Source organism: Mirounga leonina, unplaced genomic scaffold, assembly GCF_011800145.1.
Source record: "Mirounga leonina isolate KUSES-001 unplaced genomic scaffold, KU_Mleo_1.0 Mir_125, whole genome shotgun sequence".
Taxonomy (NCBI): domain Eukaryota; kingdom Metazoa; phylum Chordata; class Mammalia; order Carnivora; family Phocidae; genus Mirounga; species Mirounga leonina.
Window position 1 is genome coordinate 19,723,760 of NW_023270305.1, and position 72,089 is coordinate 19,795,848.

General features: G+C 39.4%; 2 protein-coding genes across 8 annotated transcripts in view; one reads left to right on the plus strand and one right to left on the minus strand.

Moving 5' to 3' along the window:
* Positions 1 to 1,943, plus strand: part of RASGRP3 (RAS guanyl releasing protein 3) — a 103,887-nt gene extending 101,944 nt beyond the window's left edge. For 6 of the 7 annotated variants that reach the window (XM_035000896.1, XM_035000890.1, XM_035000889.1 and 3 more), the window contains one exon: positions 29 to 1,943. In XM_035000896.1, coding sequence (XP_034856787.1) covers positions 29 to 48 — 20 coding nt within the window. In that variant the 3' untranslated portion in view covers positions 49 to 1,943. The remainder of the gene's footprint in view (positions 1 to 28) is intronic. The other variant, XM_035000895.1, reaches the window with a different exon arrangement.
* Positions 1,944 to 21,423: 19,480 nt separating this feature from the next.
* Positions 21,424 to 37,786, minus strand: FAM98A (family with sequence similarity 98 member A). The gene is made up of 8 exons (XM_035000897.1): positions 37,619 to 37,786; positions 34,555 to 34,703; positions 32,081 to 32,215; positions 28,553 to 28,737; positions 27,436 to 27,516; positions 26,778 to 26,894; positions 23,314 to 23,481; positions 21,424 to 23,223 (listed from the first exon to the last, which is right to left on the minus strand). The coding sequence occupies exons 1-8, from the start codon at positions 37,669 to 37,671 to the stop codon at positions 22,558 to 22,560; spliced, it is 1,554 nt and encodes a 517-aa protein (XP_034856788.1). The 5' UTR covers positions 37,672 to 37,786; the 3' UTR covers positions 21,424 to 22,557.
* Positions 37,787 to 72,089: the final 34,303 nt, after the last annotated feature.

Consider the following 72,089-nt stretch of genomic DNA (forward strand, 5'->3'; position numbering starts at 1 on the left):
ATACAAAAGATTCTGATTCGTATTGCAGGATGGCTGACTTCAGGCTGAGGACACTGGAGGCAATAATGTTGGCATTTGGAAGGAGCAAGATGAGAAATTCTGAAGAACACTCCAACTCAGGAAGTTATCTGAAAAGATATCTTGGACTTTTACTGCCTGGTGACACCATGGGGTCTCCCTGATTGGACTGTGGGACAGAGGATTTACCCTATGAACTACTTATTTCCTCCTCCCCAGGCCCTAGTCAGGTGTCACCAAGTCTGGGTGATGTAGTTGGTAGATTTCTCTGTGTCTTTCCCTAGAGCCATTTATATATGAGTGAAGTGAAAGCTTTTCTGCATGTACTTGATACTCATTCTCTAAACTCTACTTTTTTGTGAGAATATTATTTCAGTATTTTGTAAGCTTTTGGTGGGGAGGAGTCAATTTAGAGGTCTTTTTTGTGTGTGTGTGTGTGTGCTTTTTGGACGGGACCAGGACTTATTTTCTTGAGGGACAAGAAAGCTCTTCAGATCCTGGAATGAGGTGGTTCTTCTAATACAAGGAGATGTTTACATTGTTCTTACCCTACAGTTGCTATTACGATGTGTAACAAGTCATACATTTATATTCACATAAGTCTTACCAATTCTGCATCATAAGGAAACTATGACACAGCCATGAAAACTCTCCTGATATTTATAAGTGCCGTGGGGGAAATTAAATATACTTGTCTTAGTGACTAGGTTTAGCCATCTTTCTTAGGACTCCTGTTAAGACTGCCAGTAAGAAATTTGGATGGTGATTACAAAATCAATTAAAGTTTCAGGGGATAAAATTTAGGAGAAAAACAAACCAACAAGCAAACCACTTAGTGAAATGAAAAACAATCAGCAATTCTTTAAAAACTCAAAATAGTTTTAAGAACTTTGTTAGAAATGAAAAGTTTTGGTTATAAGAGAGAACTTTTGTCCTCTTCCTAAGAAATTGCCATCTGTAATTAAAAGAATAGTCATAGAAATCCAATCATCAGAAACCACCTTGGATTAACATTTCATTTCAGCTTTTAAAGTATCAGTATTTTCAATGTTTCCCTTTGACCTAAATAGCTAGACATGGGTCTGTTTTTTATATGATTAGAGGAGAGCAAACTTAGTTCAAAGTGTTCAAATAGAGAGACTGGATTGAGCCAGTGGATGAGGGGATTGACCTGCTGCCACATGGCCAGTGAGAAATTGTACCCACAGAAGTGCACTCATTTTCATTGGGAGTTTAAATGTGTATACCATATAAGACTGAATTTATTTCTATTTGGGGCAGTCACTTCAGTAAAGAAATCCTTCTCTTTTTCCATTAGATAAAATTGAGGACAGTTCTACTTAGCAAACACTTGACCACCTGCTCTGGGCAGGTCCTGCACTAGATGCACAAAGACAAGCAACATTTGATCTCTATCCTCAGGAGAGATGGTTCCTTAAAGTACAGTTCCAGATTTGCTAGGACGGACTTAATTGTGCCAAACAGATTGAGAAATCGATTTGCAGAAACATTGCAAATTAAATGAAGTTATTAGTTGACGGAGCTTTGAATAATCTATGTAATAAGAGAACTCACCATTTGCAAAGCACCTCAAAAAGCAAGCAGCCATCCCTGAGTGTTGGCTCTGTGTATATATACTATCTATTCCTATTCATAAATGCAATGAAATACATGTTAACAAAATTAAAAAACAGAAAATGGCAACTTAAGTACATGAAAATTCTTGTGTGTTTTTTTTTACTTTTAAGAAAATTCAGGAAGAAAATTTGGATTATTATTTTTCCTCTCAAAGCAATTATTTCACTTGTCACTTTGTTTGGGTTATTTTTTGAGTTTTCATATATAAGAAGAGTTTTATATTATCAGCCTTCCTGTGACAAAGATATTAAATGTACCTCAACTAAAAAGCAAATAAATACAAACAACAAAGAAAATAAAACAAACATATATTTGTGTGTATATGTGTATACACACACACACACACTCACACACACTACTATTATGACTTTGCTAAAGAGGAATCTGTGTCCACCATGAAGCTGCTTTATAATGCTGATTATATTATTTACTTACAACCAATGGTGACTCTGATGTTTCCAATCTGTCAGTTTCCCATTATCAGTAATATAAGTAAATTAGGCAAACCCACAGTGAAGCAAAAAAAAAAAACTATGACATTTGGTCCCTCCAGACCTCCCTTTTGTAGGTTTAATGATCATTAACACCTTTTAGGTGAAAGGCAAAAGAAAACCAGACTCTTAACAGTGACTATTATCAGGTACCAGGAGAGAATACGTCAGATACTGCAACCGAGTCTTCCTTGAAGGATGTACAAATTGGATTGATGGCGTTTTTTAGATATGCCTAACCAGAGCGTGGCCCTAATTGGTATTGAACACTTTATGTTAGTGGCCTCCCAAAGCAATAATGTCCCCAAATGTCCATGGTAACAGAGTCTCTCCAAAGGTCCAAAGGGCTTGCTGTTTAACAGTGAAGCAGGACTCTTACAGAAGGGAGCACCAAACTGTTGTTGATGGTAGGAACCTTAGCATTCCTAAAATAAACACACTGGTTTTTGACTGAGGAGGTAGATTCAGTCAAGTGAGGTATTGCCGCATGCCTCTGGCTTGCAATCTGCAATCGGATTTAAAGCCCATCTCTGCCGGTTGTAGTCATGAAACCCTGGGCAAGTCATGTACATCTGCTTGAGCCTCAATTTCCTCGTTTGAAAAGGAGAGATTTCACCACCTTCCTCAACTACCTCACAGAGCTGTTGTAAAGATCAGGTCAAATAGTATATGTAAAAGTACTTTGTAAAGGGCTTATAAGTAAGTCAGTATTACTTTCGGTTAAGCAGGGTTCTTTTCTAAAATTGTCAATAAGATCCCAGACTATGTGTTTATATGGCTGTGTACTTCGGAGGCTCTAAACCCAACATTTAACTAAATTCTGTACCCAAAAAGAATTATTTAAATGGAGAAGTATAAATGAAAAATATTTAAAGGGGTTTTTCTTATTCCTGGCACTATGTGTGTGTAGGGTTAATTCTGTTCTGTTTCCTAACATTGGCTATTCTCTCTCTGTTTGAAAATGGGTAGGCAAGATTAAGAAACCAAATGGGCAAAATGTAAATGAGTTTAGAGAAATATAGGTTAATGCATAGCTAGGCTTAAGAGGTTGGCTCTTGGAGGAATTTAGTTTAATAGAGACAGAAAAGAGGAAAACAATTAACTTTTAAAATAAAAAGTACACCATTCATTTGATAACCAGAATATATTTTACACCTAACTGAAGGTGGTCATGGTAGGAAACTACTTGGGATTTAAGGCTCATCAGGAAATCGCTTCCTCCAAGTTGCATCCAAAACTTGCCTGTTGAAGTCCAGAGCGTACTCAAACCTCAAGCAAAAGTATCTACTTTATTTTCTTTTTAAAATGTTAATAACACGCACATTGGAATGCATATCTCAGAAACAAAGTGACTTGCGGTTTGTACAAAATAGCCTAAGGAAAGCATTGCTTGGGAGCATTCTCTAAGGCAGCTGACCTGAAACTTCAGAAATAAAATGTCATTAAAAAAAAAAAGAGGGACAGAGCAGTTCTGGATCAAATGAGATGCATTAACCAAATGAAACACAACAGCCACATACTGCGTTGTAAACCTTGATGGGATTCTGGATCAAAAAATAAATAAAGCAGACACTTTGGGGGCAGTAATTAGGGAAATTTAAATACGGACAACAGCATCCCCCTTCTCTGCAGCTCTGATTTCCACAGTTCCAGTTACCTGCAGTCAACACCGTTGGAAGCAGGTGCTTCTCCTTCTGACCCATTGTCAGAAGGTCAAAGGTCAATAGTAGCCTAATGCGACGTCACCACGTGGGCGTCACTTACCTCACTTCATCTCAACAGGCAGGCAGTTTGTAATCACATCATCACAAGATGGCGAAGGGTGAGTACAGCACAATAAGTTATTTTGAGAGACCACATTCACATAACTTTCATTACAGTATTTTGTTATGTTCTATTTTATTATTAGTTATTGTTGTTAATCTCTTACTGTGCCTAATTTATACATTATACTTTATCATAGAGGAAAAAAAACATAACATCTATAGGTTTCAGTACTATCCGCGGTTTCAGGCATCCCCTGGGGGGTCTTGGAACATACTCCCCGCTGAGGGGGAATACTGTATATGTTAAATAACTTATGGAATGAAAGTTTATTCACGTCAGTGTGATAATGGCTTCATGGTTATATAAGATAACATCTTCATTTTAAGAGATGCCTGCTAACGTAGTTAGGGATGAAGTATCCTATCTGTATTTTAAAATGGTTCCGTGAAGAAAAAGTTTTTGTGTAGAGAGAGAAAGGGAATGTGGCAAGATGTTAACTATAGTTAAATCTATGTGAAGGGTCTGGATATTCATTGTACTATTTCTTAAGCTTTTCTGAAGTTTTGTAGTTAAAAAAAAAAGTAGGGAAGGGGCACCTGGGTGGCTCAGACATTTAACGTCTGCCTATGGCTCAGGTCATGATCCCAGGGTCCTGGGATCAAGTCCCGCATTGGGTTCCCTGCTCAGTGGGGAGACTGCTTCTCCCTCTCTGTCTGCTGCCCCCCCCCAAATCCCCCGCTTGTGTGTGCGCGCTCTCTCTCTTTCTCTCTGGCAAATAAAATCTTTAAAAAAGGAAAAAGTAGGGGAGAAGAAATCATTACTTCTACTCTTACTGGAAATCATTTTAAAAACCACAAGGAGAATAAAAACAAGAAAGAAGTTCCATTTGCAGAGCAACTAGGAGGAATCTGAAATCCTATGCCCAACAGGAAAGATGGGCCCCAGGGCATCAGAGATTGGTCAGAGGCTTGCAGGAGGACCTGGAAGGAAATTGCTGTAGTAGAGATTACAAACAAACAAAAACAGCTACAAGTACCCCTCTCAACACAAAGAGGCACATTTGAAGAGCATATCCTCAATCCTTTGTTCACAACAGAAAGAATGCATGGACCAGCCAGCGGCAGGAGCTTTCTGGACCCGGTTTGGTTCACAGAAGAAGCAGAGCACACAGACAGGGAATATTTGCAAGAAAACCATCTGTCTCTACCATAGCAGAGTGCTACAGTCTTTTGTGGTGGGAAAAAAAAAAATCCACAATTGCCAATCTCTGCCTATTAGCCTTTGGTAATTGAACTTACATGCAAAACCCAGGGTCATGACAAATTTCACCTGGCCTGGACATTATCCTGGCTCCTTCCCTAGATGAACTTCCCACAAGTTTTGGATAAAAGCTCAAAATTAAAAACAGTTAAGATAAAACAAAAACCCGGGGGGCATAATAGAGGGGAAAAAAGGGTAGTTAAACAGATGTCAGAAGACCTCTCACCGGAAAACAAACAAACTACATTGTTACAGATTGTCTGAAAATTGTTTCTCCACATATCAAAGCCACTTAATGAATTCCTGATCCACAGAAACCATGATAATAATAAATGCTTTGTGTTGTTTTAAGCTACTAAGTTTTAGGGTATTGTGTCACACAATAATAGAGAACTAAGGCAATATCCTGCTGGGCAATTCAACCCTAAGATTTAGATTATCTTCTCTACTGCGCAGAAATAAGTTGAATCTCTACCAGATAAAAATCCTTTGCATCTTATCAAGTTTTCTTCAAGTTAGTGTCTGGGTCCTTATCCATAATAAATAGCATAGCAAACAACGTTATATTTCCCTAGAAGAGAGATTCTCAAACTCTGCTTGAATGACATTTGTTTGCAGATGATTTTTGGGGGGAAGGGGTGGGGGCTGTCCTGTACATTGCAGGGTACACCACTCGATACCAGGAGCACATCCTCTTCTCCCTTAAATTGTGACAAGCAAAAATGTCTCCAGACATTTCCAAATACTCTCTATGGGGCAAAATTGCTCTTGTCTGAAAAACACAGCTCATGCATCAGAATTATCTGCAGGTGTTGCTCAAACACTCGGCTGGGCCCCATCCAAGGTTTCTGATTTTGCTGGTCTGGAGTAGGGCCTGAGAACTTGCATTTCCAACAAGTGCTTAGGTAACATTGGTGCTGATGCTGCTAGTTGGATACTGCATTTGAGAATCACTGCTCTGGAAAGTCAGATGACCCTTAGTTATGCTTGTTAGACTCTACTTTAGAATGAGACCCAAAAGCCGTGAAGCCATCTTTGGCCTTATTTCTAGGTTTCCAATGACTTTTCTTAATAATTCTAGAGAAATAGAAGGTGGAGGCAGTTCTGCATAGTTATAAAGGTAAACACCTGAACAAAACTAAATCTTTCTAAATACCGGAATATAAAAACCAAAGCAGAGAGACCTTATAACTTTTAAAAGTCATAAAAATGGAAAACCAATCCTAAAATAATAAGACAGAACGAAGTTCAAATATACCTGTCATATAGCGGGGTGCCTGGGTGGCTCAGTCGTTAAGGGTCTGCCTTCGGCTCAGGTCATGATCCCAGGGTTCTGGGATCGAGCCCCGCATCGGGCTCCCTGCTCCGCAGGAAGCCTGCTTCTCCTTCTCCCCCTGCTTGTGTTCCCTCTCTCGCGTGCTCTCTCTCTCTGTCAAATAAATAAATAAAATCTTTAAAAAAATATATATATACCTGTCATATAAATGTAAATGTAACTAGTAAAAAGATTCTCAGATTGGTAAAGAAAAATCCAGTTCTCAGCTATGTATGAGACACTTGTCATTAGTGATTCAGATGCTTAAAAAGTTAAAAAACAGGCAAAGATACATCAGGTAAATGAAAACAAAGATAGAACATCACTCATAAACATAGTATCACACAAAATTAAATTCAAGGCAAAAGACACAAAAAGAGACCAAGACAGGCCTATTTTAATGCTAAAGAATATAGCCCACAATGAAAATATAATAATTACAAATATTTTTTCACCAAATTACAGAGCATCAACATTTATAGAACAGGAAGTATAGGAGATTTAACAAGAAAAACACAGAAATATATTAATGTTATTTTCACCTTTTCAGCTCATGATACACCAAGTACCAAGTACACAAAAAAGTTCTGACCTATGCAATCCAAAACGCCAGGTGCTACCCAGTGTGGCTATAAAGCACTTGAAATGTGGCTAGTCCAAATTAAAATGTGCCGTGGGTATAAAACATGCCTGATTTCAAAGACAGTATTCAAAAAAGAAGGTAAAATATGTTACTTAAGAAATTTTGACTGTTGATTACATGTTGCAGTGAAGAAGGTATAACACATGATCACAAAAACATTGCACAAACTGTCTACAGGATTCAGCATAGGCAGTAATCAGAGGGAAAGTTAAAGTCTTAAATACATGAAAACATTAATAGATGAGAAAGAAGTAAAATAAATGGCTACTTTACTCAAATCTAGAGTAAACCAAAAAACCTACTTAAAATGGATAATTTTCTAGGAAAATATAATCTGCAAAAACTGACAATAAAAAAGTGGCATCGTTGAAGTTACTGTTCAAAGTTATCATCAGATGGTTCTACTAGAAAATACTATCAGATTCTTATAGTTTCAGTATAACTTACATTGTTCTAGAACAGAAGAAAAAAATTTCTAAAATCTTTTAAATAAAGCAAACATAGTACTGGCACCAAACTCAGTAAGAATTGCCCCAAATACGAAAACTAGAATAATCTCATCTGAAGGTTCATACTAGAGTTTTAAGGATGGTTCAATATTCATTTATCTCCAAATATTTGATTATGTTAATAAATCTAAAGAGTGAAAATATATGATCATCTTTTTTTTTTTTTTAAAGATTTTATTTATTTGACAGAGAGACACAGCGAGAGAGGGAACACAAGCAGGGAGAGTGGGAGAGGGAGAAGCAGGCCTCCCGCTGAGCAGGGAGCCCGATGCGGGGCTCGATCCCAGGACCCTGGGATCATGACCTGAGCCAAAGGCAGACGCTTAACGACTGAGCCACCCAGGCGCCCCAAAATACATGATCATCTTAATAAATACTAAATAAACACTTGAAAAATTCAACACATTTTGATGTAAATAGTATTAAAAATAAAAATAGATGAAAATTTCTGAATGTGATTAAAATTTATCTATCTCAACCCCAAAACCAGCATGATTCCTAGTGAAGAAGCACTGCAAGCACTTATGCTAAAGTCTTATCTAAGATAAGAAGAAGGCCTATCCTCACTATTATCTAACATTGCTTTGAGAGGTATTAGGTAATACAAATAGATAAAAAGATAGGAGTATCAATACTTTTTTATTATTTTTTTTTGTAAACTTGTTTTTTTCTTTCTTTTTAGAGGTTTTACTTATTTATTTGACAGAGAAAGAGCGAAAGCACAAGCAGGTGGAAGGACTGAGGGCTAGGGAGAAGCAGGCTTCCCGCTGAGCAGGGAGCTGGACATGGGACTTGATTCCAGGACCCTGGGATCATGACCTGAGCTGAAAGGCAGCCACTTAACCCACTGAGCCACCCAGGCGCCCCAGGGAGATGAATATTTAAAAGGAGGAAAATTACTACTATGATATGACTCTATCTTTAGGAACCCAAGAGAATCAACTGAAAACTTACTACAACAAAAAGAAAAATCAGTAAGTAGTTGGGTATTAAAGACAGAAATAGTTTTCATAAATACAGCAATATGAAGATAAAATAAAAGACCTCATCGATGAGTGACAGAAGTTAAGATATCAAGGAATAAACTTAATAAGAAACAAGCAGGGGTTGGGGCGCCTGGGTGGCTCAGTCGTTAAGCGTCTGCCTTCAGCTCAGGTCATGATCCCAGGACCCTGGAATCTAGCCCCGCATCGAGCCCCGCATCGAGCCCCGCATGGGGCTCCCTGCTCAGCAGGAGGCCTGCTTCTCCCTCTCCCACTCCCCCTGCTTGTGTTCCCTCTCTCCGTGTGTTTCTCTCTGTCAAATAAATAAATAAATAAATAAAAAGAAAGAAACAAGCAGGGGCATTTGGGTGGCTCAGTTGGTTAAGCATCTGACTGTTGATTTTGGCTCAGGTCATGATCTCAGGGTCCTGGGATTGCGCCCTGTGTCAGGCTCTGCACTCAGTGTGCAGTCTGCTTGAGATCTTGAGATTCTCTTTTTCCCTCTCCCTCTGCCCCTACCTGCTTGTGCACTCTTATCTCTCTAAATAAATAAGTAAAATCTTTAATAATAATAAAAAAAGAAACAAGCAAATTGAACTTTAAAATGCTTCTCAGAGACACAAAAGAAGATTGAAATGAATGGAAAGGCACTAAATTTTTGGATAAGAAGAAAACATCATGAAGATTTCAGTTTTCTTCAAGTGAACCTTTGAATTTCTTATTGCAATCTGTAAAAAACTCTAAGAGGAATTTTTTTTTTTTTTTTTGCACTAGCAAATCGATTTTGAAGTTCATGGGAGGAAATAACAAACATGAATAGGTAGGCAATATCTGAAAAAGACTAATGAGTGAGTACTAATTAGCTCCATCAGATACTGAAACATAAAGTAAAACAATATTATAAGGGTATGAATTGATAGATAAAGAATAGCAAGTCCAAAAAAAAAAAAAAAAAAGAATAGCAAGTCCAGAAATAGAAGAAGAAATATGGTAATTGAGTATATGATAAAGTAGGCATCTCATATCATTTCAGAAAATATTCAGTAAAATAATTTGGGACAACTGGGTAGCAAGCTTAAAATACATTTAGATTTATATCTCAAAACTTACACCATGATGATTTCCAAATGAATGAAAGATTTAAATGGAAAAAGATCAAACCATATTATAAACTATGGGATAAATACTTTAAATTATGATCTTAGATAGGGAAAGCCTTTCTAAGTATGACACAGTACACAGAGCTACAAATACATTAAGACAAATTCAAGTTCTGGGTTTCAAATAAAATGGGCAAAGGAACTGAACAAATAATTCGCGCCGAAAGAAATCCAGAGCACACAATATGTTACCCTCCTCACTAAAAAGAAATATAACTTAAAACTACACTGTAGTAACAGTTTCACTCATCAGACTCAAGAAATTTAAATACTTTCTTGGCATGCGTGTTGGGAAGTAGACATTCAATTCACACATCACTGATGGAAATGTAAATTTGTGGAACCTTGATGAAGACCATTTTGGCAACATCTGTCAAAATTCGACGTGTATTTTCTTTTTGACCTAGTAATTCTGTGTCTGGGAATGTATCCTAAAGGTGATGATGATAGTAAAAATAGCAGTTGTAGCAGAAGCTAATATAGCATTTACACTATGCCGGGCATCGTTCTAAGTAGTTTCTGTATACGGCCATTCCCTGAATCTCTGCAGTAACCTGAGTTCTTATCACTGAGAAACTTGAGGCGCAGAAAACTTAACAGGCTGAAGGACACACAGTAAGTGGTGAAGCTAGGCTTCAAGCCCCAGCGGTACGTGTCCAGATCAGGTTCTTGCTTGTGACCTCTCAAGATATACTTGGACGCAAGAGAAGTAAAAAATGCGGAGGGTAACATATTGCGTGCCATTATTCGTGTACAAGTGGAGGGAAAAAACGAATATACTCTCTTTATATGTTTAAAATATCTCTAAAAGAGGACACATACACACCCCTAACAAATTAGATGTCTGGCAGGGGGAGGAGGGGTAAGGGAGGTCTCCACTGAGAGAGAGGATTCTGAAGCAGGTGTGCCTTAGGAGACTTGAGAGCCAGTGCTGACTAAGGCTGTGGTGAGTGCTGGAAACTATGCAAAATTGGGAGGAAACGTATCTGTGTGGCAAAGGGACAAAATTGAGGAGACTTCACTGAATAACTTTCTACATTTTGAATTTTGAGCCATGTATTACCTACTTAAAATTAATAAGAAACAATTTTTTAAAAATTCCAAATTAAAAAAAAATTCCAGTACCACACACCATCACTCTTGCTTTTTCGATAGCTAAAACGACTTCCGAAGGGGTGTTCTATACACTCCAGTGATAGTAGAGATTATATTCTCAAGAGGAGGCTTGTCTAGTGTACAAAATACAGACAGCTATTTCTGGTCTAGGACAGTGCATTATTAATGAAGTAGTCCTCATACATACATGAAGACATTTACCAGTTAGTGGGCCTTAAGCTTTTCTGCTCACCTGCACGTTTTTAAGTTTATATACAAAGTGTTTTGTATTTTTTTAAAGATTTTATTTATTTATTTGACAGAGAGAGAGAGAGCGAGAGCAAGAACACAAGTGGGGGAGTGGGAGAGGGAGAAGCAGCCTTCCTGCCGAGCAGGGAGGCCGATGTGGGACTCGATCCCAGGACCCTGGGATCATGACCTGAGCCGAAGGCAGACGCTTAATGACTGAGCCACCCAGGCGCCCAATATATACAAAGTGTTTTATCATAAATTTAAATGTTTATTGTTTGCTGTAAAATGAAATGAGCATTGACTGTGATAGGAATAAAGATCTCATGACATGATTTGATAAAATAGGTTCTAACTATCTTATTGGATAAAGACCCCTGAATCTGAAAGAAATCATTTAACATTTTTTCTCTAAGTTTTATCCAGTGTATCTTAATAGATTTGGTTTTTATGAAATAGTCCAGTTATATTTAAAAGAATCCATATAACTAAACCAATACTCTTTTGGTTGCTCTGAGTTCAGAATATCCCTAGACAGGCCAATTTGATCCTTAAGGGAAATAAGTATAAAGGGATTTAAAGGGCTAGAATGCTTTAAATAGATGTTAAAGGAAGCTTCTTTGAACAGTATTTTTTACAGTCTCTGTGTTTGGTATCCAGAGGGTTTTACACTTGGCACAATTCCCAAGAGGAAGATGTCAAGAGATGTATTGTGGACTTTTTGTTTGTTTGCTAGTCTGTTTTTTGGCAAAGTGGAAAAAGTTATTTTCTCAGCTAGTTTTGGGGAAGAGTATTTGTGGAAGATTTATTCCCTTGCTTAGAGCAATCCATTCAAGCAGCATATCCCTTGCAATGACTGCATATTCTTGCTAATTCTATTTTGGAAAACCCTATACCATATCAGAGGCATCATCCTACCTTCTTATTTTACCTTGTTTTTTATTTTTTATTATTTTTTTTAAAGATTTTATTTATTTATTTGAGAGAGAGAATGAGATAGAACATGAGAGGGGGGAGGGTCAGAGGGAGAAGCAGACTCCCCGCCGAGCAGGGAGCCCGATGTGGGACTCGATCCCGGGACTCCAGGATCATGACCTGAGCCGAAGGCAGTCGCTTAACCAACTGAGCCACCCAGGTGCCCCGTTTTTTATTTTTTAAAAAAGTGCCCAACTAGAGAGAATATTTGACAGAGATTTAATAGGAACGAGTCTCCTAATCTTCACCTCATTCCTTTGTTGTCCTTGATGATGCTGTTCCACACACAAAGCTGCTCTGTTCCACACACACACACACACACACACACACACACACCCCAAATGCACAAGAAAAGATTCTCTTACTAGACAAAAACTAGAATCAAGAAGCAAAAGGATGCATAGAAGATTGTCCCTCATAGATTCTGTATGTATGTGGGATATCAAGATATTTTAGGCTGTTTTGAAGTTGTAATAAGGAGAACTGAATGATATGAACTTCTTTGCAACATTTATTCCAAACTTGAACCAGGAAGGGAAGAGAGAGATCCTCCCTAAGGTTCTGTTTAACATGTTCCTGAGTAGTAATTACCTCTGTAGTTATAGTAGCTAAACACTGAGTGCAGATTATGTACCAAACACTGAGGGCAATTCATATAGATTGTCACTTAATCTGCATAGCTATTCTATGAAGGTGGGAATTACTATCCTCATCGTACAGATTGGTAGATAATGGCTAGTGCGCTAGTGTTCTGAATCCAGATCATCTGTCTCCCGGTGCTCTAAGTGAATTGTTAGCAAGAATTTGTTGTATCCATACATTGCTTTATAATTTTAATGTGGGTACACATTTCATTGCCCTAGTTTGTTACAGAGAAGTGCTCTGGGGGAAACATGCTTTCTATTACTTTTGTTTTTCCATGGCAAGCACTTAAATAACAGGGTAAGAAGGTAACTGTTCACAGCACTGCAAGATTTAAAACTATTATATCTCATCATCATTGTAAATGGGATTACAAAATAGCCCTCCCTCATCTCTTTAGGTTGGGATTTACTTTCTACTTGTTTCATTAGAATTTTTTTCACTAATTTCTGTTAATCAAAGATTAGTTAGAATGAAACAAATTTCTCTATAGTTTCACATTAATAAAGATGACTTGTGCTTGGTCTTCTATACCCCACAACTGGTCTCCATTGAGAGAGAGGATTCTGAAGCAGGTATGGTATATGCCTTAGGAGACATGAGAGCCAGTGCTGACTAAGGCTGTGGTGAGTGCTGGGAACTATGCAAAACTAAGGAAACCTTTCTTTTCTGAGGAATTATTTGTACTTTTCACACCTTTCCCCAAGAAAACTTGATTTATCTCAACCATCTTGTAAATGCCTCAAAAAAAAAAATGGCATTAAGATACAGTCAATGATAGATAGGTTTGCTTTGAATTCCTAGAGAATTCTGCAGTTGACCGTCTTGGGTTCTTGTAGATACTCACTTACATTTTCTTGAAAATTTCCTTGGCTTTTTGTAACCTCTCAGAATACACTTCATCCCATTAAGTTTTTTTTTTTTTTAATTTTATTATGTTATGTTAGTCACCATACAATATATCATTAGTTTTTGATGTAGTGTTCCATGATTCATTGTTTGCGTATAACACCCAGTGCTCCATGCAATACATGCCCTCCTTAATACCCATCACTGGGCTAGCCCATCCCCCCACCCCCTCCCCTCTAGAACCCTCAGTTTGTTTTTCAGAGTCCATAGTCTCTCATGGTTCATTTCCCCCTCCGATTCCCTGCCCCCTTCATTTTTCACTTCCTACTATCTTATTCTTTTTTTTTTTTTATAAACATATAACGTATTATTTGTTTCAGAGGTACAGGTCTATGATTCATCAGTCTTACACAATTCACAGTGCTCACCATAGCACATACCCTCCCCAATGTCCATCACCCAACCACCCCAACCCTCCCAACCCCCCCCCCTCCAGCAAACCTCAGTTTGTTTCCTGAGATTAAGAGTCTCTTATGGTTTATCTCACTCTCTGGTTTCATCTTGTTTCATTTTTTCCCTCCCTTCACCTATGGTCCTCTGTCTTGTTTCTCAAATTCCTCATATCAGTGAGATCATATGTTACTTGTCTTTCTCTGATTGACTTATTTCACTTAGCATAATACCCTCTAGTTCCATCCATGTTGTTGCAAATAGCAAGATTTCTTTTTTTGATGGCTGCATAATATTCCATTGTATATATATACCACATCTTCTTTATCCATTCATCTGTTGATGGACATCTTGGCTCTTTCCATAGTTTGGCTATTGTGGACATTGTTGCTATAAACATCAGGGTGCACATACCCCTTCGGATCCTGACATTTATATCTTTGGAGTAAATACCCAGTAGTGCAATTGCTAGGTCATAGGGTAGCTCTATTTTCAACTTTTTGAGGAAGCTCCATACTGTTTTCCAGAGTGGCTACACCAGCTTGCATTCCCACCAACAGCGTAGGAGGGTTCCCCTTTCTCTGCATCCCCGCCAACATCTGTCGTTTCCTGACTTGTTAATTTTAGCCATTCTGACTGGTGTGAGGTGGTATCTCATTGAGGTTTTGATGTGGATTTTCCTGATGCTGAGTGATGTTGAACACTTTTTCATGTGTCTCTTGGCCATTTGGACATCTTCTTTGCAGAAATGTCTGTTTATGTCTTCTGCCCATTTCTTGATTGGATTATTTGTTCTTTGGGTGTTGAGTTTGATAAGTTCTTTATAGATTTTGGATACTAGCCCTTTATCTGATATGTCATTTGCAAATACCTTCTCCTATTCTGTCGGTTGTCTTTTGGTTTTGTTGACTGTTTCGGTAGCTGTGCAAAAGCTTTTTATCTTGATGAAGTCCCAATAGCTCATTTTTCCCCTTGCTTCCCTTGCCTTTGGTGATGTTTCTAGGAAGACATTGCTGCGCTGAGGTCGAAGAGGTTGCTGCCTGTGTTCTCCTCTAGGATTTTGATGGATTCCTGTCTCACATTTAGGTCTTTCATCCATTTTGAGTCTATTTTTGTGTGTGGTGTAAGGAAATGGTCCACTTTCATTCTTTTGCATGTGGCTGTCCAATTCTCCCAACATGATTTGTTGAAGAGACTGTCTTTTTTCCATTGGACATCCTTTCCTGCTTTGTTGAAGATTAGTTGACCATAGAGTTGAGGGTCCATTTCTGGGCTCTCTATTCTGTTCCATTGATCTATGTGTCTGTTTTTGTGTTAGTACCATACTGTCTTGATGATTACAGGTTTGTAATAGAGCTTGAAGTCTAGAATTGCAATGCTGCCAGCTTTGCTTTTCTTTTTCAACATTCCTCTGGCTTTTTGGGGTCTTTTCTCTTTCCATAGAAATTTTAGGATTATTTGTTCCATTTCTTTGAAAAAAGTGGATGGTATTTTGATAGGGATTGCATTCAATGTGTAGATTGCTCTAGGTAGCATAGACATTTTCACAATATTTGTTCTTCCAATCCATGAGCATGGAACGTTTTTCCATTTCTTTGTGTCTTCCTCAATTTCTTTCATGAGTATTCTATAATTTTTCTGAGTACAAATCCTTTGCCTCTTTGGTTAGATTTATTCCTAGGTATCTAATGGTTTTGGGTGCAATTGTAAATTGCAAATTAACCATCCTTAATTTCTCTTTCTTCTGTCTTGTCGTTGGTGTATAGAAATGCAACTGATTTCTGTGCATTGATTTTATATTCTGCCACTTTACTGAATTCCTGTATGAGTTCTAGCAGTTTTGGGGTAGAGTCTTTTGGGTTTTCCACATAAAGTATCATATCATCTGCAAAGAGTGAGAGTTTGACTTCTTCTTTGTTCTTTAGCCTCCATGTATTTGAGTTCTTTCCAACTTTCCTCTTGTGATTGAGTTGTAGTTTCAGAGCATTGTGGTCTGAAAATATGCAGGGAATTATCCCAATCTTTTGGTACCGGTTGAGACTGATTTGTGACCTAGTATGTGATTTATTCTGGAGAATGTTCCATGGACACTGGAGAAGAATGTGTATTCTGTTGCTTTGGGATGGAAAGTTCTGAATATATCTGTGAAGTCCATTTGGTCCAGTGTGTCATTTAAAGTCTTTATTTCCTTGTTGATCTTTTGTTTAGATGATCTGTCCATTTCAGTGAGGGGGGTATTAAAGTCCCCCACTATTATTGTATTGTTGTTGATGTGTTTCTTTGATTTTGTTATTAAATTTGGTTTATATAATTGGCTGCTCCCATGTTAGGGGCATAGATATTTACAATTATTAGATCTTCTTGTTGGATAGACCCTTTAAGTATGATATAGTGTTCTTCCTCATCTCTTATTATAGTCTTTGGATTAAAATCTAATTTGTCTGATATAAGGATTTACACCCCAGCTTTCTTTTGATGTTCATTAGCATGGTAAATGGTTTTCCACCCCCTCACTTTCAATCTGGGGGTGTCTTTGGGTCTAAAATGAGTCTCTTGCGGACAGCATATCGATGGGTCTTGTTTTTTTATCCAGTCTGATACCCTGTGTCTTTTGATTGGGGCATTTAGCCCATTTACATTCAGGGTAACTATTGAAAGATATGTATTTAGTGCCATTGTATTGCCTGTAAGATGACTGTTACTGTATATTGTCTCTATTCCTTTCTGGTCTATGTTATTTTTAGGCTTTCTCTTTGCTTAGAGGACCCCTTTCAATATTTCTGGTAGGCCTGGTTTGGTGTTTGTAAATTCTTTTAGTTTTTGTTTGTCCTGGAAGCTTTTTATCTCTCCTTTTATTTTCAGTGAAGCCTAGCTGGATATAGTATTTTTGGCTGCATATTGTTCTCATTTAGTGCTCTGAATATATCATGCCAGCCCTTTCTGGCCTGGCAGGTCTCTGTGGATACGTCTGTTGCCAATCTAATGTTTCTACCATTGTAGGTTACCTACCTCTTGTCCTGAGCTGCTTTCAGGATTTTCTCTTTGTCTCTGAGACTCGTAAGTTTTACTATTTGATGTCGGGGTGTTGACCTATTTTTATTGATTTTGACGGGGGGGAGGGTCTCTGTGCCTCCTGGATTTTGATGCCTGTTTCCTTCCCCAAATTAGGGAAGTTCTCTGCTATAATTTGCTCCATATACCTTCTGCCCCTTTCTCTCTTTCTTCTTCTGGGATCCCAATCATTCTATTGTTTCATCTTATGGTATCACTTATCTCTCGAATTCTGCCCCTAGTGCTGGAGTTCTGCCGTTCTCATTGATTGGTAAGCTTGGCTTGGCTGTCTGTTCTTGCTGATCTCCTGGGGGAGGGGCCTGTTGCCATGGTTCCCAAATGTCTTTGCCGGAGGCGGAATTGCCCCGCCGTTGCCGGTCCGGGCTAAGTAATCTGCTCGGGTTTGCTCTCAGGAGCTTTTGTTCCCTGCAAGCTTTCTGTACAGCTTTGGAGGATGAGAGTGAAAATGGCGGCCTCCCAATCTCCGCCCCGGAGGAGCCGAGAACTCAGGTCCCTGCTCCTCAGTGAGACCCCAGAGAAAAGCAGTCAGTCACTCCCGTCCCCCTGGTCTCGGGCTGCACTCCGTGCTCACCCGGCCTGTGACCGAGCATTTCTATCTCGGGCGCCCAACCCCGTGTGGAGTTTCCAAACCCTGCAGATCCCTGCAGTGTGCTCCTGTGCAGCTCCTCCCGAGGGAGGAAGGGGCGTCTCCCTGGATCTGCTGCTTGTTGGGTCCCTGCTGGAGGAGCAGTGGCCCGACTGTGCAGCGGATCATGGTTTATGGCAACCCCGAGCTGAGAGCCCACGCCTCGGCTCAGTCTCTGCAGTCGGCTTCCCCGCTCTGATACCTGGGAGCTCTGCTGCACTCAGGCACCCTGTGTTTCTGTGACCCTGAGGGTCCTGAGACCACACTGTCTCGCGAGGGTTCCACCCCCCGCTTAGCCACTGGAGGGACATCCCTCAGTGGATCAAACTTCTAAAAGTTCTGATTTTGTGCTTCGTGGCTTTATCACTTGCCGGTAGCAGCTGATGGAGTCCCCTTCCCCCCGCCATCTGTCCTCCTGAATATCGCCTTGCATTCACTTCTCCACATGTCCTACCTTCCAGAAAGTGGTCGCTTTTCTGATGAGTTGTTGCTATTCTTTTCTTCGATCTCCCATTGAGTTCGTAGGAGTTCAGAATGGTTTGATACCTATCTAGCTGAATTCCTGGGACCAGACAAAATTTAGGTCTCCTACTCCTCTACCATCTTGCTCCTCCTCATCCCATTAAGTTTTACATTATTATTTTACTCCGTCCTTCTCCAGTAAAGCTTCTGGAAAGTCTAAACTTACTTTCATGTCTATCCTTCCTTAAACTCCAGTAAGCTGGCTTTAGTTATGTATTCTGTAAAATCTATTGAAAAGGTCACAAGATGTAATGAATATTTTGCTCAATCTCTGTAGCATCTGGAATTGTTGGTTACTGAGCTCTGAAGCCACATGGCCTAGGTTTGATTTCAGCTCTCTGCTTACTAGCTACGTGGATGTGGGCAGTCTATTCAACCATCCTGGGCTCCATTCTATGTGTGGAAACTGGGGTAACACAATGCTCTTGATGAAGTGTAACAGACTACTGCCCTTACTACTAAACCTAGATTCCCATGCTGCTCTTGTTTTCCTCTTGCTTCTGTGACCCTGCTCCATCACCCCTTAAGTGATTCCCCAAGATCCTATCATTGGTCTGAGGCTCTTTCCCCCCTCTTGGGTGATTCAATACAGAATCATTATTCTAACTGAATATTCCAATGCAAAATCACTGGATGCTGATCATTCCTAAATCTGTCTCCAGACATTTTCCAAAGTTTCAGATTGAAATCATCCCCCATCCCTATTATTGTATACATTAGTTTAAGCTCTTAAGCTTCTGATTCCAGTCTTTGCTCCTCCTTAAATTTATTCTCTCCTCTAGCCAATGATTTATATAGAATCCAAATCTGACCATGTTGCCTACCCTGGTATACTGAGGTACATAGACCAGGTCCAAGTTACTCAGGAAGATGCGTAGTGCCCTCTATTAACCAGCCTCTACCACCTTTCCAACTTCTGCCAATTTCCACCTCATATGAGTAATACTGAACACTGCTATCCTAGGTCCCTGGCAAAACTTTCATTTATTATTTTATGCTGTAATTATCTGTTTCCGGGTCTGCCACTGCACATTTTCCAAGGCAAGACTTTCTTACCCTTGTATTTTTTTAAAGGTTTTCCCTCAAATTCCTAGGGAACATGTTAAAAAAATGTTTTATTCTAGTTCCACCCCAGGCTTCTTCATTTACATTTAGTGGGAAGTAAAGGATATATTGGGGAAGTTCTCAATCCAACAGCTGTGTTTATGCAATGTCTTTACCAACATACTTTTACAGGTGACTAAAAGTACCCGAGGTAAGTGAGTTCAAACACTAACATGCATACCTCTTTCATCAATGGTTTGAATTGTGGGAATACATTAATGTATCCAAATGTGGAAATGGAGCACTTAACAAAAAGAGCATTTCTAATATTATAATTATGTTAGTGAGGAATGAGAGAAATAGGGGGAAAAAAGACATTTTATATATAACATTAGGTAACCCTGTGATGTATTTTTTAAGTAAACCCAATGGCCCTATTAAAATAAAATGAATCAAATACCATTCAAAGTACTTAAGAGAGTTAAATGATATGCATACATTCTAAACCTATCTTCAAATGGATATAATATAGGTAAATAATACTTTATATTTAATATTTTACCTACCAGAAATGTAGGTAGGGCACTACCTAAAATATCTAAGTATAAGAATATAAGTGATTTGGGCAGTGGGAAAAACAGGTTAAGTATACATAGAAATGATTTCAAATGCTTTCCCTTAACAAGAATTTATTTAACTCTTCTATGTCCAGCATAGTTGGACACTAGCTCAGTTTGGATCTAGAGCAAGAAATGAAAATGATAGTGGCATATCTTTGATAATTTTCATAGAGAATGTTGACTTCCTGGTGTAGGGAAGAAGCAAAGCACTAATAAAAGGTACTGTCTTTCTCAATCTAAGTAATAGCATTTTAAGATTTCATATATCAAAAATTCCCTCCTAAAAATTTTGTTCTCTTGTTTCTCCCAAGAAATTCCCACATTCCCAGTAAGTTCTTACTACAAGTTAAGAATGTGTGTAAAATCAACAGACACGCTCTACACAAAATCTAAGAACTTTATTTTGATATAATAACAAACTAACTGGTGGTCTGAAATCCTATCCGAGAACTTAATTTGTGTCAAAACAGGAGAAACTAAAAGACAATTCTTTTTGGGGTTTATAATGCGGGGAAAAAAATTCTAGTTTGAAGCAGAAAATGAAGATGCAAATTTTAGAGCCATCATGGAGAAATGTATAATTTGCTTGCTTATATGCTCAAATTTGAAAAGCAATCTATTAACCATAAAAATAAATCAATTATATTTGTCAAAAGAATGAAACATATTCATTAGATATACTGTGGAGTCTTTGGTTACAAAACAGATTAAAGCAAATGCTAAGGTAAATGTGAATACATTCTAAGATACGAAACCTTGACAATTTTATCTCTAATAGGAAACTCCTATACATACTAAACATATTTAACAGCATAAAGAGGCTAATACAACTTTCAAGACAAACCTTAAAATCTGTAATGATAAATAAAAGTATTTTAAATTGTCTTCAAGTTTAGAATGGTAAAGCCTAGCCAAAAAAATCTAGTATACAGGTAAAATTAACAAAATAATCAAGGTAGGCTTTCAAAATGGTTTTTAGGTACCAAAAGAATGTGCTTATCTCAATAGCAAATAGATTATTGCTATTCTATGGTAAGACATGAGTTGATTCTTTAAAAGGCCCAAATTAGTAGGAAAAGGAAATACTATTTCTGTTTTTACAAACATATTTTCATTTCACTTCCTTTGAAGAGAAATGTCCCTCATTCTTAGGAAGAATGGAGAAACAAAATAAAACAAACCAAAAAAGCCCTGAAAGACTAGGGCCATTAATTTAGCTTTGCCTAATACATTGTGTAACAACAGCTACACCCAGTGGCCAGAAGTGAGTAGTGAAGTTTTGTAGCTATAATGTTACAGAAAAAGGTAAATTTGTAAATAGGGTTTTTTCAATTTATTTATGGTTTTAGGGTAAGGGTTATCTTTCATCACAAATTATGTTTTAAAGAAACACTCAAGAATTTTTGGGGGAACAGATGCCTTAGCTCATAAGCTTGAAACAAGTATCCACATTAATTCAGTTTTTTAAAAGTAGCTAAAATAAAACTCAAACCAGAGAGAGAACATACAGATACTTTATTGCTCACCTTTCACACAAAGCACACCTCCAGCCATTTTCTTTCACAGCTTGACAATGTTTACGTATACAAAAACCCAGCAAGAAGCTTCATGTTGATTTCAGTAAAGGAGAATGTAAAACATCAACTCAGCCAGGCTTTTGTTTTCTGCAGCAATAATAAAGGGCCTCCTGCACTAAGCAAAAATCTGTCCTCTTACTTGGTAGTGCATTTCTTCCATTACAAAAAAAGTCTCCTGCCCAAAGCAAACTAACTTGTATTTGCTGAGCCAGTGGTATTAACTCGTGCATAAAACAAATTTGTTTGCTGTTTCTTCTAACAGATTTCAAGTAAAAATAAGGTTTAAGGAGGAACTTATTTTGAATGGATGCAGGTCAGTCTGAATTGCTATACTATATAAATGCCTACATGTACTATAGGTTCACAACTTAGTTTGCTTTTATAATCTTTACGGATTTTGGCCGTGTTCAAGGTTTTCAGAGTTGAGCATATGGTACAGTATTCCATCAAAAGGATAAGGCTACTGAATGTGCTATCTGTGGAAGAGCTCATTTAATAGGAACTGACCTAAAATTCTATCATGAAGCAAATGTGGCATAATCTCTCTGAATAAAAAGCCAATCAGGGCAGAACTGTGCTTGGAAAATAGGCATTAGAATACTTTTAGGAAAACACATACAGATGGACTGTTAATATGAGGAAGATTTCCTAGTTGAAAATCTAAAAAAATCTAGGAGAATCCTCATTTCCAAAACCGCTTTTTGAAAACTACTTATTCAAGTAATTTCTTCCCAAAAAAGTATGCATGTTCTGACTGTGGAATTAGTCTACTGGTCAATTAAAGGCAATTTTAATTACCTTTTAAAAAGTTCTTTATATAAAGGAGAGATGTACGTGTTTCTCAAATAAACTTTGTCATGTAAGTCCTTTAAAAAAAAACAAAACAAAACACAAACCCAACAGAATTGAATGAAGACCTACAAATACTTATGCCAAGCAGGAATCTGCCTGCCACCTGTGGTCTCACATTAATTCAAAATTGATGCTGGACTCAGGATTCTGAAACTAAGTTTCTATTACTTGAGCTCTAGCAAAGTGTAAGGTTCTGTAGCCTCAACTAGTATAATGTCTTCCCTGTCCAAATCCAGAATGATTATACTGATAACCTCCATGCTGGAAGTGCTGTTCAAATTGTCCCCCTTGGTGGTAATTCTGGCTCCCCCTTGCTCCCCAACCTCCTCCCTGGCCTCCACGACCACCTCGGCCTCCGCGACCACCTCTCCCTCCACGACCACTGCCTCGATCATTATGGTGCCCACCATCTTGGTATCTATTGTCCTGCTGGTATCCACCACCCTGGTATCCACTTCCGGTATATGTAGATGTTTGGAAGCCGCCATAACCACCGCCTTGATAGCTACCACTGTGGCCACCACCATGATAGCCACCCGGCTGGAAACCCGAATCTCGGTAACTACCATCTTGGTAGCCACCTCCTCCTCCACTCCCCCCATCTGTCCAGCCTCCTTGATGCTTATTTCCTCTTCCTCCCCCTCGGCTACCATGGTCGTAGCCACCACGTCCACCTCTCCCTCCTCCTTGTTCATGACCTCCTCGTCCTCCATATGAGGAATGTTCATAACCACCTCTCCCTCCTCCTCGGCCTCCTGCTTGCTGCTGGGGGCCATCTTGCCTTTTCTGCCATGGTGGCATCTCTGGAGGTGGAGGTTCAATTTCATTGGGTCTACCTCCTCTGTCAGGCACCCTGCCCATCAACACCTATGGGATAAGAAAGGTATTTTAAACTACGGTATTTTATTAATAGAAATAAATGTATATTTGAAAGAAAATAAAAGGTACTTCAGTCACCTTATTGATGGCACAGGCAGTCTTTTCTCTTATAGAGCCACTGCTTGTCCTTAAAATCTTTGACAAGTCTTGTCTTGCAGCCAGGAGGTGGGCAACAGAAATAGTACTTTTAGGAGATAAAACTGAGCGTTTCGGCTGATAAACCTTTGCTAATTTTTCTGTCTGACTCTGTCAAAGCAAAGTGTTCAAAGACAAAAGTGAATTTTCAAAATGACATAGAAACACTGACGTATTTTTTTTTTTTTTTTTTGAGAGTAAGAGCTAGAGAGAGAGCGGGCATACACACAGAGGGAGAGAGAGAGAGCATACACACAGAGGGAGAGAGAGAGAGAAGCAGACTCCTCACTGAGCAGGGAGCCCGTTGCGGGGCACAATCCCAGGACCCCGGGATTACGACCCAAGCCGAAGGCGGATGCTTAACCAACTAAGCCACCCAGGCGCCCCAGAAACACTGATATTAAATAAGTTAAAGACTTCCAAAATGTCTGATAATAATAGTTACTAGGCTTAAGATGGGAGGAAAAAAGTTAGTTATACTCACCATTGTTCCTACCTAGTCAAGAACTACCCTAAGACACAGCTGTCAGACTTGCTGATACAGCAAGGAATAATGTTGGAAAGGGGACACACAGGGTAGAGGAGCTTCCTTTAGGACTGTGGGAGTAAAAAGGTCCCCCCTGACATTGGTCTCAAACATATTCATTCTATCTATCTAAATATAAGGATGTAAACTCATTTCAATAATTTTGCTTTTGAATTTTCCCATCATGTTTGCTTACAATGAGATAAAAAATGTTAGCTACAGTTAATTTGTTCTAATTAACAGGATACATTTCTTCTGAAGTGATCCCCCCTGTGTAATACTTTCCTCTATTATAAGTAATAAGTAAGAAAGAAAAGTCTACTTTAACCATTTAGTAGAAGTATAAGTTAATGATTAAGACTGTCAGCTCCTGAGAGACAAACCACTGGGAATCTGGGACACCTTGGCACGTCACTTCAATGTGTGTGAAACACAAGACCGCAAAAGACATAAACAGAAATTTCACACACGAGAAAATAAAGTTCGAACAAATATAAGAAATGTTTTCCAGACAGGAATCAACAAATGCAAATTAACCGGGGTGCCTGGGTGGCTCAGTCGGTTAAGTGGCTGCCTTCAGCTCAGGTCATGATCCCAGAGTCCTGGGATCAAGCCCCGCAGCGGGGAGCCTGATTCTCCCTCTCCCACTCCCCCTGCTTCTGTTCCCTCTCTCACTGTCTCTCTCTCTCTCTGTCAAATAAATAAATAAAATCTTTTAAAAAAAGGCAAATAAACCTAAATTGTGAGAAATAACAATCTCCTATCTACTAAATTTTGGAAACAACAGCTATAATACACAGTAAAATAGTACAAAGAAAAAAATATTTGGTAATTCTGTCAGTTATACGCAGGTACTCAAATATTGATATTGTAAATGTTTAAATTATATGGGAAAAAAAGGATGTAAAAAGGTATGTTTATTAGAATTGTGCAAACAGACAAAGCAAGGAAAACAATACTAAAAATGAAAATAGCTACTGTGGTGAAGACAATGGAATGATCAGTGACTATTTTATTAGAAAAAAATTACTTGAATAATTAAAAGGATAAAGAGATTGTCATTCCATAGCTTGTCTGGAGGGAAGTTTCCTGAACAGGTCTTGTATTTCTTTCTTATGGTCACTTGTGCCTACAGTAAGTGCTCAATGTTTGTTGAATGGAGACAAAAACCTTTGAGAAGGTAGCTTAATGTTTCGAATATAACTAATACAAAATGCAATTTCAAAGTGATATAAGTACATAAATTTCATTATGTGAAACTGGTTCATTTTGTGCAAAGTTATTTCTATAAAGTGATTTAAAACCAAGTTTCAAAATGAGATGATCAGTATATAAATTCCACTCGATGAAAACATAGATTTGTGTAATTTGTATAGTCCTTCCTTATCCTCTCCAATGTATTTATATAGTTCATAAAATCACTGTATATTACGGTTCAAAAGAATCTTAAAATAACCCCTAGAATAAACATGGCATTTTAAAGATGTCAGAAGTGGGGAGAGAGACGGAAGCTCAGACACAGTGGGTCAGGATACCAGCTGTACAATCCAGTAAAGACAGGGCCAAAACCAGAACCACGCAGTACTGCCTCAGTCGGGGCATGACTTCGTTGGTAGATAGTTTTCCAGCTAAGAGGTGCAGGCTTCTTGTTTTTGAATGATTGTTTCTATCAAAGATAACTTAGGAAAGGACTGGCATTTCCTACACAACAGCCATAGGAGAGAACAATTTGCTGCTGGTGTTGATACGGACTAGCTGTGAGATCTCAGACAAAGCCTCCCATTTACTGGGTCTCCGTATTTGTTTGTTTTTTTCCAGTTACAAAATGAGAGGAGTTAAGACTGATCTCCAACACCTCTTTCCAACACTGAAATACTGTAAATAAATACCTACCCCAACAATTTAGCAGCCAAATAGGGCTGTGCCAAGGTTTAAAGATTTTAGGTGAAAATAACATTATTTAGGAAAACTACATAAAAATTTTTTTGGAGTCAACTAAAATTCAAAAAAAAAAAATCTGTTTTCAAACATGAATGTACTATTAAGGGAACATATAATACACAACTGGACCAACCTCCCCATTAAGTTCAAGGATTAGTTCCATTTCAGAGTCGTAAGGATGTGAAGTCACGTGTGTCAATTACTTTCTGCTCACTGATCATATAATAGATATTTAATAAATATCTGTTGAATGACCAAGATCTTTACCCGGATTATCTCATTTAATTTGAAGCAAAACTAAAATCTTACCAGATTCTTCAATTCTCTATAAATACTTACTAATGTCTGGTCTTGCTAAATCCAGTATTTCTAATTAGCAAATGAAATTGTTAGCTTAAAGTACAGTAAATGAGTAATTTAAAAATTATTTTAGTGATATTTAGTCTTTTAGTGATTTTCAAATACTCTGTTTTTCCTACGAGTGAGTATTCCCAGTATGGTCTAAAACCTATGGTTTTGTTAAAAAAATATTAAAAAGCTGAAAAAAATGTTTTCATTATTGCTGAAAGGCTGAAAGAATTGCTACTCAGCAACTCATGAAAGAAAAATTCCTATATGTGTCTCCTATGCATTTCTCTCTCCACTGTATCTAAACTGTGCTAAGAATGTTTAAGTCTCATGTCTATACATATTCTGCTCTTTTAAAAAAATATTTAATATGGGGCGCCTGGGTGGCTCAGGGGGTTAAGCAGATGTCTTTGGCTCAAGTCATGATCTCAGGGTCCTGGGATGGAGCCCCAGGTCATCAGACTCCCTGCTCAGGGGGAGTCTGCTTCACCCTCTCCCTTTGCCCCTCCTCCCAGCTTGTGTGCTCTCTCTCAAATAAATAAATAAAATCTTAAAAAAAAAAAAAATATATATATATATATTTTATATGTACCTTAGCTCTGTCAGACCAGCCAAAAGACTGGACAGTGACATCCAAACGTTTTATTAGCAGCTTTCTCCGAACTTCATATTCATTGGCTATGGCTTGGTTAATTGCTTCTATCTTTTCCTAAAAAAGAAATTTAAAAGACCAGTTAGAATTTAAATGTGCTTGACCCCCTGGTTCCAAAACTGCAGAGACTGTGTCTGTTTCATTCATAAATGATTCCCCAGCACTTAGCACAAAGCATATTACCTAATATACTACTAAAAGTTATTTTAAGTTCATGAAATAATAGGCTAAATAATGTCTCGAAACATAATAAAGACTAAGTAGAGAATTCTCATTTAGCTTTCCCATAATTTGCTGTGTGAAGTTTAGCCCAATGACATTTTTGGCTTGAAGGCAACCCATTTGGCCATTAAAAACATACCGAACTTCAATTTATTTTGACCAGCTATGTGAAATATTTATAAATTACGAGATAAGTGTTTCTAATCTTACACAAGTAAAATTATTCCAAATAAATCTTCAGATTCACAAAAATGGACTCTAAGAATGTCCACCTAGGAAACTACATATTGGAAAACATAACCTAAACAGCACAAACTGTCAACATCATGAGATAAGTGGTTCTTTACCAGGACAACTCAAGATGACTGCTACTCACCCAGTGGGCTGGTCCCATTGGCTTCTTCAATAAAGGCTTTCCCACATGGTTAGGTGGAACTTTTGCTAATGTCTCCTTTAACTGACACAAACACATAAATGAATGAATAAACAAATCTAAAAGTACAACATATCCTCCTCATCTTCCCAATTCCCATCATATCTTGCCATCAAAAGAAGATTCCTGACAGAGGCAAAGGTGGAGGATGTTTTGAAATGTACAGGACCCACACGATAAAGACACTCACTTGTCCCACTCCTCACGTGCCTATGGAAGCATGATTCCTTCACTCTACCTAGAACAGTGCCTGACAACAGTAGGCACTCAATGTGTACTTGCTGAATGGATGAATGAACACACAGAAAAATATGGACTATGAATACAGTGCTGCTCCCCTGTAGAGTTCAGCCAAATTTGTGCATCATGGTGTCCATCTACCCCACAATGCAAATGTACCAATTCTTGGAGTCCAGCAGATATGCATACAGAGAGTAACTCTGCTATAACAAATACCATTCTCTTATATTCATTAATTTATTAAAATGGCTTACTCCTAGTCAATTATATTTTAAAAAACCTCTTAACTGTTAAATGTGTGGCATAAAAATAATTCTGAATTATTTTCACATACTAGATTATGTTAGCAGTCAACAAACCTAGTTTGCCAATTGAAACATAAGATTCAAAGTGACTGGATTAAAAATCAAAAACATTTACATCTTTTTCTGTCCAGTCAATGAAAGGAGGGTGGTAACATTTAATGATCAAGAACTTAAAAATTAATTGCGTTAAAGTTCAACGATAAAGCTTTAAAAAGGACTTAAGTCTTCATTCTTTTTACATTATACCTAGCTTATTCTTTTTACATTATACCTAGCTTATAAATCAAAGTGTAAAGTTTCCTTTTTGAAAGAGAAACATGCTGACAAGTTAAAAAAAAAAAAAGTAACATACTAACTTCTCTTTAAGGTATCTAGAATTTAAAACCCAAAACTCATTTAGTAACAATTAATAATATGCACATTAGGTTCCCATTAAGAGAAATTAACTTGCTTCATTTCAAACAAATGTAGGACTATGCCTTTAATACACTACAATCTGGTACTAAAGGTCTTACTTTTTTTTCAATCCCGCTGAAGAATTGGAACATAGTTATATTGGCTGGAGGTTTGGACATTCCTAGAGCAATACATATGCCTTTCAACTCTTGAAAGACCTCACTACCGCCTCCTTCTTGAGCTTTTTTTGGAGGAGTATTCACACAGAGCATTCTGGCAGCTTCTAGTTCTGAGATGAGGTATGCTGAAGTAAACAAAATAAGATTTCAAAATGAGATACAGCTACAGTTAATAGTCATAAGTCTGGAGTCACAACTCTATAGACCTAATGATACGTAACTTTTAAAGCTGCAAGAATGGATAAAAACAAGAAAAAAAAAACATTTTTACCTGCAAATGACATAACATATAAACTGGTTCTGAAATTCAGGTATTTAATCAATATATGTTTAAAGGGTAACTTATAAATAAGTGATTCTTCTCTGAAACGAAAGTATCAAGGTAGATCACGTCTCAAAATCTGGATTCTTATATCCTACTATTCAGGAACTCCAGAACAGGGGCTGGCATCTGTTAACAAATTTACAAAAGGTGGAAGGTGGCCAATCTTCGGCAACAGTTAGAACCGGTTATTATTATTATTTTACTTCTCACCACTGACATGCACCAGTGATATAACTCTCTTGCTCTCTTACCTTCCAATACTTAGGCAGTCTGTTCAGAACTGGCATGAAACATTTTCAAGTGGTCAAAACTTACAAAAGGGGGAAGACATGAAACTCCCCAAAGCTCCTTTCTCATGGCTTCCAGTAGCCTAATGCCACCCTCTCTGTTTAAAGAAAACCCTCTTCCATCCAAGTTCTCAGTATTCACTTTCCCTCTACCTTCCTCATTCTCTCCCCCCTCCCCACTCCTGAAAAACAACATCAATAAAACTTTCTGATCTTTTCTTGACAGAGTTCTTTTGTATCAATATCATCCCCTCATGTGTTGATTTCAGCCAGGCATAATGAGGGCTGCAATCTGCTTCAGGTAATTGAAGGTATAAATATTTAATCTTATTCCTTTAACTTTCCCAAGGACATTTAAATTTTTATGAAAGATGATTAATAACCATTGGGAGCTCAGGATTTTGGGTGAGAACCTTCTGACAACATTAGATAGTTTTGGAAAAAGACATTTTCTGGGCTCTTAAGTCTCATAAAAAGTTTAAAAGAATGATCAGCTTGACTATCTCATTTCCTACACCCAAGGTGTAATGTTAGAACAATAAATACAGCAAGTTTCTGGAAAGGTCATTCTAAACGGCTGAAATCTTAATGTGTTCCATATAGCAAACTGTAGGAGTTAAAAGATCAAAAAGTAAAATTCCACTGTCATGAAAATAACCACTGTTTTTCTAAATATGGTTTTACTGGAACATTACCACACTCATTTCCATAATCTCTATGGCTGGTACATGCTACAACAGCGGAGGTTAAACAGTTGTGACAAAGACCTTCCGACTCACAAAGCTGAAAATATTTACTGTCCCATCCTTTAAAGAAAAAGTGTGCCAACCCTTGTTCTAGAAAATCATATGATTTAATAAACCGGTTCTCTAAATTTGGGACAACATTAACTCAGGCATCCAAAAATTAGTTCACCAATACAATTACCATCAGAAAACATTATCTGTTACTGATGTGTTCAAAGTACTAGGAAGGGCACTGGAGATATAAAAACAAAACAGATGATCTCTACTGACAATCTAGTTAGGAATAAAGAATATATGCATTCATGATGAATAATTCTTCATCTATTAGGAACTCAGAATCTGAGGTTTTTGTTTGTTTGTTTGTTTACCTAAGGGAAATAATCTGACAACCAGAGAGGCAATGAACAGTCAAAACTTCTTAACCAGACACAGGAGAGTCTTTTAGCCACTCATTCAAAGACTATTCTATTTTACTAACAATTCTAATGAGATTGGTTATTTCCCCCCTTGGAACACAACATATTAAAAGATTCAGATCAGTAAGGTAAAGGGTGCTGGAGAAATAAGTAAAATTATAGCATCAAGAGGTGACAACTGATACTTGGAAAGATGAGAAATATTTATACAGAGTGAATAGAGAATGAGCACATAAATGCTAGCATGACAGAGAGAATAGAAACTGAGGGGAATATTTTAAAGGGGAAACAGCAGAAGCAAAGATAAAGAGGAATGAACAGTGTATGTGTGCATGAATTCCAAGAGCAGCATAACCTTCAGTTGGTTTTAGTCATTTAGTTGAGAAGCAAATAGTTGTATATTACTGAAGAGCTTCTGAGGTGATAGCATATTAAAATGAAGTCTATAAATTGTAACCCTGATCCCAAAATAATATTCAGTGCAGTCTTAAGTAACAGGAAGGAGTCAAAGGCATTTTATAAAGTGGTTTTTGTAAGTAGGAACACTAAAAAGGCCAAACTCTTAGTTCTTTGAAAGAATTATTTATGGTCATTACTAAGCTCTCCATGAAATTCTTATCTTCCTATGTAAGATAACATATCCTGAGTGCCAAAGATTAGGTTTTGGTAGAATGAGTGAGTACACTGTCACTGAGCCAGTTCTAGAAATCACACAATTTGAAGGATACTGAATGCATGCATAAGAACATGCAGCAGTATCAGTATTTAAAGCAGTATCTGATCTTATGTGCCTACCTCCCATCCCCCACAATCATTCAACAAAGGGGAAATTATGTAAGTGATTCTGGAATAACTCAGTGCCTGGGTATAGTGGTGATGAATACCTTTTTTAAAAAAACGAACCTTCAAAATTGGAGCCCATTTTTCAGAAACCAGTACAGTTGTAAAGATAATTTTAAAAATCCTCTGAACTGTGTCATAATAAGAACTATAATATTCAGTTAACTAAAGTTTAATCTAAATGTGTCTCAGACTGCTACAAAAATTGTGAGTTAAGACTATTGGTTGTGTTTACAGGAGAATTCATTTAAGGCAATAAAATTTGTGAGTCTACTTACTGTTTCTCAGGGTGAAGAAAGGAATGTAGTTAGTATATAAAAAACATGGAAGGAAAGAATTTTCGTAACAATTTCCCAGAATGATCAATAAGCACAGGAACAATTCAAATACTATTCCAGAAAATTTTATACTGTAATTTGATATATTTACAAACAAAACCAAAATCCCCAATTACCCAACCACAAAGAAATACCCACAATATAAAACACTTTAATTTTATTAAAAAATCTTCATTATTCCCACACTACTTTCCTAGTCTATTTTAAAATGTGCTTCCAGTTTAGAACGCTAAGGTTTAATGATCACACACTTGGATACTCGGCGCTAACTTTGGTCATATTAGGTGAAGCGCAATAGTACCAGCAAAGTTAAATGATAAAAGAGTAGTAATTACAAAACAAACGCTGCTACCAGTGCATAGGCCCACCATTAGCTTCTAAGTTGGAAATGTAATAGTTTTCTTTAAGTAGCATTTTGAATTAAATCCGTAATGAAATAGTACAACAGCCAGTTTATTAGTCAAAGAAAACATGAATAAAAAAGTAATAGCTACATTCTAGTAGCCATGAACTTACTGAGCAAAAGGAGGCAGTTCTTCTGAACGAGAAGGCGCTTGGTCACATCACCAGATGTCAGTGATAGATATGGACAGTTCATCTCCCCTAGTAGCCCACTCACCTCAAGCTGGAATTCTTCAGCTTCACTTGGGCCTTTTAAGAATTAAAATAACTTTAATAAAAATGACTGTTTTTCCCTTTAGCATAAAAGTTACATATAAACAGAAAGTTTTAATAGGATTTTCCTAGTACAAGTTACTTTGACTTCTAATTCATCCTTTCTCACACCACTGCCAATTTTCTTAAGTTTTCATTACGTTAGTCCCTTTTTTGAGAATCTTTAATCGTTTCCTAATTTCTACCCCATCTAATCTAATTATTTGTCTGCCTTTAAAGATTTCTTCATAGCCTCTATGCTTTACCTTCCCTTGCATATTACTATAGTAGTACCTATGACACGTATGTAGTAGTTACATTTTACCTTCAAAAATATTCTATTTGTGCCAGGCCAGCCTCCCCACTGTCCCAAGAACACTGTCATTTCCACTTCTGTGCCTTCATTTAAGTTATTCCCTGTGACTGATAGACCCTCTACTTTCCCTTCATCTATCAAATCCCACCTCTCCATCAAAGCCCACCGGCTCCTTGATAAGACCTTCCCAAGTCCTGTTGCACTCAATGATTTCCTCCCCCTGTGAACCACAAAGTGAAGCATTTAATTACTGTACTAATCTCCAGTTTCATTTGTGCCTAATATTCCCAGTGAGATTAAATTTGAAGTTAGCAAACATGACTTGTAGTTCTATATTCCCAAACATGTTAAGTACCGAGTTCATCTTGTGAACCACGGAGAAACAATGCTCCTTCTTCCTTACTTTTCTGATGGTTCTCTATCACACAAGGGCAAACTTTGAGTCACTTGACCTGAGTCCATTTTCTTTCTTCCTTTCTTTTTTTTTTTTTTTAAGATTTTATTTATTTATTTGCAAGAGAGAGAGAGAGGGAGAGCTAGAGAGAGCGAGCACGAGCAGGACGGAGATGGAGAAGCTGACTCCCCGCTGAGCAGGAAGCCTGATGCGGGACTCGATCCCAGGACCCTGAGATCATGACCTGAGCCAAAGGCACTTAACTGACTGAGCCACCCAAGCGCCCTGGGTGCATTTTCTCATCTGTAAAATGGGAAGGCTGTATTATCATTGTTTTGCAAACTGTTCTGTGAACTCAAATTCCACAGAATTCCTTTAGAAACAGCTGGGGAGGATGAGGAGAGAGTTGTGCAAAAAGTACTCCCTCTTAATTTCAACTAAACAGGTACACTGTTAACTGTTTTGTATGTTGGCTTCTATGTTTTCATGTGAACAAAGGGGTTCCAGGTTATAAACAGTTATCATCTACTATAGGTGTTTTCACAAGTTCCTACAATCTCTGAAATGTTAGGTCAAGAGGCAGTGTTAAAGAGTACTGGTTCCCAAACTTGACTGCTGGGGTTGAATTCTGGCTGTATCACGTACTAGTTGTGTGACCTCAGGCAGTGCATGTAACCTAGCTGTGCTTCCTTGTTTAATGTATAAAAGAGTAATAAAACCTACCTCAGGTTTTAAATGACTTAACACATGGAAACTGCTTACAACATATTGTTTAATAAATGTAAGTTGCTGCTATCATTACTGTTACACGACAGTGTCCTTAGTAATTAGAACTGGCTGCAACTAACATGCGCACATTAAATATACTGAACATGCAAGAAAATGAGCTCTTCAATACGCGATTCTGTGTGGGGGGAAAAAAAAGGGATTATGTGTATAGTTCTCCATGAGGGGAGGTTAACTAGAGAGCATTTTTCTTTGTCTCCTATTGTAGGTTTACCTATAGTAGGAGGGAACCAGAGGGTGGGGTGTTGGGTTCCAAGCTTTTGTCTCTTTTGCAGAGTCAACAAACTAGTGCTAATACAATAACAAAATTGGCAAATATAAAACAGCTCTCAACACCATAAATCTGATGGAGCTGCATCTGGTTGTGATGGATCTAGTGATACATTCCTAACTTCTTAAGTGTTCTCTTTCTCCCCATGCATAACAGAATTATAATGCATTTCCCTTACATGCTATATGTACTTCTGGAATCTAAGAAAAACATCCCAATTTCCAGTTCTAGCCACCGATTTAAGAACTAACAAGCCATGTTTCACAAAGAATGGAAAGTTCATATATGCTATACTTGTCTCCCATTTCTGTATTTGAGTAATAAGGTCTTTTCAACTACCACAATGTTTTAGTAGTTGCACAACTATAATCTGTTTTCTCAACTTCCAAAATCACTTTATCTCTATAAATAATGGAGGAAAGAAAAGTATTTGGGTTTCTTTATAAATCTTTTTTTTTTTTTTAATTTACAAAGAACTTAACACTTCAGGTTTAGTACTAATAATGTTCAACTGACAATACCCCAATTTTACTTTTATATTTTGTACCTAAAACTGAATGTTTACTTACTGTTAGTTGCTTGCACATTTTCCTCTAATTTACAGAACACTCTTAATTCAGACACCAGCCAAGCACAGAGTTTGGTAAACTCGGGGGAACTGGCTCCAGCAGAGACTGCCTGAGACAGAGCGCCATCTTCCAACAATGGACCCTTGTAACTGGTGAGTAAAAAATTATACTTCAGAAGAATATAAAATCACACCTAATATTTTATACAAACACTATGTATTATTTGTATGAATAAACAATCGTTTCATAAGTTATGATGACCACTCTGCAAACTTACAGATGTAAATAAAATTTATAGAAAACTAAATCTAAAATTTAAATTTTAATCTAATAAGAGCTATTAGAAAAATAAGTTACATAACTGCATTTCCACCCTTCAAAATATATATAAATATTTAAGAGACTCATATACTACTAAATTATGTCAACCTCTATACATTATACTGAAAGCTCTTGCTGTACAAGGATTTTCTTACTTTAACTGAACTGAATATTAAAACCACATTAACAAGAGATAGCTGATTATACTATAGTTTACGATTTAAGTTACCTTTTCTAGAAATCAATTAGCAATGACTTTTTTTACTTTTTTTGAAAGCAAAAACTTTCCAGCTAATCATTTATTTCCTTTTTCCATACCTGATGACAGTTAAGGCTATTAAGACATACTAGTACCAGAGAAATGTCTGAATTAATTTAAAAGATTAATAATTGCTGGCAAGTTGATGTCTGGGTGAACTGGTGCATCTGAATCCTAATCCTCTGAAAGTGATTCAAGCATAATTTTAAAGTATTATTAAATATGCAAACATTCATAAAAGACAATAGTAATAATGAACCCCAACCTAGAATACAGCTAGAACTAAAGATCCTGTCATTTTCAGGGTAATTTTAAAATATATATTCTCCAGAAGATTATTTTATCTTTTAACTGAAATATTGATAAAAACTTATGGAAGATGAAACATTAAATATACTTAAGATAATTTGATGTTTGGAAGTATAGAGATGTTAGAGAAATGACAATACTTGATTCTTTTAAAATGCACCTATGTTTTTCTACACTGAATGGAATGGAAAAAATCTTACACAAAAAGTGAGATTATATATAGTCTGGCATCTAGATTCAAAACCACATATAATTAGACATTGCAATAAAGAGACTAGGCCTAGAAATCTCTCCTTGTGTTACACATTCATAATTTGTTAGTTTATTCTACAAGTAGTTATTGAATTCCTACTGTGTGCCACATTAAAGATAAAAGTCATTTAAAATTTTAGTATTTCTCAGTGAATCCTTTAAATGTACATGTCAATTAATTATGAATTTTAATGATTGAGTGCCACCAAACTAATTGGTTAGGCTTAAAATTCATAGCAAAGTTTTCAGAAAATCTGAAGGTTTACATTACAACTCATCTAGAATATTTACTTGATTTACAATTATTATAGTAAAAATTACTTTTTTTAGTACTCCAGAAAAGAAAAAAAATATAGATTAAAGGGCAGAAGAACAATAATGGGAAGACACAGCATCCATCACCAATTGCTAGGCAACATCTACCCAAGCAGCACAACCACATTTAAATAAGGCTCCCTTCTCCTCTCATTTTACTACTCCTTCAATGCTAACCCTAAGTGTCATTTCTTCTAGGAAGCTTTTAGGACTTCATTCTTTCCAAGTAAAGGGACCTTCCTCAGTTCTCCTCACAGAATATTCTGAACTTCTTTTCCACCTCACTTTGACCCATAAATGATCAGCCCAACACTGCCAAGGGGCAAGTGTTCCTCAAGAAAATGTTTACTGAATGAATGGATTTATATGTGAGCAAGCAATTTAGTCTGAGATGTCCACCAAAGAGACCATTTTGCTGAATGTGACTTTTACCTATGCTCTAATCAAAGAAATAAGTCCCCTAAAGTCTGAAATATTCATGAAAATTCAGAGCAAGTTCCAAAAAAAAAAAAGAACAATGGTAACTCACTTTAAGAAAAAAGATTTTGGCACTACCACTTCTTCTCCCAAGAATTTCTATCGGGACAGCAATGACTTAAACGGGCAGACTCTGAGAACCTCACGGTGTCCTTTCCTAAAAAAGGTTCCCCCAAAGGTTTCCATGTCACAGAAAAACCTTCGAGGAAGGTTTTGATAAAGGACTTGCTACTTTATAAATTTAGCTAGCTAAATCTATCTATCTATATTTTGGACACCATTCACCTGTAGACAAATATTTAATCACACAATGTGTTTCTGGAACCACATTTAGACCAAAAGGTTCTAAATTCTCAAGTTTTAAAGAGTACACTAATCTCAGTGACCCAGTGAGGTAAGAAGCCCTATTTCCAGCTTCTAGGTACTAAATTATGGTTGGGTAATTGTCAGAAGAGAGGAAATGCACAACACACACGTAGGGACTTGGTGGCTGAAGATGCCTCTAGGGTAAGGGCTAATGGTGACTCGACGAAGCAGAGTGTCACTGTCAAGGGAAACAGCCAGTGCATGGCTCCCATGAAGGTGGTGACAGGTGAGGCGCATAAGTAAGCGGGCTAGCGGAACGGATGCAGGCATGTGGCTCAGGGAAGCCTGAGTGCATGCAGACATGACTGGGCAAAGGAGATTTTTTGAGAGAAACGGGTGGGGTAGGAATAGGGGCTCAAGAGAGGAGCAGGAAGTTTGGAGGACAGCTACGAAAAAAAGAGAATCAACTTCGGCAACCTCTTGAGTGAGGGGGCAGGGCAAGAGGATGGGGAGCAAGAAGAGAAGCTCGGGGAGGGGGGTGGCGAGAAGCCAGAGCCCAGACAATGACACGCATGACTGACAAACGCTGCGGGTAACTCGGCTTCAGGGAGCACAGGGAAGGCCTAGGGTCGTCGCTTTAGAAGGGCCCCGACCCGGCAGGGCAGACAGTGGACGTGGCATTGGGGTCCCGGAGCCGTAAGGAGGCGACAGTCAGGAGCCACCGGGTGCGGCGTGCAGAGGCAGGTGTCCCCGACTGGGGCGGAGGAGGTGTTCCCGGGGGCCGGCAGTGTGAGGTTTAGGAGACCCGTACCCTGGCAGTCTTACCCTAGATCTTCCAACGACTCCAAGATGTCAGTCTCCATGAGGTCACACTCCATGCTACTGTGGTATTCAAATTTCCGAGTCGTCAGGCTCCCCTCTTCGCCGGCAACGCGTACACTCGCGCATGCGCTGCCCTCCCCCCCGGAACTTCCAAATCGACAGCTGGCGCCTCAGCCGCTGCACTGCGCATGTCCCGAGCGTGCGCAAGAAACTCGGTCCCGCCTACCGCCCCACCCCTGCCGGCTAACGGGTTGCCGTGCGGCACAGTCTTACACATGCGTATTACTGGATAGAGAAGCCGGCGGCCCGAAGAAGGGCAGGAGGACCGGCTGCGTGGCATCTGGGCGTGGGGACCCACATCGAGGGGGAGCGGTCTAACCTCTCTTAATTGGGTGTACGCATGTGCGAATTTGGGGCGAGGCGGGCGCGGGAGGAGCTTGGGGAGGGGGGGTTCTCGAGACTTGGTGGGTGTCGGCTGTGAAAACGGAGTCTCCGGATCTCTAGGAGTCACCCGAGTGGATCCCCGCAGCGTGCTGGCGTGTTCTCGCCTGAGCTGTGGGTCGTGCCGAAAGGGAAAACTCCAGTCTAATTCCTTAGGACAGGCGTGGACTGGCCAGTGCCGAGGACGGCACAAACCATGCCATCTGATTACCTTGTGGCTGCAGAAGCTTTATTTCAGGAGTAGAGAGGCGTCAACTTTCCGTTGACACGGATGTGTTCGGAAAGTTGTTTCATTCCCCCTGTTGCTTTCTCTCCCTGATTTCTTAAGCCCTTTCCAGACATTTTATTCCCGGGCGTCCTCTATTTTAAAGAGTTGGGCGAGGGTAGGGGGGCATTCATTCCATATCAGATAGAATAGCATATATTTAAATCCACACAATTTAAACAGCGAATAAACTTTTTGTTTTTGACGTTTGGCTCCTGTGACATTGCAACTCACGAAGGCTTATGATTCCTTGTCAGTTATTGATTGATTGGGTACGTACTTAGAAATTATTGATAAATGAGGAAAATTGTTTCAGAGTGATGGCACATTTAGAAAATTACATTTAACCATGAGTTGGCATAATGCTGAATTGTGTAGGCATTTAAAGAATTTTCACACTCTGCCAGTAAATTTTATTTTGTAGTTTTCAAACATTTTTGTGTCTAATGGCTAAATGCCCCTATTCTTAACAGTACTCCTTTTTTAGTTCCTTATTTTGCATTATCTGGAGTGGGGAAAGGAATTAATGTTTATTATGTACCCATGCTGGGTTTGACATGGTTATTATTGATCCATATTATTTTATGCAACCATAAGCCTGTGTATTACTCCCGTTTTACAGGTAATGACACTAAGGCTCAGTAGCTTAACGATCTGTCAAAAATTATAAGGCCATTAAGGAACTGGATTTTGAGACTCACCCATATCTGAATCCATATTCCTTCTGATTTGACTAGTTAAATAAGGATTTATATGTAGGATATGAAAAAATAGAAAGATGTAGCTAGTAGAGTTTGTTGAACCCTGTATATATTGTACAAATTACCTAATTATAATGAAAATGAAATAATTATTTGTTCCTATAGGGTTGTTGAAGATGCTAACAAAAAGTAATGCTTAGTGCAAAATCAACTGGGGAAAATAAACGGTATCATTCTTGACTCACTTTTTGATGTAATAATGCTTTAAAAAGTAAATATTGTCATAATTTCTATAGGATCTTCTAGGAATCTTGTGCATTTTATTTTGAAATTGTTTATATTGTAAACTTGGTATCTAAAGACCTCATTCAAGCTGAATTTAATAGAATGAAAAGAACACTGATCTGGGAGTTAAGGAGCCCTGGTTTTGGCGTCAGATCAGTACAAGAATGAATTTTATAGGGGCGCCTGGGTGGCTCAGTCGTTGGGCGTCTGCCTTCGGCTCCGGTCGTGATCCCAGGGTCCTGGGATCGAGCCCCGCATCGGGCTCCTTGCTCCGCGGGAAGCCTGCTTCTTCCTCTCCCACTCCCCCTGCTTACGTTCCCTCTCTGGCTGTCTCTCTGTCAAATAAATAAATTTTTTTTTTTAAGATTCTACTTATTTATTTGTCAGAGAGAGAGCACAAGCAGGGAGAGCGGCAGGCAGAGGGAGAAGCAGGCTCCCTGCTAAGCAGGGAGCCTGATGTGGGACTCGATCCCAGGACCCCAGGATCATGACCTGAGCCGAAGGCAGCTGCTTAACCCACTGAGCCACCCAGGCGTCCCAAATAAATAAAATCTTAAAAATAAAATAAATGAATTTTCTAATACTTAAAGGTATCTGAAGTCCATCAGGTATTTATGGGAGATGATGAGTTTTCTGTGTAGAAGGTGTTCAGCTAGAGGCTAGATGATGACTTGTTGAGGGTGCTCTTGTGAGGAGGCATGGGACTATTTACTAACCCTGATAACCTTTGATTAGATGCTTACCCAAAAAGAATGTAAAATACCAATTAAAACCCCTTCTAGTTCCTATCACTGGGGAGGGCTGGTTGCTGTCTGTTTTAGTTTCCTGTGGCTGCTGTAACAGGTGGCCACAAATTTAGTGGCTTACAATAAGACAAGTTGATTAACCTTCAGTTCTGAAGGTCAGATGAGAGAGCACGAGCAGGGGGAAGGGCAGGCAGAGTGAGAGGGAGAAGCAGGGCAGAGGGAGAGGGAGAAGCAGACTCCCTGCTGAGCAGGGAGCCTTACGTGGGGCTCCATCCCAGGACCCTGGGTCATGACCTGATTCGAAGGCAGCTGCTTAACTGACTGAGCCACCCAGGCACCCCTCTTTTTTTTTTTTTTTAAGGTTTTATCTGTTTATTTGAGAGAGAGAGGGAGAGCATGAGTTGGGGGGAGCAGAGGGAGAGGGACAAGCAGACTCCCTGCAGAGCAGGGAGCCAGACGCGGGGCTCAGTCCCAGGACCCCGGGATCATGAATTGAGCAAAAGGGAGATGCCCAACCAACTGAGACACCTCTCCACCCCGAGAGAGAGAATATTAAGCAGGCTCCATGCTGAGCATGGAGCCCAACTCAGGGCTGGATCTCACAACCCCGAGATCATGACCTGAGCTGAAAGCAAGAGTCTGACACTTAACCTACTGAGCCACCCAGGTGCCTTGTTTATTTATATATTTATATATTTATTTATTTATTCATTCATTCTAGGTCTTTCTGAATAAAAGCTCCAAACCTGATTTCTGTTGTCTACCCAGTGATGCTTCAGCCTGGTTGCCATGTCCTGCCAACATGTAAATCAGGCACATGGTGAACCAGACAGACCCTGGTCTAATTTCGGTGCAGTAAAGAGTTTTTTAGACTCTAGCCCAGAGGTGATAAACTAGTATCCAAATCAGCCCAAGAATCATTTTTTGTTTGGACTAACTGATGTTTTAAAGAATTTTGAGTCATTTAAAAGTATGAAGATATTATCTAAAAATCTAGATTGCTGTGTTTTCTTGAAAATGTAAATCAGGTAACTCGGCAGCACTGGGCTCCTAATGCCCATCAAGGCAATAATTGGCTTGGGTTGAGAAGGCTGCCCGTTATAGATTTGGCATGAATCTACCAGTTCTCTATGGTTTTGGGATCCTATCACTCATACAATATATGAAATACACGTTCACCCAGCAATTTACTTGCCTTCCTGTGAGTTTGGGATTTCCAATTCTTTTTATTCCTTTACTTCTTAATCCTGTTGATACTTCTCCTACCCTACCTCTCATAGGGCTCCTCTCCTTTCTCCTCTGCTTATTCTAGTGTAGGGGAAGAAAAACTTTTTCCTCTGCCCTCTCAGTTAATGAATGGGTCCTATAAATTAAACTGACAAAGACAGATTAACAGGAGAAAAGGCATACACATTTTTATTAATGTTACTTTTTTTTTTTTTTGAATGTTTATGGTACTTCACGGGAAAGAAGTGAAAACTCCAAAAAGGTAGTTAGACTATACCATTTTAACAATGAGTGATAAATTGTGGAGAAGTGATTACAAAGAGAAGGGATTGAGCTCTTGGGGTGGTAAATTGTGGGAAGGTAAGTATATGGGGGGAACTAATGGAAGATAAGGGTTATTTTAGAAAGGTTTGTTTGTGCAGACTCAGCTTGGTGCCAACTTTCTTCATGGCCATAAAACTCTCCTGGGGTGGGGTTAATGGCAGGTCTAGTTTCTCAGAAGTTTCTGTTTGTAGTCAGTTAACGGAAGCTCTGAGAAGACTTCTTTCTGCAACTGTTGAGTCTCAATTGCCTTCAGCTTAAAATAATCCAAATGCCAAAGTGGCATATTTTGATTCTTTTCACTAGTCACACGGAACTTCTATTCACTTAACATACCTTGCCCTTCCATTCCTCTGTACTTTGTACAAGTTGTTTCCCCTGCCTGGAATCCCCTTTCCCTCATTCTCTGACTGGCAGCTCAGTCTTTTAAGACTCAGTTTGGGGGAAGCCTTCCCTCACTGCCCTAGGCACTCATTCTCTACCTCTCAAAGATTCCTTAGCGCTTCGTCCCAGATAACATTCCTGTTCCAGACAGGTGAACATAGATCCCCTCTGCTCTCTCTGCTACTTTGCTTACATTCTACCAGATCCTCAAGGTTTAGTTCAGCTGCACTGCTCCGCAAAGAAGGTGCTCTCTCACTGCACCAATTAAAATAAATTTTCCTCTTTGGATTTCTAAGGTGGTGGTGCCTAACTTGACTGACTATCATAACTATCTGGGGGACTTAAATGCAGATTCTTGGGCCTTGCCTCTGATGCATCTTATGTCAACATTTCTGGGGTCGATTTAGAAATCTATTTTTCTTAAAACCACCTCAAATGGTTTCATAATTAGTCCTTCATAATTTAACATATATTAATGTTATATTTTTATATTGCTTATTTAATATGTTCTGATCTTTTCTATCCAGTTGCGATAAAACCATGCATATCCTACATACTGTTTAGTACATTGATGCATACACAATAGGCATAAAAATGTTGATTATTTGATTGACAAGAAAATGTTTCCTTTCTCATGACCAGATTTTGCTTTCTTCTGAAAGAATAAAGTGATTCTTTTCAGGGCATAAATAAATATACAACGATGAATTATGCTCTGAGCTCTTGTATCATCCTGGAACTCAGTCAATGCCTATTTAAAACTAGGCTATTCTGGTAGGATGGTATGTTCTCTGCTGACTTAGATTGTTATTAGCAACTTTGTCTCTTATCCTAGTGTAGTGAATCTTTATGGTGTGAGGCATTAGAGTCTTTAAGGAGATTTTTCAAGCCCCACTTCCCCCCCACCCCACCCATGAGTCCCCCGGAGAATCACAGCATTGTGATGAGCGATGCTGATTGGGAGTGTGCTGTGAAGAAAACAGGGCAGCAGCAGAATAAAGGCTGTAAATCACTGTCCTAAGGAGAGCTTATCAATATGACCATTATGATTAGATAAATGAACATGACACTAATTTTGAATATCCTCAGAAATCTTAGTTTCCAATTCTTAGTAACAGTTATTTACTTAATTTCTTTTTTTTAAAAAAAGTTTTTAAATTCCAGTTAGTTAACATACACTGTAATATTAGTGTCAGGTGTACAATTTAGGGATTCCACACTTCCATACATTACCTGGTGCTCATCACAGCAAGTGCACTCCTTAATCTGCATCATCTATTTCACCCAATCCCCCACCCACCTCCTCCCAGGTAACCATCAGTTTGTTCTCTGTAGTTAAGAGTTAATTTCTTTATTATCAGGTGGGATCATTGTTTACAAACACAATAAAGATAAGAATAAAATATATTTTAAGCAGAAATAATTGTGTTTAATTTTTTGTGTTGGATCACTATGTTTTGGAAAATTTAGGTAAAATCACATAAATTTGACACTGTAGGGAATCTTGGGACATTATTCTAGAACAGTCCTTCTCAACCATTTCCGAGAGAGAATTAAGCCCTAATGCCCTAAGGCATCCAGCATATGTAATTATTAGCTTTTCTCCTATGCATCTAGAATACCCTCTATCATACTTGGGAGAAATGAGAAAAGAGTCACGGAAATCATTTTCTCTAGGGCTCTAATCGCTTCTGTGATTGAGAAAGGCTAAGTTATATAGAGCCCAATGGTTTTCAAACTTTTGTGTTTATCAGAGTTACCCAGAGGATTTTTATTTTTATTATTATTTTTTTATGCAGTCTTTTTTTTTTTTTTTAAGATTTTATTTCTTTGTTTGTGAGAGAGAGAATGAGCGCACAAGCAGGGCAGAGGGAGAGGGAGAAGCAGACTCCCCGCTGAGCTGGGAGCCTGATATGGGGCTCGATCCCAGGACCCTGAGATCATGACCTGAGCTGAGGGCAGACACTTAACGACTGAGTCACCCAGGCGCCCCAGCCTGGAGGATTTTTAAAACACAGATTGCCAGGCCCCACCCCTAAAGATTCTGACTCAGGTCTGGGATGAAGCCCCAAAATCCGTGTTCCTAATGAGTTCCCAGGTAATAGCTGACACTGCTGGTGTAGAGACCATAACTTGAGAACCACTGATCTAGACCAACTCTTACCTTATTTAAAAAGACTCATGTCAATCAGTAAGAAAATAAATATATATCATGACCCGGTACACACAGGCTCGTGCACACACACGCACACAGCTGAAACAGTTTCGTGATAAAGACACACTCCTTGCTAGGTGCTGTGGAAGAGAGAGCTACAGGAGAACTGTAAGTATTCTTAAAAAAACAACAGAAATTCTAGGAGTATCACAGAATTTAGATTATGAGGAAGCCTTGTTGAATGGCTTAAAGACAAGATGAGGGGCAGGGGAGAGGAAAGGTGTTTGTTCTTTTCTTTGCCCATTTTATTACTGTGACCTTGGAAATGAGAAAACTATGGATGACAATGTCAGTAGGATGGGAACATCCACCAGAAGTGATGTCAGGAACTATGCTGAGATAGGAATGGATTGCTATCTGGATTTTACCGAGGACTGTCTGAAGACTGAGGATTTTTTAGGGAGATTCGCAGTCTGTGACTGTTCACTTGGCTGATGTATCCCGTGCAATATATTTAGCTAGAAAAGAGAGTTCCTTGTTTGTGTGAACTGACCCGTCCCAGGTCATGCGTAAGGAATGGATACCTCGGCCGGGGCTTCACGCGCATGGCAGTGCACTCTGCCCGCCCCTGCCCCACGACCCGTAGACCTGTGTGAACGTGGGCATCCGAGCACCGCAGCCCATCTAGGAGCTACCGGTTCTTGCAGCTGCACTCCAGATGTGCAGCTGAAGCAGGGAAGGTGGTTTGCGTCAGATCCCCTCGGCTATAAGCAGGGAAGACACACAGGACCTCAGTGGGCGTCAGGTCTCCCAGGTGTCTCTCCTCAGCGGACTTCCCGTGCACGGCCAGGCCGAGGAGTTCTGGTGAGATCCCGCTTCAGGGAAAGAGGTAGATAACTGTTTTGGAGCGGGGTGGACCTTGGCGTGGAGGTGTGTCCTCCAGGCGGTTTCTGCTGGTGGCCTGATCTATCCCTACCCGTCCCAGACCCCAGACAGATCCCAGGGTACCTGGGTGCTCACGTGGCGTGCAAGATGCAGTTTAATCCGCATATTTGCCCTCGGGCACTAGGCCTTCTAGGCCTACTGAACAGGGCCTGCCCTCTCCCTCCAGGCCATCCTCCTGGGGCTTTGGTTCCGCTCACTACACCTTTGATGAGAAGGTTTGCATTATGGTTACCATCAGGCCCCATATGACCTTGCTGTTCTAGTGGTGTGGAGGCCTGTCTGGCAATCCTTGTTTTTAATCCAGAGTGTTTTCCCTGTGTAAAAATACTTCTTTGTGAGGTACGATTTATTGTAAGATACTTTATCAATATAATAGATTTTGGGGGGATGCCTGGCTGGCTCAGTCAGTAGAGCATGCGACCCTTCATCTCGGTGTTTCAGGATTTTTTTTTTTTTAAAGATTTTATTTATTTATTTGAAAGAGAGAAAGAGCACAAGAGGGGGGAGAGGGAGAGGGAGAAGCAGACTCCCTGCTGAGCAGGGAGCCCGATGCGGGACTCGATCCCGGGACTCGATCTCGGGACTCCAGGATCATGACCTGAGCCGAAGGCAGTCGCTTAACCAACTGAGCCACCCAGGCACCTCTGTTTCAGGATTTCTTTTCCTTTAGTTAGTGCCTCCAGTTCTTGGTCACATGGTTTGGAAGAATGAAGAGGTAGACCAGATGAAGAGTGGTGGGCAGCAAAGCAAAGTTTATTGATCGATAGTACGGAGCTCCCAAAGAGGGAGGGGACCCTAGAGGGTTGCTGTTTTGGTGGTTACATCTAGGGGTTTTTTGGCTTGTTGGTGGGCTGTTTTAATCTGATTAACCCTCCCTGCGCCTGTCACCTAATCAGGTTTTTGTCTACAGGTTCATCTACCTATCAGGTAGTTGTTCCCCTGGGAAAGGGTGGAGGGCTTCCTCCAGGGTGGTGTAAAATCCTTTTAAGGGTGGTTTCCTTTTAGGGTAGGGGCCCCTTGTCCCTGCTTATCTTTCTTCCTACTATCCTTCATTATCTGGGTTGTGAGTTCGAGCCCTGCTTTAGGTGTAGAAATCTTTGCATAAAAAAATAGATTTTTGGGAAAGCAAAACCATGACATGCACATGTATTTCTTCACATTAAAAAAATTGCAGGATCGGGGTGCCTGGGTGGCTCAGTCATTAAGCGTCTGCCTTCGGCTCAGGTCATGATCACAGGGTCCTAGGATCGAGTCCCGCATCTGGCTCCCTGCTCCGCGGGGAGGCCTGCTTCTCCCTCTCCCACTCCCCCTGCTTGTGTTCCCTCTCTCGCTTGTCTCTGTCAAATAAATAAATAAAATTAAAAAAACTTTGTGCAGGATCACAAAATTTGAGTTTAATTCTTTTATATTTTACTATCTAAAGATTCTTCTGGGTTGCTTTTTGCCATTGACAAACGTGCACAGCATCGTGATATATTGAAATCAATTGGATAGAATGATTGAGCAATATTGGGGGATGAAGAATGTGGGATGACTGTTATGTGACTGAATGGAGGTGATGCCTTCACCTGCTACAGGGACCCATGAAAAAAGACCAGATTTGTGGAAGAAGAATATGAGATGAATTCTGGATATGTGGAGACATTTTGACACATTCCCTTAAGACATTCAGATGGAGCTGTTGAATAAGCAATTGGGTAAGAGTCTGGCGTTAAGGGGAGAGTCTGGGCTGGAGATGTTTATCTGTGAGTTACCTCTGAAAGAATGGGACTTGAAGGTGAAGTGTGGATGCGATTAATTACCTAAAAAGAGTAGAGTGAGATAGGAGAGGGAGACCTTGAGAAATACTGGTATTTCATGGCAGATAAAAAGAGGTGAAGCTACAAATGAGGAAAAGAACAGAGAGGAGTAAAATCAGAGGAGTGTTGTACAGTGGAAGTTAGAAGTAGATTCAGGATGGAGAGTAGGGACAGCTGTGTTAAATGTTGCAGATGGGTCTAAAGGGATGAAGATTCAGAAAATGTCCAATGAATTTAGTTACATAGAATCATTAATAACTCAGCAAGAGCTGTTTCAATGTAGAAATGGAGGCTAAAGTAAGATTGAAATATGTTATTCAGTGAATGAGAGCTGAGGAAGTGAGGATGGTGAGCATAGAGAAAAACTTTGAGAATTTTGATTTTGAAGGTGTAAAGCTGAGAGCAATAGAGATGTTGCTAGAAAGATATGCAGACTCAAGAAAGTTTTGTTGTTGTTTACATTTACATTGAGAACTTTTTTTTTCCCAGAAGATTTTATTTGAGAGAGTTGAGAGAGAGTATGGGAGCATGAGGGAGTGGGGGAGGGACAAGAAGGGGGAAGCAGAGGAAGGTGGGGGGAAGCAGAGGGAGAGAGGGAGGGGCAGAGGGAGAAGCAGACTCCCCAGTGAGCAGGGAGCTGGACTCCACTGCTCTGGGGCTTGATCCCAGGACCCTGGGATCATGACTTGAGCCAAAGGCAGTTGCTTAACCAGCTGAGCCATCCAGGCGCCCCTACACTGAGCACCTTTGAAAGCCAATGAAAAAGATCTAACTGAAAGTGAGTGATTTTATACAAGTGAAAGAAAACCAAATTGGTAATATTTTTCAAAGTTTGGGAGTGGGGAGGATCCAAAGTATTGACAAAGATTCTTTCTTTTGACCAAACTTGCATCAGGCTCCTCTGAGTCCTGATTAGGCCCTGACCTTGGACTCCATCCTTATCTAGAGGCCCTGCCCGTTTAGTCCAGTTTTATTTTATTTTATTTTTTTTTAAGATTTTTAATTTATTTATTTGACAGAGAGGGAGAGAGAGAGCACAAGCAGGGGGAGCAGCAGGCAGAGGGAGAAGCAGGCTTCCCGCTGAGTGATGAGCCCAGTGTGGGGCTCGATCCCAGGACCCTGGGATCATGACCTAAGCTGAAGGCAGATGCTTAACTGAGAGAGACACCCAGGAATCCCTAGTCCAGTTTTAGCAAGAATCTTGCTGAGTCAGTTTAGCATATATCCCCTACCCTTGATATCTGTTCAACTCTTTATTCCCCACCCTCCATGTCCTATCACCCTGGCCTGCCTTCAGCAGAAATCCTTTCAGTTTACCCAGTATCCCCCCACCCGTGATGTTCCCTCTTAGTAATTTTCCATCCACTGATCCCCATCCTGCTCCTAGGCTGTAAACCTCCACCTGTCCTTAATGTACTTGGAGTTGAGCTCAATCTCTCTCCCTTCCTGCAAAGACCCCACTGTAGCAGTTCCTTCGAATAAAGTCTAAAGTGTCATGAATAATTTTTTCTTTAACACTACTAGGGTATGAATGAGCCCTGGAGCTGGAAGGATGGTAATACATGTTATGCAGTAGTGAGAGAGTTGATGAAACTATTTCTTGCAATAACTTGGGAGACATAGCTAATAAGGTTTAGCTCTAAGGAACGATGTGGGAAAACAATATTAGAAGCTTAAATAGGTTTCTAATGGCTGAATCTGCAAGGTATTATTCAGAAGAGATGAACTCAGAAAAGAATTGCTGTGTTTGCAATCAGGAATGAAAAAGGGTGGAGAAAGTCTTCAAATCCTGGGATTTACTCTTGGAAGAGACCATTGCTTTCAACCTCAACTTGCAAAAGCCAATATTAAGAAGGCTTCTGGGAAGTAAAAGCCAATTAAAACACAATTTTGTGTCAAGGGTCAAACTCTCCAGATGTTAAAACAATGGAAGGAGGTAAGATGTTTCAGAGTAGGTGTCCACCTAAATGTGTTCTGCCCAGTAAATCACTTCAGTGCCTCAAGGAAAAGAGATGAAATGTGAGGCACTCCCACAGAAACCTTATAAATAAGATAACGCACAATTAATTTATGTGAGGGGGTCTTGAGGTCAAGAAAGCAAAGGAATGTAGTTCTTCTGAGAACTCTGCCAAAAAAAAGAATAAAAATTAGGGACATAGGCTTGAGAAGAATCAAAATATGAAAGACTTGTTTAGGAAAGTGAATCTGGCAATGGAGTCTGGTTAAGGAAGTCTGTGACTGACTCATACATAATGATCTTGGATCCTGAATTTCCTGAAAAAGCTGCTCAGAATGCAAGGAAGGGCTTTTACCCAGGCCTCCTTCAGGTGTGGCTAAGGAGGATTGTGATGCCAGCCAGGCACCCCTTCTTTTTTTTTTACGATTTTATTTATTTATTTGTCAGAGAGAGAGCACCAGCTGGGGGAGCAATAGGCAGAGGGAGAAGCAGGCTCCCCGCTGAGCAGAGAGCTTGACACGGGGCTCGATCCCACAACCCTGCGATCATGACCTGAGCCGAAGGCAGTGGCTTAACTGACTGAGCCACCCAGACGCCCCCAAAAGCTTTTTATCCTGATGAAGTCCCAATAGTTCGTTTTTTCTTTTGTTTCCCTTGCTTTGGAGATGTGTCTAGCAAGAAGTTGCAGGCGAGAAAAAAAAGTTGCTGTGTCCAAGGTCACAGAGTTTGCTGCCTGTGTTCTCTTCTAGGATTTGATGGATTCCTGTCTCACATTTAGGTCTTTCATCCATTTTGAGTTTATTTTTATGTATGGTGTAAGAAAGTGGTCCAGTTTCATTCTTCTGCATGTGGCTGTCTAATTTTCCCAACACCATTTGTTGAAGAGACTGCCTTTTTTTCCATTGAATATTCTTTCCTGCTCTGTCAAAGATTAGTTGACTATAGAGTTGAAGAGAAGAATATCATGTAATCTGCGAAGATTGAGTGTATGACTTCTTTGCTGATTTGGATGCCTTTTATTTCTTTTTGTTGTCTGCCTTTTTGTTGCTGAGGCTAGGACTTCCAGTACTATGTTAAACAATAGTGGTGAGAGTGGACATCCCTGTCGTGTTCCTGACCTTAGGGGAAAAGGTCTCAGTTTTTCCCCATTGAGGGTAATATTTGCTGTGGGTTTTTCTTAATATGGCTTTTATGATATTGAGGTGTGTTGCCCTCTATCCCTACACTGTGAAGAGTTCTAATCAAGAAAGGATGATGTACTTTGCCAAATGCTTTTTCTGCATCTATTGAGAGGATCATATGATTCTTGTCCTTTTTTTTATTTATGTAGTTTATCACATTGATTGATCTGCAGATGTTGAATCACCTTTGCAGCCCAGGAACAAATCCTACTTGGCTGTGGTGAATAATCCTTTTAATGTACTGTTGGCTAGTATTTTGGTGAGAATTTTTGCATCCATGTTCATCAGGGATATTGGTCTGTAATTGTCCTTTTATGTGGGATCTTTGTCTGGTTTTGGGATCAAGGTAATGCTGGCCTCATAGAATGAGTTTGGAAGTTTTCCTTCCATTTCTATTTTTTGAAACAGCTTCAGAAGAATAGGTATTATTTCTTCTTTAAATGTTTTGTAGAATTCCCCTGGGAAGCCATCTGGCCCTGGGCTCTTGTTTGTTGGGAAATTTTGATTACTGTTTCAATTTCCTTGCTGGTTATGGGTCTGTTCAGGTTTTCCATTTCTTCCTGGTTCAGTTTTGGTAGTTTATGCATCCATTTCTTCCAGATTGCTTAATTTGTTGACATATAGTTGCTCATAATATGTTCTTATAATTGTATTTCTTTGGAGTTGGTTGTGATCTCTCCTCTTTCATTCATGATTTGGGTCCTTTCTCTTTTCTTTTTGGTAAGTCTGGTCTGGGGTTTATCAATCTTATTAATTCTTTCAAAGAACCAGCTCCTAGTTTTGTTGATCTGTTCTACTGTTCTTTTGGTTTCTATTTCATTGATTTCTGCTCTAATCTTTATTATTTTTCTTCTCCCGTTGGGTTTAGGCTTTATTTGCTGTTACTTCTCCATCTCCTTTAGGTGTAAGGTTAGGTTGTGTATTTGAGACCTCTCTTATTTCTTGAGAAAGCCTTGGATTGCTATATACTTCCCTCTTAAGACTGTCTTTGCTGCATTCCAAAGGTTTTGAACAGTTGTGTTTTCATTTTCATTTGTTTCCATGGATTTTTTAATTCTTTAATTTCCTGGTTGACCCATTCATTCTTTCATAGGATGCTCTTTAGCTTCCATGCATTTGAATTCTTTCCAAATTTTGTGATTGAATCCAGTTTCAAAGCATTGTGGTCCAAAAATTTGCAGGGAATATCTGAGTCATTTGGTAGTGGTTGAGACCTGGTTTGTGACCCGGTATGTGATCTGTTTTGGAGAAAGTTCCATGTGCACTCAAGAAGAATGTGTATTCTCTTGCTTTAGGATGGAATGTTCTGAATGTATCTGTGAAGGCCATCTGGTCCATTGTGTCATTCAAAGCCCTTGTTTCCTTGTTGATCTTCTGCTTAGATGATCTGTCCATTTCAGTGAGGGGGGTTTTAAAGTCCCCTACTATTATTGTATTATTGTCAATGTTTTTTTTTAATTTTGTTATTAATTGGTTTATGTAATTGGATGTCCCCATGTTAGGGGCATAAATATTTGCAATTGTTAGATCTTCTTGTTGGATAGTGATATGATATAGTGTCCTTTATGATATGATATGATATATATGTCCTTTATGATATAGTGTCCTTCTTCATCTCTTATTACAGTCTTTGGTTTAAAATCTAATTTGTCTGATACAAGGATTGCCACCCCAGCTTTCTTTTGATGTTCATTAACATGATAAATGGTTTTTCACCCCCTCACTTTCAGTCTGGAGGTGTCTTGGGTCTACAATGGGTCTCTTGCAGACAGCATATTGATTGTCTTGCTTTTTATCCAATCTGATACCCTGTATCTTTTGATTGGGGCATTTAGCCCGTTTACATTCAGGGTAACTATAGAAAGATATGAATTTAGTGCCATTGTATTACCTGTAAATCACTGTTTCTGTATATTGTCTGTGTTCCTTTCTGGTCTGTGTTATTTTTGGGCTCTCTCTTTGCTTAGAGGACCCCTTTCAATATTTCTTGTAGGCCTGATTTAGTGATCACAAATTCTTTTAGTTTCTGTTTTTCCTGGAAGCTTTTTATCTCTCCTATTTTGAATGGCATCATAGCTGGATAAAATATTCTTGGCTGCATATTTTTCTCATTTATCTCCCTGAATATATCATGCCAGTCCTTTCTGGCCTGCCAGGTCTTTCTGGATAGGTCTGCTGCCAGTCTAATATTTCTGCCATTGTAGGTTATGGACCTCTTGTCTTGAGCTACTTTCAGGATGTTCTCTTTGTCTCTGAGTTTGTGAGTTTCACATTCACTATGTCAGGATGTTGACCTATTTTTATTGATTTTGAGGGGGTTTCTCTGTGCCTCCTGGACTTGAATACCTGTTTCCTTCCCCATATTAGGGAATTTCTCCACTATAATTTGCTCCAATATACCTTCTGCTCCCCTGCCTCTCTCTCCTCTTCTTCTGCGATCCCAGTTATTCTAATATTGTTTCGCTTTATGGTATCACTTATCTCTCGAATTCTCCCCTCATGATCCACAAGTTGTTTTTCTTTTTCTCAGCTCTATTCTCCATCATTCTGTCTTCTATATCACTAATTCTCTCTTCTGCCTCATTTATCCTAGCAGTTAGAGCCTCCATTTTTTATTGCATCTCATAAATTGCCTTTTTGATTTTGACTTGATTAGATTTTAGTTCTTTTGTTTCTCCAGAAAGGGATTCTCTAGTGTCTTTTATGCTTTTTTCAAGCTCAGGCAGTATCTTTATAATCATTATTCTGAACTCTTATATCAACATCTTACTTATATCCATACTGATTAGGTCTCTGGCAGTCACTACTGCCTCTTGTTCTCTTTTTTGAGGTGAGTTTTTCCATCCTGTCATTCTTGCAGAAAGTGGTCACTTTTCTATTTGTAGAGTTGCATCTATTCTTTTCTTAGATCTCCGGTTGAGTGTGCAGGTGTTCATAGTGATTTGGTAGTTATCTAGCTGAATTCCTGGGAGCAGGTGAAACTAAGGTCTCCTACCCCTCCACCATCTTGGACTCAGACCCTGTTTTGAGGCTTAATGACACAATCTATGCAGTGTGTTTAGAACAGTGCCTGGGATATAGAAGCTATCAGTGTTACAGGATTTCTTTTCCTTTAGTGCCCTGGTTCTGGGTCACACTGCTTCAAGGAATGAAGAGGTAGACTAGACAGAGTGGTAGGAAGCAAAGCAAAGTTTATTGAGTGATAGTAAAGCAAATAGTACAAAGCTCCCAAAGAGGGACGGGACCCGAGAGGGTTGCCACTGGACTTTCTACCTCTAGGGTTGTTATGGGCTTGTTGGCAGGCTGTTTTAATCTGATTAACCCTCCATGAGCCTGTCACTCAATCAGGTTTTTGTCATCTACCTATCCCGTGGGAAAGGGTGGAGGGCTCCTTCCAGGGTCATGTAAAATCCTTTTAAGGGTGGTTTCCTCTTAGGGCAGGGGGGCCCCTTGTCCCTGTCTGCCTTTCTTCTGACTATCGTTCATTATCAGTAAATGTTTTTATTATTTTTTTTGCAGAAATGTAAAACAAAGCTTACAGTTCTTTTCAGTAAACTGTCCAACAGTGCATTTGAATAAGGGGAAAAATACCCATATTCCTTTTTACAGATAAGAAACTGAAGCTCAAAGAGATATTGTTCTAAATTTACAGAGGGTGCATCAGTAAGCCTTCCTAAAATAGAAATTTATAGCGGGTTATTTCTCTTGAATAGCATGGAGAATTTATCTGGCCAACTTTCTTGTTAGAGAAATTTGCCAATGAAATAATTCGTTGATAGGGTATCTCATTGGATTACATTTTATCTATAAAAATGCTGTAGGAAGATAAGCCAGAAAAAAATAATAGCAGTGGAGAGGGAGGAGGTTGAATGTGCCTGGTTGGTTTTAAAGATGGCAGCTTGTTTTATGGAGGAAGGTGCCACCTCCTGTTCTCACAGGCATTATGTTCAAACTTGCCTTTCAGTCTTTCATTATCCACAGAGTGAACTGTCTGAGATGTTAAAACTGCTGATACATTGAATTTGGACCCTTGAGCTATGAGGCTCCTTGTTTGAGGGGCCAAGAGGAGCCCTGCTCAAATACCTTTTCCATTCTCTCCAACCAATGCTAGTTGGTTGTATGAGCACATAGAGTGTTCCAGGTACTATTCTTAGAGCCTCACAAATATTATCTCACTCATGTCTGTAACAACTATAAGAGATTGGTACAATTATTATTACATTTTACTAATGAGAACATTGAAACATAAGGAAGCTAAGTAACTTCTCACAGAGCCAGTAAATGAGAATGCCAGCATAAGAACCATGGCCAAATGATTCCAGAAGCACACTCTTGCCTTGCTTTCCATTGGCAGAATGGTCCTAGGGGAGACAGTTTTGAAATAGGGAAAGGAGGTGTGGGTAAGGTGAAAAGAACAGAAAAAGACGGGAATTTTGAGAGGCAGCTCTGCTTAAACCCCCAGCTCTTGTCATTGAGAGCAGATAGCTCCCTGGAAGGCCTAGTTGTCTCTGCTGGTTATGCAGAGATGCTGCAAAACTGGGCTCCAGGTTCCTGGAAACCACCTTACTAAGTAACTGAGGCATTGTTTTCTCCTTGAAAGTATCATTCTTTGGTAAATTCATTCACACTAGGGAATACCCTAGCAAGACCACAGCTCCCATCTTGGCTTGCCATATGCTTCTCCCCACCTTGGCCAGATCTTGCCTAGTTAAAGCCACCTCTTCTGTTGTTTGCATTATAAACTATTTTTAAAAAAATACTTTGCATTAGAATCCATTTTAGGGGCACCTGGGTGGCTCAGTTAGTTAAGTGTCAACTCTTGGTATTGGCTCAGGTCATGATCTCAGGATCATGGGATCAAGCTCTGCATCCAGCTTTCGTCTCAGCGGGAAATCTGCTTCTCTCCTTCTCCCTCTGCCCCTCCCCCTGCCAACTCTCTCTCTCTAAAAATAAGTAAATAAATCTTTAAAAAAAGAAAAAGAGTCCATCATAGTTAAAACTGCCTAATTGCTTCACTTTGCCAAAGAAAGAGAAAACCAAAAGCATTGATTCATTAATGCATTTGACAAACATTTACTGAGTACCCACTATAAAGGTATCATTTTTTTTTAAGATTTTATTTATCTGTATGAGAGAGAGAGAGAGCACATGAGAGGGGGGAGGGTCAGAGGGAGAAGCAGACTCCCCGCTGAGCAGGGAGCCCGATGCGGGACTTGATCCTGGGACTCCAGGGTCATGACCTGAGCGGCAGGCAGTCGCTTAACCAACTGAGCCACCCAGGCGCCTTATGTGGTATCGTTTTTGATGAAGATCCAGGGCCTGAGCTACTCCCTGCTCCCCTCTCTAGCTGTCTACTAGAAGAGACCAAATATTATTCACAAATTACTGGGTAGCATTTGGTGGTTGAGATTGAAAAAAAAATCTGTCCCAGTAAATGTCTTGGTGATTTATTTATCCAGTGATCATATTATCTATCAGATCTCAAACTATAGTATTCTGAAGTGACTAAAATTCTCAAATTTTCAGTTGCCTTGACTTTATTTCTTTGTTTCAATTTTATGAAACTTCATTTTTTTTTTATTTCACTGTAACAAAAAAGTACCTTACAGATTTTTAAAAAAGATTTATTTATTTATTTGGGGGGGAGAGAGAGAGCAAGTGTGTGGGCGAGCACATGTGAGGGGGAGAGGCAGAGGGACAGGGAGAGAGAAACTCAAGCCGACTTTGAGCTGAGCACAAGCCCAATGGGGGGCTGGATCCCACAACCCTGAAATCATGACCTGAGCTGAAACCAAGAATCAGACGCTCAACTGATTCCACCACCCAGGCCCCCCACCTTACAGATTTTTGAGTATTGAAAAGTGATAAAGAAACTTTAGAAACATTTATTCTAAATGCACTGTGGTAAATATTTTTTTTTTTTTTAAGATTTTATTCATTTTTTGACAGAGAGAGACACAGTGAGAGAAGGAACACAAGCAAGGGGAGTGGGAGAGGGAGAAGCAGGCTCCTTGCTGAGCAGGGAGCCTGATGCGGGGCTGGATCCCAGGACCCCGGGATCATGACCTGAGCCGAAGGCAGACGCACAACGACTGAGCCACCCAGGAGCCCCAACAATAAAATATTTTAAAACTTCTATTAAAATATTTACCACAGGGGCGCCTGGGTGGCTCAGTCGTTGTGCGTCTGCCTTCGGCTCAGGTCATGATCCCAGGATCCTGGGATCGAGCCCCGCATCGGGCTCCCTGCTCCACGGGAAGCCTGCTTCTCCTTCTTGCACTCCCCCTGCTTGTGTTCCCTCTCTCGCTGTGTCTCTCTCTGTCAAATAAATAAGTAAAATCTTAAAATATATATATATATATTTTATTGTTAAGAAAAAGAAAAGTTATTCCAGAGCTATGGATCATTGCCTGCCCCTCCCCAACCTTCCCTTCTACTGAAATTTTCTCTGCTGTTGCTAAGCCAACAACAAAATGACTTTGTGTCATCCCACCTCAGTTGTAATTAACTGTGTGAGAGGAGAATATGTGACTTAAGAATACGATTCCCTGAGATTTATAGCCTCACATGAAAAGATGGGCTTGCCCAAGCATTTTTCTCTGGAATTGGAAAACCAGGGAACTGAGGTTGAGCCACGTGGCCACAGGGGCAGCCGTGAAAAGGATGTGCGGAGGACTGCTGGGATGTAGCATGGCCAGGTGCCTGAAGTTAGGAGACAGAAGTGAGGATGCCATCCAGATGACTTGGAGAGCATAGGTGTTTTCTCATCTTTATAGATAAAACTGTAGCTCAGAGAGCTTGAGTTAAGTCATCCAAACCTGAAGAGCTAATAAAGCTATACTGTACTCACAGCTTTCTCTTACTCTTTCTCTCCATATAAAAATTAAAACAAACATACCCCAAAAAACCAGCTTGAGTAGTACCAATGAAATATAATTCTAGAAGAGACTCATGGTCCTTTTTTCCTTTCTGAGTCTCCTGGACACTCTATGTGTATCTGCTCTCTCTATATCTTCAATAAACTTTGTTTTCACTTCAAAAAAAGAAAAAAAATTCTAGAATAGTCTCCATTTCTCATGGCCTACAATTTCTCTTTCTTTCAGAACAGGGGCGCCTGGGTGGCTCAGTTGGTTAAGTGACTGCCTTTGGCTCAGCTCATGATCCTGGAGTCCCAGGATTGAGTCCTACATTGGGCTCCCTGCTCAGCAGGGAGTCTGCTTCTCCCTCTGACCCTCCCCCCTCTCATGTGCTCTCTCTCTCATATAAATCAGTGAAATCTAAAAAAAAAAAATAAAAAAAAAAAGAACATTTAGAGGCCATATACACATTTTTATGGGTTACCTAATTTGTAGTTTTACAAATAGTAATTTTAAAATCCCAACCTAGTACAATGAAAGATTAATGCTATATTCTTTTTACTTCACTATTAGTAAGACTCCATCCATTTCTCACCCCATTTTTATCAGTAAAATTGATCTCTACAGCCTGCTTTTTGCTTCCAATTCTAGTGAGTGCAAATCTTTCTATTTAATGAAGGAGGCACAAAAAGAGGAGGAAGAGAGATCCTCTCTAGAGCCATGTGGCTTCTGGGGGAGAGAAGCTTTCTGTGCTATAGAAAGCAGTCAAATAATCTCATTTGATAAAGCATTGGAAACATTCATTAGACTCTCAATCTTGCCTTTCTGTGAAGTAAAGAGATTTCAGTGAATATTCGTAGTGATTGCTAATTTGTTTCCTACTAATATAAATCTGGCCTTGGAAACAAAATTGAAACAAAGGGTCTTGTAAGATTCCGAGGACTTTAAAAATAATGCTATGTCCTGTGAAAATAACCTTCAAAAACAAACATGTAATTCAGGTCGTTCTTATTACTTGTTATTTATTTGTTTATTTTACCCTGGTAATAATGTTGAAATTGGCATCTCTATAGTCCTAAAAAGAAAAAACATATTTATAAGATGCTTTTCTCAAATCAGTGGCCCTGTCTTCCTTATGTGGATGGGGGAGTATGTATGACTGCTAGTTTCCATCATTTAAAAATGATTAGTAGTTTATTTAAATTAGCAGTTGTTAGAGATACACTTACTAACTCAGATAACTCAAATGACTTTCCTGAAATTGATGTGACTTATTTCACCAGCTTGAGGAAAAACATAACTTCATACTCTTCATCCTCACATGCTTTATTTGAAAAAGAAATCAAATATCCCACTGTGGTTTTTTCTGCCCTCCCCAACTGTCCAGGAACAGTTTGGACCAAAGCTTCCTTCCACATACGAGGCAGAGAATGAGGTGGGTGTCCGATCAGCCTGTTAGTGTCTGTTGCTTCAGATAGTACTACCGAGTTCTCCTGCTGGCTGTGTTGTACAGCCCGATAGACTCATGTCTATTCCTTTAGTCATGCCCTCCTGGCATAGATCCTTGCAAAGGCTGATGTCACCCTCCAAGGTTATGTTGACATGTTGGGCCACAGCTGTTTTTTCTGACACTGTGCCACAGTGGATCGAGGGGGGCTCCACACTCAAGCCCACTCTATACCGGGGTCAGTTCCCACACTTTACCTTTGGGTGAGCCTGGACTACTAGCCTAGAATCTCCATTCCACTATGATTCTACTTTGGGGTTCCTGACAGATTTTCCTGCTATTGGACTATTGTTTAAGCGATCATGATCAGGCCAGGTCATGTGGGGCTTCACGTATCATCCCTCCCAAGGGGTCTTGGGATCCTTAGCAAAGTGGTCATCCTCTCTTCCTGAGTGCTGCATACAAAGGGGTCTTAGATGGGGGACCTTTACTCACAAGATTCTCTTACATTTCCCCCCAGGACATGGCTCCACGTCTTCCTTTATTTGCATCACTAGAACAGTTAGTTCTATCATTCCAGTGATAGCTCATTTAACGAGTCAGTCTGCCCCTGAATATATTGTGCTTCAGTTTTGGACCCAGAAGCAGTGGCCATAATTTAAAATTTTTCCTCATCTGAGGCTTCAAACACCTATGCAAGGTCCTGTGCTGCCAATAATAGAGGAAGAAAGGAGTGATTTGAAGGTATGTGAAGGAGATAGGAGTTCTTGAATCTGTGTGTATTCATGTTGAGTGGAAATCTCTGTGTGTATTCCAAAATAAATTGGACCTCTGAAAAATGTAGGGGAGGAAAAAACTTTTTCTCTACCCTCTCATGTTCAGTGTCTGGGAGCCTGCAGATTAAACTGACAAAAGACACATTAGCAAGAGAAAAAAAAAAAATAGAGTTTATTCATGAGTACAAAATGAGGGTGCTCATTGATGAGTAACTCAAAGGGTGTGATTAGACTTTGGGGCTTATATACCATCTTAAATGGTGAAGGGGAAAGGGGAAAAGGCAGTGGGAAAACAAATGACTTCTTAAAAGGGGGTGGGGAGAAAGGGCATTTATGGAAGATAAATGGCTGTTTGGAAAGATAAACGGGCTCCTAGGAGAATAGATGGGAGATAGAATAGCCTTGAGTCTTGAGTCTGTTGGAATGTAGTGCCTACTTCTTGAGTTCTAGTCTCCAAGAAGATTAGAGTTGTCCTCATGGAAGGGATTTATTATTGACAGTTGAAGTCTTTTGAGAGACTCTGCTTTTAGGAAGATGAGGGATTTCAGGAACTCAAATGCCTTCAGCTCAAAATAATTTTTATGCTACAGTAGCATATTTTGGGGTGGCATGTCCTGAGCCCCTTCAAAAAGGACTAAATCATTTGAACATTACAAAGAATAACAAACTTTTAAAATATACAAAGGATAGTTTCCTGTTCCTTTTGAGGAAAATTATAATTCACTTTAAGAAAGTTTAATTAAAAAAAAACCAAACAAATATCCCCTAATCTCCCTAGAAAGCCAACCATAATTAATTTTAATACCAAATATATTTCATTCCAATGGATCGTGGACAAAGGAGATTTATGATCTTGGAATTCCCTATACTATGAAACCTTAGCCAGTAGCAGGAATAAATTCTTGTTGGTGGGCCTTGACTGGTATCTCTCATTGGTCAATTCCCTGCTGCCTTATGCCATAGGAAGGGAGAGGGTGCTGGTGGCCCCCATGGCACCCTGGTATTGGGAATGAGAGTGTAATCAGTGTTCATGATAAAAGCTTGGTTTCTTTTAATTTTTCTACTTTTTGACGTTAAGTGTGTAGTCACTGACATCTACTTGATGGCTTATCAGATTGGCTTAGTCTCTACTTAGGGCTGGATGTACAATATATATATTTTTTAACCTGAAAGATAAAATATAGAGAAAGTATTTTCAAGTTAATTGTGTGCTTGTGGACCTGGGAAAGACAAAAGATGAGTTGACTAAACCCTAATGAAGTGGAAAATATTTGTATTTTGTTTCAATAACTGAGCCCTAGAGCCTGTGGGGACCCTTGGTTTTTTATTCTTTGCTACAGCAGGTACTCAACAATGGGTTTGGAATAGTCTCTTTGTTCTGTGGCCAATGAAGTTTTCCTACTGGTGGCAGATGGCAATTTATTTTTGAATTGGACTGGACAGGGATACTTTTTTTTTTTTTTTCCCTTGGCTATGGTGATGATTTTGGGAAGGCAAGCCTCCGTAGAATGTTAATTCTGGCAGGTTAGGTTTTTCATGTAATCGTAATTGGAAGAATCAGGAAAAATGACTGTAAGTTGGCCAATAAATTAAATCCTTTCTTTTTTCCAAGAAGGCTCTACTTGGAATTGTTGCTAATGATGTCAAGCCTCTTCTGTAGCTGATGACTTAAAAATTCAGACTTCTCTCTTGTGCCTTACCGTGGTAGATATGCTTTGAAGACCTTTCTCCCTGTGCTACCACAAGGCCCCTAAGCATTCTTGCATAGCTGCTATTTTATATTTATGTTTCCTTGATGACTCTCCTGAGCCAATAACAGCATCTGCTCCCACAGTTTGCAGGGCATTAAAGCAAGAGTCCTCTCGGTACTCTGTGATCTATGACGGACACTTCTTATCGACTGCATTTTAATCAGGTTCCCTCTTCCCTTCCTCTAAGTAGAGGTGTTTTCTGCATCGTGCCATTGACAGATAGTTGCCCTCATCAGCTTTGTTCATAAATTCATAAGAAAATTAGCTTACAGTTATGAAATAATACACTACGTTTCCTATTCAGATTTGTTTCTATCAAAAAAGGAAGATTTGCTATTTGCCTGGGAAGGACTGAATTGGTTCTGTTCTTTGTTAGAACACTGAATGACACTTTGGCAGTGCCTCTGTGTGTGTTTATTCAATTTCAGATAAGAGGACATTTATCTGTTATGTAGCTTATCCCACATAAAAAAGTTTTAGATAAAACACTTCCGTAGATCCAAGCTGTGCTTTGAAATGATCATTTTATAGGAATTTTATTTCTGAAGTGACATTCATAATCTCATATTAAATGACTTCTTATGAAGCTATCTCACAGCACTGAAGAAAGAAATCAGAGAAAGAAATGATTTAAATATATGCATTTACCCAAATCTCTCGTTAATCCAAAGACCATGGTATAGGTATTGCTGTGGAGTCATATATAATGAAGGAATCTGAAAATATTCAACTTAGAAATTATCTTGGGCTAGCGTTGTAGACTAAATATTTGTGTCTCCTCTCTACTATTCATATGTTATAATCCTAACCTCCAATGTGATGGTATGAGAAGGTAGAGCCTTTGGGAGGTAATTAGGTCACAAGGGTAGAGCCCTCATTTTTTTTTTTTTTTTATGTTCAGTTAGCCACTGTATCATTAGTTTCTGATGTAGTGTTCCATGATTCATTAATTGCATATAACACCCAGTGCTCCTCACAACACGTGGAGCCCTCATAAATGGCATTAGTGTCCTCAGAAAAGGGATCCCAGAGTGGCCTCTTTCGCCCTCTATCTGCTGTGTGAGGCTATAACAGGACAGGGGTCTCTGCCCAGAAGAGGCTTCTCTCCAGATCCTGACCACACTGGCACCCTGATCTCAGACTTCTAGTCTCCAGAACTGTGAAAAATAAATTTCTGTTGTCTGTAAGATACCCAGTCTCTGGTTCTTTGTTAAGCAGCCTGAACTGACTAGCACAAGTGCTGTTTCCCTGTTTTCCACAGAACAGCAGTTTAGGGAACTGTCAATAGCTTTAAAGAAAAAAACACTTTGAGGAGAAAACATGGTCTAAGAGATGTATGAAGCAGGTTAAAAAAATGTCAAGTTTTCTGGGGCGCCTGGGTGGCTCAGTCATTAAGCGTCTGCCTTCGGCTCAGGTCATGATCCCGGGGTCCTGGGATCGAGCCCCGCGTCGGGCTTCCTGCTCCGTGGGAGGCCTGCTTCTCCCTCTCCCATCCCCCTGCTTGTGTTCCCTCTCTCGCTGTGTCTCTCTGTGTCAATAAATAAATAAAATCTTAAAAAAAAAAGTCGTTTTCTTTATTATAAGATCTCACATCTCCTTTAAGATGTTAATATGAGTTAGAGTCTCTAAGAGACAATTATGTTATGTTGTGCTTCCCAAGGTTATTTGACCACAAATTTAATTTTTTCCCAACATATCATTTTGTGGGGCTCAGGTTTAGCCAAACATACATGGGAAAGTGCTGGTGTAGTGTGGCTCCTTAGTTCTTTAGTAGAAGAAAGTGGGATCCAGAAGAGAGAAGTGGCATTCCTCATATTCCCCAGATGGTGAAGAGCTGTCTCAAAGCTGGAACCAAGCTCCCCATGTCTTTGTTCTTTCTATGATTCCACAATGGCTCCACCTGGTTATACTTTTCCTATGGGAAGGTCACTCTTAGAGTAGGTCCTATGTACTTTTTCTCTTCATGCTTTTTTGCAATATACATTTAAAAAATAAACTTGAGTTTTTAGAGCAGTTTTAGGTGTATAGCAAAATTGAGGTCCTATGTACTTTTTCTTTTCGTGCTTTTTGCAATATCCATTTAAAAAATAAACTTTATTTTTTAGAGCAGTTTTAGGGTTATAGCAAAATTGAGCAGATGGTACAGAGATTTCCCATTTGCCCCCTTCCCCCACACATGCATAACCTACCCTGTTATCAACTTCCCCCACCAGAATGGTACATTTGTTATAATGGATGAACCTACGTTAACACATCATTATCATCCAAAGTCCATTGTTTACACTGGGATTTGCTCTTGGTAGTGTACATCCTGTGGGTTTTGATAAATGTATGAAGACATGTATCCACCGTCTAGTATCATACAGCGTAGTTTCCCTGCCCTAAAAATCCTCTGTGCTCTTCTCATTCATCCTTCCTTCCTTCCCCCCCAACCCTGGCAGCCACTGGTCCTTTACTGTCTCCATAGTTACGCCTTTTTCCAGATTGTCACATAGTTGGAATCATGTGGTACGTAGTTGTAAGGGAGGAAAAACTTAATTTTTCCCCCTCTGCCCTCCTAGTTCTCTAGCTGAGACCTTTAAATTAGATCGACAGAAGACAAATTAGCAAGAAAAAAAACCCCAAAAGAAATGTATTAATAACACGTATTGTGCATTCTCATGGGAACGCTCAGAGGTAATTCCAAGGGATGGTTAGAACTTGGGTTTATACAGTGTCTTAACGAGAGAACAATACATTTTTAGAGAAGTGACCAGACAAAGGAATAAGACTTGGAGTTTCTAGGGTGGCAGACTGTGGGAGGGCAAATGTATGGGGGAAATCAATGGAAGATAAAGGCTAGTTTCACCAAGGGTTGTTATGTAGATTGCTCTGGTGCCATCTACAGTTGTCTCTGGTGATTAACTTCTGTCCTTTTGGTAGGGAAGACGTGAGGGCATCTTTATAAATTTATGTCCCGTTTTTAAGCACATAAGGAGAGGGCAGAGAACTTTTCGTGAATCTACTTCTACTTAATTGTCTTTAGCTCAAAATAATCCTTGGGCCAAAGTGGCATATTTTGCATGGCATATTCTGCTACCCTTCATAGTCTTTTCAGACTGGCTTCTTTTGCTTAGTACTATGCATTTAATGTTCTTCCATGTCTTTTTATGGCTTGATAGCTCATCTCCTTTTAGCCCTGAATAATACTTCATTATCGGAACGTACCACAGTTTTTTAAATTTATTCGCCTGCTGAAGGACATCTTGGTTGCTTCCAATATTTGGCAATTATGAATAAAGCTGCTACAAGCATTTGTGTGTAGATTTTTGTGTGGAAGTAAGTTTTCAACTCATTTGAGTAAATGCCAGGGAGTACAATTGCTGGATTTTATGGGAAGAGTATATTTGGTTTTGTGAGAAACGGCCAAACTGTCTTCCAAAGTGGCTGTACCACTTTTATTTCCACCAGCAAAGAATGAGAGTTTTTCTTGTTCCACATCCTCGTTAGCATTTGGTGGTGTCTAATAGATGGATTTATCTAACAGATGTATAGTTCCTTATAATTTTTAAGGTTTATTTTTTCTAAAATGGTTTTAACATTTAAGTAAAATAGAAGGCTTTTAAGGAAAAAAAAATATCGACCTATTGTATTCACTTTTTCCCAATCCCCAGTCTTGTTTGCGAGAGGCAAACATTTTTAACTCTCACCTTTTTATTTTGCTATCTGCCTCCATATTTTAAAGTAACATTGTATTGTCTTAATTTATTAATTCTACCCATTATCTGTTCATTTCCTATTATGCGGGATGAGAATTTAACACTTTGATACCTTTCCTCAGCCTAATTTCATTGCTCACTTTCTCTACTTGTGTTTATTTTTTATGCATTGTTTTTTGTGTAACCTGAAGTTAGTAAGTGCATAGCTTTTTTCACTTGCTTTGTTTCATATGTATATACAAATATATTAAAATATTTATACAAATATATTTATATACATATGAGTAAGATATAAACACAAATATACGTATGAATAAGCAGAAAGAGTAAAGGAGGAAGTGAGAAGGGAGGGAGGGAGAGAGCAAACTTCTCAATATAATTTTGCACATAGACAAGCTTATCAGATACTTTATCAGGACCTCTTTTTTTTTTTTTTTAAGATTTTATTTATTTGACAGAGAGAGACATAGTGAGAGGGAACACAAGCAGGGGGAGTGGGAGAGGCAGAAGCAGGCTTCTTGTGGAGCAGGGAGCCCGATGCGGGGCTCGATCCCAGGACCCCGGGATCATGACCTAGCCGAAGGCAGATGCTTAACGACTGAGCCACCCAGGTGCCCCAGGACATCTTTTTCTTTGGAGACTTTTCTTGAGCCCACAAATTTCCAGTCTCTGTCTCTAGGCCTGTTGCACAATCATCTGGGAATATTCTTTGTCACCCTTTCAGATTCATTTCATGGGTACTTTGTTTCTTGGCTTACTTTTTTGATGAAGAATATTCTTCAATATGTCTAATATCTTAAGTTTATTCTTGTACTTGATTAATACTTTGGCAAACTATAGAAATCTAGGTTGAAAGTGATTTTCCCTCAGATTTTTACTTATTTATTTGATTTTTTAAAAAGATTTTATTTATTTATTTGACAGAGAGAGATACAGTGAGAGAGGGAACACAAGCAGGGGGAGTGGGAGAGGGAGAAGCAGGCTTCCCGCGGAGCAGGGAGCCCGATGCAGGGCTCGATCCCAAGACCCTGAGCCGAAGGCAGAGACTTAACAACTGAGCCACCCAGGCTCCCCTCCCTCAGAATTTTAAAAACATTGCTTCCAGGGATGCCTGGGTGGCTCAGTCAGTTAAGCGTCTGCCTTCAGCTCAGGTCATGATCCCAGAGTCCTGGGATCAAGTCCCACATCAGCTCAGTGGGGAGCCTGCTTCTCCCTCTGCCTGCAGCTCTCCCTGATTGTGCTCCCTCTCTCTCTCTCTGACAAATAGATAAATAAAATCTTTTTAAAAATCTCCAAAAAACAACATTGCTTCCAGATTCCATGGTAGTTTTTGAGAAGTCTAATTTAGTCATTTTAGTTTCCTTTTATGAGTGACTTTTAATATGTTTTGTTCTTTCTGAAAGCTTTATAATCTTCTCTTTGACCTTGGTGTTCTGGAATTTCACAACAGTATGCCTTGATTGTGGGTCTTTTCTCATTTTCTTATCTGGCTCTTGGTAGCCTTTTCCAATCCCTGGATTCATGTTCTTCATGAATGACAGTATTCTCTCATATTTTTTTGTGTATTTGTTTAGTAGTGGTAAAAGTCACATAACATAAAATTTACCATCTTAACCAATTTTTCTGGCCTTCAACTCATTGGGTGAGGCCCACCCACATTTTGGAGGGTAATCTGCTTTACTCAGTCTGCTGATTTAATTGTTAATCTCATCTAAAAAATACCTTCACACCAATATCTACACCAGTGTTTGACCAAATACCTGGGCACTGTGCCTAGCTAAGTGGACATAAGAAATTAATCATTATTGTTATATAAATAGAATCATACAGTATTTGTCCTTTTGTGACAGGTTGATTTTACTTAACATAAGGTTATCAAGGTTCTTCCATGTTGTGGCATGTGTCAGAATTTCCTTCCTTTTTAAGGCTCAGTAATATTCCATTGTATGTACATACCACTTTTTGTTTATCTGTTCATCTGTCTCTGGACATTTGGGTTGCTTCCACCTGTTGGCTATTGTGAATAATGCTGCCATGAACCTGGATGTACAAATATCTCTTGAAGTCCTTGCTTTCAATGCTTTGGGTGTATATACCCAGAAATGGGATTTCTGAATCACATGGCTCTCATTTGTTTTTCATTTTGAAATCCTATTAGTTGGATCTTAAAATTCTTAGACTGATTCGCTAATTTTCTTACCTTTTTTCTTCTCTTGAGCCCACAAATTTCCAGTCTCTCATGTGACTGTCTTTTTTATTCTACTTTTTGGAAGTTTTCTCTCCTTGTGCCTCCTTCTGTTTTGCTCATAACAGACTATATTAGAATCATCTGTTGGCTTGTCTGTTTCCCTCCGAGACAATAAGCTCCTTGAGGGGCCTCATTATTTCTCCAGTGCCCAGATTATAGTGTTATTCAATACATTTCTATCGAATTGAACGGACAATTCAAATGGTAAAGGATCAAAGATTCAGCAAGAATCCCCCTAAATGAGGGCTGATTCCAGAAGAGAGGCTATTTGTCTGTTTGACATCTCCCATCCCTGATTATGACCCCTGGTCCTCTCCTTTCCTCCTGCTTCATTGAGTAGGGAAGGGGGCTCACATTTTTTTTCTCTTGTCACCTCAGGGCTACCTCCACCCAGCATATGTTAGACAACAGTGCCCAAAGCATTTTCCCCTTAATAAGGAGATTCTGGTTACAGTGATTATGCTCAGATGCCTACGGGATTGCTGGAACCTGACCTCCAGATACCCAGGGAATGACCATATTGTGAAAAAAATCAGCGTGGGAAAAAAAAAAAAGATAATGAGATAGGCTTGTTTGTAAATATTTGGTTCACCTTTCTGAGAGACATATCTTTAAGCTATAAAACTGTACAGTATGTTTTATGGGTTTTATCTTCCTTCCTAGCTCTATAAAATGAGAGTTTTATTGGTGTGAGCTCTCTGTGTGAAACGAATGATAGATAAGCAGATGATCATTTTATTTCATGGGGGAGACAAAATGTGCTGGGCTTTATTGCACCTAATCCCCCACTGGAAGAAGAGTTTTAAAGTGCATAGTGGTTAATTCTGTTTGGCAGATATGAGTTGTAAACATGTTTTCATCTGCTTTCTCTCCTTATTAAATTAGAAATTTTCAGTGATTATAGGTTTTTGCTTCTCTTGTGGGGAATTTGGAAATAATTTTTTATATCTATTTTTCAGATGCAATGGTGATGTCCCAGAGTGACCTGGGATATATTAATTAGTATCAGCATATTACTACCATTGGTATAAATGGCATTTTTGGCTTAGAATCCAAAGATTAGCTATCTTCATCATTGTCAAAGCAGTGACTCGTGATCACCCCAACCAGAAAAGAGCTCTTCCACATTGGCACTAATTTATCATTCTTTGTCTGCACTTAGTAAATAAAATTCCTTTTACTGGGGAGGCCTGTATAATAACATGGCTGATTCCCACCCTCTTTATCTTTTCTATCCCTGAAGGTGGCACTGCCTAATTTTGACTAGTATGGGGCAGAAAATTGATTTTATTTTTCACAGTAAGTCTGACAGATTATTTTTGGTTTTGTGGTGCATTGAGCCTAAAAGGTGAGGAGGCCACATCCAGACTCAATAGGAAGCAGTGCTACAATTGGCTAGAGATGCCTCCCCAGATTCAGTTGTGGGGTTCTAGTTACGGCTCACATTATTAGATTGGGTAGGTGTTGGGGGAGGGAAGTTGGAGACCACCCCTGAATTTGTGAACTGTAGGACAGATGACGTTTCACAGGAGCATCGTGAGTCCAAAGGGTACCCATTAGGAATGTAGTCTCATCTCTCTCTTCTGAATTTCTCTAAGCCACCTTCCCAGTCAAAGCACTCACTCAGAGTGAAAAAAACATACGGACATGCCGGGACACCTTACGTCAAAAATGCTCTAGAGGAGAAGAGGCTCACATTCAATGGATCTCTTATGGCAAGAACTCTGCTCCATCCCAGACCACTTCATGAAGTGGGCATTCCAGGGGACACAGGCTACCTAAAGGTCTGGCCCTGGCTTGCAGGCCTTTGTGCCTAAAAGAGAGAGCGAGAGGAGAAAGGGAGACAGAGACAGAGAGGCAGGGATGCTTTGAAAAAGCAGGAGGATTAGTTTAAAGTTACAATCTCAACTTGTGAGTTTTTCTTTGTTTCACTTTTCATTTTGATGTCTTAGGGAAGCATTGGTCATTTATTTAACATCTCTCTGACAGAGAAATCCAACACAGATTTGACCTGTCACTTCTAGTTTCATAAACGTTTGCTCATAGACAGACAAACCTAGTTTACGTGCTGGCTCATGACCCCATCTTTCATCATTTTATATTTCAGTGAATAGCTTGTGTTTTTCCATCATCTTCCTGGTTTTATGTTCATTCAGCCCCCTTTCTCTGGAATGCCCTCTCTCCTCTGCCTGTTCTTCAAGCCACTTTCTCTGAGCTCACCCAGTATGCCCCACCTCTGCTAGCATGTGAAAACGTAGCTCAGGCATTGCCTTATTCAGGATGTCTTCCTTGGTTCGCACTGTGGCACATGTTGGTTGCTTCCACACATCCTCCTTCTTTCCATTGAGCAACACCCTGATGACTTTTAGCATCAGGGGTGTCTGGCTTCTTCCTGGATCCCAGGGGTTGAATCTTTACTGGTTTAAGCTAATAACAATAATTTTATTCCTCTTACCAGTGACTGTTTTAGAAATTAAAAAAAAAAAAAGAAAGAATCAAATAATGCAATTCTGATTACCAACACAGGAGGGTAAGTCTGATTGTAGCTTCTGGGAAAGTGTATCTCACTTTTAAAAAGGGAAGCAAAGGGATAGTCTCTCCTTTAGTGTGTTGTTTGTGAGAAAGTGACATGTGGAGCCGTGGCAGCCACCTTGTGATCATGAGGGCACAAGCGTGAGGGCAAAGGCCAATAGTTTGAGAATGGAAGAACAGAAAGATGGAAACAGTTAGAATCCTGAAAATGCCAATGAGGTGCTGACTTAACCACCCTGGAACTGTCCTCCTGCCAGACTCCTTGATATAGAAGATAATAAATCCCCTTATTGTTTAATCCAGTTTAGATTGAGTTTCCTGTTATTTGTAGCTGAAATCATTCTTACTGATACCTATCATACTCCTTATCTATTTTTCCTTTAGAATCTTGTGCATTTTTCTATCATGCTTTCATTTTTAAAAATAGCTTTATTGTGGTATAATTTACCTACCATGAAGGTCACCCCCATAGAGTATGCAATTCAATGGATTTTAGTATGTTTACTGTGTTGTGTAACTATCACTACTGTTTAATTTTAGAATATTTTATCACCCTCCAAAAGGAACTCTGTGCCCCATTAGCAGTCTCACCCCCACCCCCCCAGCTCTAGGCACCATTAATCTACTTCCTGTTTCTATGGGTTTGCCTATTGTGGACATTTCATATGACTGCAGTCAAATGATATAGTGTATCTTTTGTGATTGTCTTCTTTCACTTAACATAATCTTTTCTGGTTTCATCTTTCACTTAGCATAATCTTTTCTGGTTTCATCCACATTATAGCACGTATTAATTCATTTACCACATTTTGTTTATCTGTTCATCAGTTGATGGACATTTGAGTTGTTTCTACTTTTCGGCTCTTAGGTATAATGCTTAACACCACATTTGTAAACAAATTTTTGTGTAGACATGTGTTTTCATTTCTCTTAGGTATATAACTAGGAGTAGAATTGCTAAGTCATGTGTAACTTTATGTTTAACATTTTGAGGTACTGCCAATCTGTTTCTCAAAGTGGCTGCACCATTTCACGGACCCTCTGGCAGTGTAGGGCGATTCTACTTTCTTCACATCCTTGCCAGCACTTGTTACTGTCTGTGGTTTTGTTGTTGTTATTGTTGTTTGCTTGTTTTTTAAGCTATGCTAGTTGGGTATAAAGTGGTACTTCACTGGTTTTGATTTGCATTTCTCTGATGGGTAATAATGTTGAGTCTCTTTCCTATCACGCTGTAATAATTATTTTTCTGTGCCAGTCATCAATGCTTACTGTGTGCCAGATATGTAAGTACAGCAATATTAATGGACCTGAATCAAACTTATTTGCAAATTGGGGATATAATGCTTATCTCATAGAGGCATTTTAAGGACCAAACAGTGGTTCACAAATCAAATATTAGAGTAAATCAGCTAGATTCTAATCCAGGTTCTGTCTCTTACTATCTGTAATTCCATATATTAATGTTTCTTAGCTTTAGTTTATTCATATGCAAAAGGTTATCTATCTCTCTACAGTGTTGTGAGGATTAAATGAGGAAATGCAGGAACATTTTTGAGCACAGTGCCTGGCCCACTGAAAGAGAATTAGCTCTTCCTTAATAGATGTTGGTTCTGATAGTAGACTGTGTGGTACCCTACCTGGACCTACTTTACTGAGCCCACCCATCCCCCTGTTCTCTGAGGAGTGGTTGCTTAGAGCTCACTGCTGCCCCCTTCCTCTGGGCATCGTCCTGGCAGAGTATTACCCTGAGACTTAGCCCTATAGTCTTTTTTTTTTTTTTAAGATTTCATTTTTATTTATTTGAGAGAGAGAGCGAGAGAGTGCACAAGTGGCGGAGAGGGGCAGAGAGAGAGGGGAGAAGCAGACTCCCCTGCTGAGCAGGGAGCCGGACCTGGGGCTTGATTCCAGGACCCTGAGATCATGACCTGACCTGAAGGCAGACACTCAAGGGAATGAGCCACCCAGGTGCCCCTAGCCCTACTATCCCCCACTGCCCCGCCCCTACCCAACAGTATACAGCAAATGACTGACTGACTAATCCTTCACATAAAAGGCTGGTCCCTGGCCTCAAAGTAGACCATTCTTGGGTGATTTCTGCTCCAGAGCTTTCTCCCTGTCTTTGTCCAAGACCATACTCTTGCTTGCTCTTCCCTTCCCCACTTCACTCCCAGCCCTACATGCTTTTTCTGAGTGCATTCCTTCAACAAATCACATGCACCCAAATCCAGTCTCAGTTTCTGTCTGCCCAAGATAGTGCCCTTACCCACTATTCCCCCTTCCCTCACCATCATCCCGCTTTCCCGAGAGGCCCCACATCATACCTCACCCACCTTCTGCAAAGAGAAGGGGAGAGACAAGTTATGAAACTGTGAAGGAGTTAGAAATAATAAAAGAAAAAGGAGCGGGAATTGTGGAGAAGAACACATAGATTGAAAAGTTGAGGAAGTGCCAGAGAGGAGCAATGTAGCCAAACACAGAGGGAATGTGAGTAAAATAAATTCAAGAAACAGCAAAATCTGTGGCTATAGTGTGACAGGAAAAAGTTCTTACTTGCAGCACCCTCCCAAACTCCTTTCTAAGAAGGATGTATCATACAGATGGATCTTGTTTTAAGAGGTTAGCTGATGCAGGGGCGCCTGGGTGGCTCAGTCTGTTAAGCATCTGCCTTCTGCTTAGGTCATGATCCCAGGGTCCTGGGATCAAGTCCTATGTCAGGCTCCCTGCTCAGTGGGGAGTCTGCTCCTCCCTCTCCCTCTGC

Excerpts from the sequence above, each read along its gene's own strand:
- FAM98A (XM_035000897.1), bottom strand. The coding sequence starts at position 37,671 with ATGGAGTGTGACCTCATGGAGACTGACATCTTGGAGTCGTTGGAAGAT. Across the intron at positions 23,482-26,777 it reads GCTGGTCTGACAGAGCTAAG|AGTCAGACAGAAAAATTAGC; the intron begins GTACATATAAAA and ends TTGCTTTGACAG. Across the intron at positions 23,224-23,313 it reads CTGCCTGTGCCATCAATAAG|GTGTTGATGGGCAGGGTGCC; the intron begins GTGACTGAAGTA and ends CTTATCCCATAG.